This window comes from Nilaparvata lugens, chromosome 6, assembly GCF_014356525.2.
Source record: "Nilaparvata lugens isolate BPH chromosome 6, ASM1435652v1, whole genome shotgun sequence".
NCBI lineage: Eukaryota > Metazoa > Arthropoda > Insecta > Hemiptera > Delphacidae > Nilaparvata > Nilaparvata lugens.
Window position 1 is genome coordinate 61,536,633 of NC_052509.1, and position 72,089 is coordinate 61,608,721.

The following is a 72,089-nucleotide window of genomic DNA, read 5'->3' on the forward strand; positions in this document are numbered from 1 at the left end:
GTAAGCAGGCCTTTTACCGCTGCGCTACATAGACATTCGTAATTCTTAGTCTTATAACCTGCTCATAAATAGACACACTTTAGGCTATGAAACTTCATGTAGCCTACGGTAGCATACATGAATTTGAACATTAATTCTGAAAAATCTAGAAGGAAAATTTAAATTTGGGCTTCCAGGTGCACGAGATTGATATTTTTAGAATCTATGTTCAAAATTTGGAGATCTAAATCATTCCCGTTTTTCCGGTATGCAATCCACAAGTTGACATGTTTTGATGCGAACAAACGAACACACGAACAAACACAACCCTACTCTCTCTTATTATATAGATGGAACGGTTCTACAATATTGACAATGACTCAGTCGAATTAATTATTCATTCTACATTGTTGAAAGACGATCTGGCAACAGAGCAAAGCGAAGAAGAGATACCGCTATCCGCTTTGTTGAATGATAGACAAGGATAGCAGCACCGTTGCTTTTTAAACACCGATGTGTTTTTATTCGATTAATAATTAATTAACAAAATATATCATCTTAGTTATGGAAATTCATATTGAAAAATATAATTTCTTGCTTGATAAATATAGTTTATTATTTTAAACAAGAATGAACAGTTAATATTACATCAATAAACCTGTATCTGCTACCGTCCATAGAAGGCATTGCCAAGACAGAGGATCGGCAACGTTGTTGTCCTATCTTTCTCTACTGCCATTATAACGTGGACCTCACTATAAAACAGATTTTCGAGAGGGAATTTCAAGTGGTGAGCATTTCTAGACACCATGCTTGATTATCAAGAGCAGCGTTGTTCAAAAACTTCGAAGCGTTTCGACTAATTTCGCAGAGATATTTTGTGTGTTTTTAGGTCGTTAATTGGTAGGCCTGATTGCTGAAAGCTTTTTCAAGGGTTGTCGAAGTGTGAGTTTTCCGGAGATACAGGTTTTTTTCAATTTGTATAGAATGTATAATCTCTCTGTACTGTGGTTCATTTTCCAAAGCTATATTTTCCCAATGCAAAACAAAAATCTGATTTCTCACTTCCAAATAAATTGAGAGGTCTATTGAAATACACAGAACCAAAGATCACTTCACTATGGAGAGCAAACCGTTGAAGTGTAATAAACTCAAAAGCTTCTATAGTGAGGTCCACGTTATAATGGCAGTGGAGAAAGATAGGGAACAACGTTGCCGATCCTCTGTCTTGTCAATGCCTTCTATAGACGGTAGCTGATACAGATTTATTGATGTAATATCAACTGTTCATTCTCGTTTGAAAATATCAATTATATTCTATTAAGCAAGAAATTATATTTTTCAATAATTTCATAATGAATTTCAACAATAAGATGAAATATTTTGTTAATTAATTATTAATTCTACATTGTTGAAAGACGATCTAGCAACAGAGCAAAGCGAGAACTATGGGAAGTTAAGATGGAATATTTTGTAAATTCATTATAAATTCTACATTGTTAAAAGAAGATCTAGCAACAGAGCAAAGCGAGAGAGAGATCCGCTTTGTTGAATGATAGACAAGGATAGCAATACCATTGCTGATAAAACACTGCCATTATAACGTGGACCTCATTATACATCTATGTATTTCTGCACTCTGTACTATATTCTGTATGTATCTGTATCTATATATACTTTGTATCTATATATACTCGATATCTATATATACTCTGTATCTATATATATACACACTGTATATCCTCTGGGTTTCTGTGGCAGTTTGAAATTACGAACTGGAGTGACACGATATTTTATTCACAACTATAGATAAACTATATTTAATGGCTAACGAGAAAATCGATCTTTCAATGTTGGTCGGTAGCATTTTCATTCATGAAAAGTATACAGGGTCTGTATAATAAGTAACCGGACTGACCTCAGGAAATTTTTTATTGGCAAAATATGTATTTTTTGACCTCAGGACTTCCTGAGGTCAGTCCGGTTACTTATTATACAGACCCTGTACATACCGTATTACTGTACTTGTGCATCTTATATTATCAAGCTTGAGATTTCAGTGTTCAGCTATACAGAGTGTTTCAGAAGTAGTGTCGAGAATTTTAGGGTATTGTACCTGGATGCTAGGAGACTACAAATGTCATATTTGAAGTGTCCAAAACTCAGCGGTTATCCTTATAGCTGCCATTTTGTTTTTTTCACTTAAAAATTTTTATCTCAAGAACGAAATGTTGTATTGATCTGAAATTTGGCATGGATATTTATGCTATAAAGACTCAACTATAAAAAATAAAAAAAAATTTTTTCGTTGAAATTTTTCAAAATGGCGGCCATTTTAAATTTTTGATAATTTCATGAAAACCGTTCTTATTACAGAAATATACAAGAATAACTTTCCTCCAAATTTTATTTTACATTGAAAAATATTAATTTCACTCAAATCGGTTCACTGATACTAATGCAGCAATTGCTCAAAATGCCGTCCTTCAACTTGATTACACAGTCTGCACCTTTCAATCATGGACCGTCGAACTGCTATAAAAGCATTTTCATCATCTTGAATGGCACCTGCTGCAGCAACCACTCTTGCCACAAGGTCTTCTTCGTTTTCTACTGGCGTGCTGTAAACAAGGTCTTTCATATGGCCCCAGAAAAAAAAATCTAAAGGGTTGAGGTCAGGTGAACGTGCGGGCCACGGTACTGGTCCACCCCGCCCAATCCACCGCTGACGATAGGTCATGTTCAGAAAGTCCGTAACAACATTTCCGAAATGAGCAGGGGCACCATCATGTTGAAACCAAATATTATATCTGTTTGCAAGAGGCACATCTTCCAAAAGTTCTGGTAGTATGTCTCTTAAAAAAGTAATGTATGTGGGAGAATTCAGACGATTAGGAAGAATGTATGGTCCAATCACGCGATTACCTAAGATACCCGTCCAAACATTCAGCGAAAATCTATGCTGATAACCACGCACTTTGACCTCATGAGGATTGTCTAAGGCCCAGACGTGACTGTTGCGAGAGTTGAAGATTCCTTCTCTTGTAAAGCTGGACTCATCGGTAAATAACACATTTTCTAGAAAATTTGGTTGGATAATGTCTTGCTGAAGAAACCAACGGGCACAGTTTACTCTTGGCTCATAGTCGCGTTCAACCAATGAGTGAACTTTTTGAAAGCGGAAGGGGTGAAGTCTTTCCTTGTTTAGTACACGCCTCACAGAAGAAGCACTTGAATTGATTTGCTTTGCAACTGCTCTCGTACTCGTTCTAGGATTGAAATCGAATTTCTGCAATACTTCCTCTTCAAAAGCAACATTTCGAACTGCTCGAGGCCTACCAGCAATTACCCTGTTCCATTCAAATGAACCAACTTCTCTCAGCCGATTGTGAGTTCTTGTGAACACCTTGTCAGAAGGGAGACGGCGGTTTGGAAATGCAGCTGCATACATTCTTCTTGCTTCGGTCGCATTGCCAAGAGCTGCTCCATACATGAAGTGAATATCGGTGTACTCCAGCGAACTAAATTCCATTACAATAATTAAATATTTGTGTAGAAGCAACGTAAGAAAATATTGAAACTGGAAATTTAAGATAGAAATAAGACCTAGGAAACGTGAGACTAAGAAATAGGAAGCACTATATCTGGTTCTTTACTTTTAATGAAACAACAATACTTTTACAAGACAAACATTATCATCTGAAAACCATTGTAAAATCATCTGTTTGCCCATATGGAGCCATACCGAGTTTCAAAGCTTCATCTTAAATACATCTGGAATTAAAAAATTAATATTGATCTTTAAATGGTGAAAAGTGGTCATGCATGCAGTACGAAAAAAATTAATTTCTCTGTTATTCTTCGACCAATCTTAATAAATTAGGTATCATTGGAATCGTGAAAAAATTTGCTAACGTTTTTGTCTCTTGTAAATTTTCTGTAAAATGGACGGTTTTCGAGATATTCGCCATCAAACATTTAAAATGGCCGTCATTTTGAAAAATTTCAACAAAAAATTTTTTTTTTATTTTTTATAGTTGAGTCTTTATAGCATAAATATTCATGCCAAAATTTCAGATCAATACAACATTTCGTTCTTGAGATAAAAATTTTTAAGTGAAAAAAACAAAATGGCAGCTATAAGGATAACCGCTGAGTTTTGGACACTTCAAATATGACATTTGTAGTCTCCTAGCATCCAGGTACAATACCCTAAAATTCTCGACACTACTTCTGAAACAACCTGTATATAAGATTACTCATTAAGGATGAGATAAAATTATTATTCGCTGAGAATTATTAGTAAAAGCTTTGTCTAATAGAATGCACCCCAGACGCTGCACTTTTTCAACCACAAATTGATTGGAACGATGGTTACCAAAATAATTCTTGAAATAAAATGAATTATAAATGGATTATATTGGTTATTATTATTAAACGAAAATCCAAATCAAATGTTATAACTTCCATCTATAAATTATATTGGGTTGAATTCTCTTGGAGGATTCATTTACTCCCAACGGACTGAAATAGAAAATTCTCATCTTTGAAGGTTTTATTTTCTTAGCATCATGTAATTTTTGCTTTATTTGAAATGCTATGTTGAATTAACTTTTTGTCAGCAATGAAGATGACTTATTTTATTTTATGGAAAATAATTATTTATCTCTGTTGTTTTTTAGTTGTGAAATGATATTGTGAGTTATCAGTGAGACTATCTATAATCATTTTATCCAGTAATAATAATTATTTATTATTGAATTGAATAATTTCTTTAATAGGTAACGTGTTTCATTTTCCATGTTGTTCTTTCCATCAGTGTTATATGTAGGCTATTACTATTTTCTACTAGGTATGTAATAAATGAATAAATGTAACTCTGTTTTAGTTCTGACACTGTGTGATCAGCAGGCTGATGAAGCTCCTCTCCAGGAGTGAAATGCATTCCTCAACACTCCAACAAAAGTAAGTGTTTTCAATTATTTACAAGTAACACAGTGTCAGAACTACAACAGAGTTATTATATAGTGTTTCGTCATGGAAAGCAACATCAATGAATAAATGTCTCGAATGTTCTATACAATAGTCTACTATCGTTACCGTACTGTCAGCAATGAAGATGACCCATTTGATTTTATGGCAAATAATTATTTATCTCTGTTTTTTTTAGCTGTGAAAGTGATATTGTGAGTTATCAGTGAGACTATCTATAATCATTCTATCCAGTAATAATAATTATTTATTTCTAGAATTTATTATTGAATTGAATAATTTCTTTAATAGGTAACGTGTTTCATTTTTCATGTTGTTCTTTCCATCAGTGTTATATGTAGGCTATTACTATTTTCTACTATGTAATAAATGAATAAATGTAACTCTGTTTTAGTTCTGACACTGTGTGATCAGCAGGCTGATGAAGCTCCTCTTCAGGAGTGGAATGCACTCCTCAACACTCCAACAAAAGTAAGTGTTTTTTTAAAAATATTTACAAGTAACACAGTGTCAGAACTATAACAAAGTTATTATATAGTGTTTCGTCATGGAAAGCAACATCAATGAATAAATGTCTTGAATGTTCTATACAATAGTCTACTATCGTTACCGTACTCACACCACCAAAATAGTTGTGAAAGGTACCGGACAATAATTATTACCGCCATCACAATTTTGGCAATTATTACACTTATGCTGAAGATAACGTAAATAGTCAAATTATCAATTTATGTCATGGATAGTCGATGTGATGAGTTAATTGCTAGTTTTCAGAACAATATGCGGTCACTATTATTCCACGGCCACTGCTGCTGCTGTTGCTGATCAGTGATCAGTAGCATAGTGGCATAGGCTGTGGCATCAGTAATGACTGTCATTTGTCTAATTGGGCTCAACAGATATCTTATTTTGATAAATCCATGAATACATACGAGTTATAACCTTGTACAACCTTAATAAAAACAATATAAAAACCTTTTAGTAACCTCAATTTTTAAAAACTTTAAAATAGTTCAACAAGATTTTTATATTTTTTTTGTTTAACTTTGATATAATGTGACATCAATGTAGCCTGTTTTTCTTTCTTTACATGTTATATTTTATTTGATTAAATAATAAATAATTGATCTATGAATAAATATGATCTTTATGTTCTGACTTCAATATGCCAGAGTGTTTTTCTCTCTCCACTTGCATTTTTACCTGATCAAATTGATATAGATATCCATCAATATATTATTGAAATAATATATTTCCGTAGAGATTTAGAATTTAATTGGTTCTCGTGTTGTTTATTCTCTGTCAATTTAAAAATGTCTGATGACTGCATAAGTTGATATTTATTTATTTAACTTAATATTTGATAACAAATTTTAGTGACGTGTGTTTCTACTATTTTATTTCTCATCCAATTAACGATGATAAAGAAAAATCCTCTGTTCTTTGTTTCTCCATTGATAATAATCAACATGATAAAAGTTCCCTCACAATATTATAGATTGTATATTGTGTTCAAAACCATTCATTTGGCAGACAGTGTTGAAATGTGTCTCACTTCAAACTGTCAGAATGATTTAATATGAGAATAACATTGCTATAAATGTATAAGGAGTGCTAACAAAATGATAGAAATTGCGTGAAGAAATTCGTGTTCAATGGAGCTGAAAAATTTACAAGATAAAGAAAATGATATCAGTTCCTGTCAAAGACATGCTTGCTTGAAGACTTAATTACCATGTACACACTAGACAACATGGCTTTAGAATTATAATGTTAATACGTCACTGCAATATAAACCGATGTTATTTTGTAGAATTCGAGCCAATTTTTACACTGTTCGATAGCCAATTTACTAGAATAATAATTTACTATCGTATAGCCTACTCGCAAGGACGTACCGTAACAACTTTTCACACGATAAAAAGCTAAGATTGAAAATAAATAGAACTTTCGTTGTGAGAAATCAATCATTTTCTTGAAAACTATCTTCACTGCAGGTTGGTTGAATTGAATATTTCTTTACTAAATTTGCATTATAAAATTATATTATTTGCATTATTGTTAAATTATATTACCCTTATATAAATAAGGCTTAGAATTGACCTGCTTTAATCATACCTACATCATAACTGACTTGAAAACTATCATTGATAATATTAGACCTACTATAATTGAATATAGGTACCTAGCCTACCCGTACCGGTATGCATTCATATTACCTATTTTTTTGTTGATGAGATAATTATTATTCCACGATTATTCTTGTCTTAAATATGAACATTAGATTTTTTCATGACTTTTCCACAGAAATATCTTTTTGAAACATGTTAGTCTACATTTCTTGAGAACTTTTCCTCATTTCTTGAGAACTTTTCCTATTATTATTATTATTTTTTTTTGTTGATGAGATAATTATTATTCCACGATTATTCTTGTCTTAAATATGAACATTAGATTTCTTCATGACTTTTCCACAGAAATATCTTTTTGAAACATGTTAGTCTACATTTCTTGAGAACTTTTCCTCATTCCTTGAGAACTTTTCCTCATAAATATTACATTTAAAAATAAATAAAAATAATAAAGATCCAAGCACCCTTTTTAAAATTGTTTATAAACAATTAAAAATTACATAGAATAAGTAGCTGCTAAATAGGCAAAAACTCATATAACGAGTGCCTATATTGTCCAGAAATTTATGTTTTCAAAGCCTTCTCAAGATCTCAAATACACATTGTGACTATAGTCACAACAAGTTTCGGCTATATGATACCATTATCATTAACATGTAGTGACTAAACAATTTTGAAAAGGGTACTTAGTTTTCTATTTTTATTTATATTCAAGAGTAGCCCTAAAGATATAAAAATACAATATTACCGTTACTTTGAAACAAGTTAAGCTACATTACTGTCGTATTGGTTTGATACAAGAATGGATTATTCCTTTGAATGTTTATATTCAAGTACCGGTATATTTCTACAATATTATTTTCTCTCATACCCTGAAGAAATGTAAATAATTATTGGATTAACGAACGGATCAATTGAATATTATCTGAATATATTTTGAGTGAAAAGTGGCTCATGGATATAGGAAAAGTAGAGAACTGCATTCTTAGGTTATGTACTCCCATGAGGACAAATATCATTTTGAGGTGCTACTGTAATCACTAATTCACTCTCAGCTATCCCCTACTTGGGTGATAGACTAGTTACATGAATTTGAGGGGGATTTTCAGTAGAAAACCCTACATGGCAAGTAACTGGCCGACGGTGATTCTCATTACTATAATTTTCATCTGTGCAAAGGCTAAAAATAAACATTCTACTGGAGATATTTTTCAAAGTTTTTCGATTTGTATATCATTAAGCTATCAAAATAAAAAAGTTTTCTCAGGAAAACATTCTTTTTCCGATCATTACTTTTTGAGATATGAGCGCCTAAAGTTTAAATTTTTGGGACAGAGCACTTCAAATTCGGTCAGAGATAAATCCATGAGATTTAGAGGATAGATTCTTGATGATATTGTTGATCTAGTAAAACAAAAATTTTATGGAAATATCCAGTTTTAAGATAGTTATTCAATTTACTAAAGATAACCAAAAATAACTTTTTGTTGAGTTATTTTTGGTAAATTGAATAACTTTTTAAAAAATTGATATTTTCAGAAAATTTTTGTTTTACTAGATCAAAAATACCATGAAGAATCCATCCTCTAAATCTCATTGATTTATATTTTACCGAGTGTGAAATGTTCTGTCCCAAAAATTGAAACTTCAGGCGCTCATATCTCAAAAAGTAATGATCAAAAAAAAAAAAAAAAATGTTTTCCTGAGAAAACTTTTTCATTTTGATAGCTTAATGATATACAAATCGAAAAACTTTGGAAAATATCACGAGTAGAAAGTTTATTTTTAGCCTTTGCACAACCTTAAGACATATATATATATGTTGGTAAATGGAAATTGATGAAAAGTGATCTGATAAAAGTCTGCACTCTCCCCGTCTATAAGCCGCCAATAACTTGACGTCTCTACTTTCCCCGTCTATAAGCTGCCAATAACTTGACGTCTCTACTTTCCCCACCTATAAGCCGCCAATAACTTGACGTCTCTACTTTCCCCGTCTATAAGCCACCAATAACTTGACGGTTCTACTCTTCATGTCTAATTTATTTTCCAGATGAAGAAATCAATCAATATGATGGAACTCTGTTTGGCATTGATCGTTTTCCTACAAGTGCATCCCCAGATATCTGCTTACAGTTACGACAGTGAATTTTATTTCGACCAAAAACTTGATCATTTTGACAAATCAAACAACAAAACATGGCAGCAAGTGAGTATACTATATTACTATAGTGTGGTCCACGTTATAATGGTAGTGGAGGAAGATAGGAGAACAACGTTGCCGATCTTTTCTTGTCAATGCCTTCTATAGACAGTAGCTGATACCGGTTTATTGATGTAATATTAACTGTTCATTCTCGTTTATTATATTTCATTAAACAAGAAATTATATTTTTCAATAATTCAATAATGAATTTTCATAATTAGGAAAAAAATATTTTTTTTTAATTACAGCTGATAAAGGTTTATTGATGTGATATTAACGGTTCATTCTCGTTTAAAATAATCAATTATATTTTATTAAGCAAGAAATTATATTTTTCAACAATCTCATAATGGAATTTCATAATATTATTAAGATGAACTATTCAGTTAATTAATTATTAATTCTACATTGTTAAAAGACGATCTGGCAACAGAGCAAAGCGAGAAAGAGATATTGCTATAGGCTTTCTTGAATGATAGACAAGGATAGCAATACCATTGCTAATCAAACACTGCCATTATAACATGGACCTAACTATATAGTTAGATAGATGAATAGATAGATATACATCACGTCTGGTTAGCTTGGAACTGCGGCAGATAAGTCGAGTGCAAGGAAAATGCAAGACATACCATAATAATTATACATTGAATTTATATTTTGTATCAAATTACTATCCATCTTTGACTACTTTAAGGCTAGGCACACACCAGTTAGTCAAGACAAGACAAGACAATATATAATCATATATTTGTTATTATAGCTATTGTTATTTGTTATAGCTAATTAGTTAGCTAGTTAGTATAGCTATTTGTTATGATATTTTCTCTCTCCATTTCCAGCGGTATCATTGCAATATTACTATTACTGTAATGTACAATCTTCAACTTAACAGCTATGAATCAATGTAGAACTACTTTATGAACTAGATATAAAAAACATTATGTAAGATTCTATATTTATTTATTTATACATTGATAGATACAATATAATTCTCAACCATGAATGATTGGGAAAGGAACAACAGACTTGAAGCCTAGAAATTGTCTTAGATAGAGCCTTAGATAGAAGTTGTCCAAAAATAGGTTATGTTTACTTTGTTAACTTTGTTGTAGCTCTGACACTGTGTTACTTGTGAATATTTAAAAAAACACTCACTTTTCTTGGAGTATTGAGGAATGCATTTCACTCCTGAAGAGGAGCTTCATAAGCCTATGTTTACACTTTATGTTTATTATATGTTATTCTCATTAGGTACACTTTTCATTAGTATCGATTCTGTCGGTTTTTAACATATTTTATTCTTTTTCCATTCTCAGCGCTACTACTACAATGATTATTACTACACCCTTCAAACGGAGGCGGGCTATCCCAAGGTCCCATTGTTCCTGATTGTCGGTGGTGAGAAGGCTGTCATAGACGGAGGTTACACCTCAAACTCACCCATGTATCATTTCGGCATTGAATACAGGGCTCTTGTGATGCATCTGGAGCACAGATACTATGGCAAAAGCAAACCCACTGCGTAAGTTTTTAATATAATAGCTTAAGTTATATAATAACTTATGTTATAAGAGGCACGCTGGCCTCTTTGTGATGACAATGGAGGGGTGAGGGTGCTGGGGTGGAGGAGAGTGAAGATGGTGGATGTCAGGGAAGAGGGAAAATACTTCATGCTGAAGAGGATAGCACAGGACAGAGAGGAAAGGAGGAGAAATCATGTATGGACCTGCCCTAGGGCAGAATACTTATGATGATAATGATAAAGGCCTAGATGATAATAAAGTCAACAATATAATTTCCAATAATTCAATAATGAATTTTCATAATTAGGAAAAAAATATTTTTTTTTAATTACAGCTGATAAAGGTTTATTGATGTGATATTAACGGTTCATTCTCGTTTAAAATAATCAATTATATTTTATTAAGCAAGAAATTATATTTTTCAACAATCTCATAATGGAATTTCATAATATTATTAAGATGAACTATTCAGTTAATTAATTATTAATTCTACATTGTTAAAAGACGATCTGGCAACAGAGCAAAGCGAGAAAGAGATATTGCTATAGGCTTTCTTGAATGATAGACAAGGATAGCAATACCATTGCTAATCAAACACTGCCATTATAACATGGACCTAACTATATAGTTAGATAGATGAATAGATAGATATACATCACGTCTGGTTAGCTTGGAACTGCGGCAGATAAGTCGAGTGCAAGGAAAATGCAAGACATACCATAATAATTATACATTGAATTTATATTTTGTATCAAATTACTATCCATCTTTGACTACTTTAAGGCTAGGCACACACCAGTTAGTCAAGACAAGACAAGACAATATATAATCATATATTTGTTATTATAGCTATTGTTATTTGTTATAGCTAATTAGTTAGCTAGTTAGTATAGCTATTTGTTATGATATTTTCTCTCTCCATTTCCAGCGGTATCATTGCAATATTACTATTACTGTAATGTACAATCTTCAACTTAACAGCTATGAATCAATGTAGAACTACTTTATGAACTAGATATAAAAACATTATGTAAGATTCTATATTTATTTATTTATACATTGATAGATACAATATAATTCTCAACCATGAATGATTGGGAAAGGAACAACAGACTTGAAGCCTAGAAATTGTCTTAGATAGAGCCTTAGATAGAAGTTGTCCAAAAATAGGTTATGTTTACTTTGTTAACTTTGTTGTAGCTCTGACACTGTGTTACTTGTGAATATTTAAAAAAACACTCACTTTTCTTGGAGTATTGAGGAATGCATTTCACTCCTGAAGAGGAGCTTCATAAGCCTATGTTTACACTTTATGTTTATTATATGTTATTCTCATTAGGTACACTTTTCATTAGTATCGATTCTGTCGGTTTTTAACATATTTTATTCTTTTTCCATTCTCAGCGCTACTACTACAATGATTATTACTACACCCTTCAAACGGAGGCGGGCTATCCCAAGGTCCCATTGTTCCTGATTGTCGGTGGTGAGAAGGCTGTCATAGACGGAGGTTACACCTCAAACTCACCCATGTATCATTTCGGCATTGAATACAGGGCTCTTGTGATGCATCTGGAGCACAGATACTATGGCAAAAGCAAACCCACTGCGTAAGTTTTTAATATAATAGCTTAAGTTATATAATAACTTATGTTATAAGAGGCACGCTGGCCTCTTTGTGATGACAATGGAGGGGTGAGGGTGCTGGGGTGGAGGAGAGTGAAGATGGTGGATGTCAGGGAAGAGGGAAAATACTTCATGCTGAAGAGGATAGCACAGGACAGAGAGGAAAGGAGGAGAAATCATGTATGGACCTGCCCTAGGGCAGAATACTTATGATGATAATGATAAAGGCCTAGATGATAATAAAGTCAACAATATAATTTCCAATTGATATCGATTTATATGTTGTTCTCCATGACGAAACACTTTATAATAATAAAATTAGTAGAATTGATGGTGATGTTGTGAAATCTCTCCATAATAAGAAAACAAAGATATTGTCAAATTTCACTAAATATTTATTAAAAACTTTAAAACAGAACCATGGTTTCACGTAGTTAACCAACGCATCATCAGCTGTACATCAGCAGTAGATATTGTCAAATTTCACTAAAATTTTATTAAAAACTTTAAAACAGAACCATGGTTTCACGTGTTAGTATTGTTGTATGTTGATATGTTTGAATAGCTTATGCTTGTAAACTACAGCAGTAGAAAGTCAACTTTTTCTTTCTTATATTGTGTCTATTGTTGTGATGACTTCTCCTCTAAACACGGACTTGTTCCATATATTAGAGGGAGTAGTTTTCAGGGAATATATATTGTAAAATGTACTTTCTGGGAATAAATTTAATTTGGATTTGAATATACAATCTTTAACTTAACAGCTATGAATCAATGTAGAACTACTTTTTGAAGTAGATATAAAAAAATTCTGTAATATTCTATATTTATTTATTTATACATTGATACATATAATATCATTCTCAACTATGAATGATTGGGGAAGGAACAACAGGCTTAAAGCCCAAAACTGTTCCTTTCCCAAATTTAGATAGATATTGTCTAAAAATAGGTTATGTTTACACTTTATGTTTATATGTTATTCTCATTACATTTTTCATTACATTAGACTATATTTATATTTGTAATAATTTGACGACTTTCAACTGTTTGCTTGTGTAATGAGTAACTTATACACTGTGTTGAATGGATTGATTGGGAATGGAACAACAGGCTTTTTAAAAACCAAAACTGTTCCTTTCACAAATTTAGATAGATATTGTCCAAAACTAGGTTATGTTTACACTTTATGTTTATATGTTACTCTCATTACATTTTTCATTATATTTATTTTTCATTACATAAGACTATATTTATATTTGTAATAATTTGACGACTTTCAACTGTTTGCTTGTGTAATAATGAGTACACTGTTTGAATGGATTGAATATCTATCTATCTATTTAAATTTCTTCAGTAAGACATAACCTTTTTTCGGACAATTTCATTATATTTATCAAAATTTGGGAACAGAATAGTTTTGGGCTATGCCTGTTGTTCTATCCCAATCATATTCATATGATTTGTAATTATATCAACGAATAAATAAATTAAAATCCTATCATTTATAAATCAATTATTATTATTGCAAGTAATATAATTTCTTAGATAGGAAGATGAGCTCAAGTAAAACACCGAAGGTTAATAATAGAAATGTAAACATAGCGAGAGTACTTACGCGTTCCCAAAACCAAAATTCAAAAACGCCAAAACCAAAAACCCCAGTTCTTCAAACTACTTTAGCCGAAAAAGTTGCTCAACTACAAAGTAGCCACACTAATTTAAAAAACCAATTAGAAGTAACTTTAAAAACGTCTGAGGAAGAAAGGTTAGGGATGGTAGAAGAAATTAAATCTTTGGAACTGATTATAAAATTACAAGATGAAGACCATAAAAAAGAAATACTAAATCTAAAAAATCAATGTAGTCTAATGTCGGAGGAAATAAAGAAACTAAAATCTAAATTTGATAATACTAAATGTATGATAGAACCTCCGTCCAAATGCAAAAAAATAGAATCTAACCTAAATGATGGGAAATGCTCTGAAAATGGTCGAAATAAAACGTACAGTGAGGTTTTGAAGACAGCAACCAAAAATATAGCTGAGGGAAATAAAGATAGGAAAGGGAGAGTTCTGCTACTGACGTCCAGTCATGGACGTGATTGCAGTGATCTCCTTGATAAAAGATTAAAAAATAAATTTGATGTCCAATGTTTTTTCAAGCCAAGTGCATCAATTAATGCAGTTGTAGAGTCAGCTAGGGAACAAACTAAAGACTTTGATGAAAATGACTATCTAATTGTACTGGGTGGCTCAAATAATATAAATGAACCTAACTTGAATCATCTTCCTCAAGTAACAGAAAAAATCAAGGAAATTGTGCCACTCAGCAAAAAAACAAACTTAATAATAAGTACTATTCCTAATAGGTTTGATAGGCCAGAATTAAATGAAGCAATCAATTCGACAAACAAATCAATCCATAATACAATCAACAGCCTAAAAAATAAGAATTCTAAACAACTGGGGATTTGTTTTCTAAATGAAAGGCTGAAAAGACATAACTTCACTAATCATGGGTTGCATCTAAATCGATCTGGCAAAGTAATCTTTTGTAATAGATTGGCAGAGCTGATTGAAAGCCGTTTGCAATCCTCTGGTTTAAAAACAGTCAAAAAAACAAATAACGATTTTTTAGTAAATTGGCTCAAAACAGGGAAAGGGAATAGCTACAAATGCTAGAGATAGAGTAGCACAAGATGGTAAGGTTTTTAGTATTTATCATCAAAATATTCAGTATCTTCGCAACAAAATTGACAGATTAGAAGTATTTCTTAAACAGGAGGATCCTGACATTGTTATTTTCACAGAGCATGGCTTAAAAATAAAGGAAATAAATCAAGTTAGGATTCCAGGCTATTCACTGAGATCAGAATTTTGTAGAATAGCTCATAGAAGTGGTGGTGTATGTATATTCACTAGCAATGCTAAACATACCCAAACTTATGAACTGGATTTTGTTAAGAGATTTTCTGTTGAGATGGATTTAGAGGTGACGGGACTAAGGTTAAAAATTGATGATCGATTTGAGGTAGCAGTGTTAGGTATCTATAGGTCACCAAATGGAGACTGGCAAAAATTTTGTGAGCTGCTCCATACACTTTTGGAAATTACAACCGCTCGTTTCACAAATGTTATAGTAGTAGGAGATTTCAATACCGATTTTGCCAGGCAGGATAAAATGACAGAGGATATTAGAGATATTATTAATATGAATAATTTAGAAATTAAGGTCCACGAATATACAAGAGTAACTCGAACTTCACAGACAATTATTGATAATATCCTCACAATATAGAAGGTTGTAATGTCAGGTTAGGTAGCTCAGATCTATCAGATCATAACTATCAAATTTTAGATGTTAAGCTGCAGGGCCAGAATCCCAGCAGAAAAAAACTTTTGTGAAAGAAATTCAGCAATATGAGCTAGGAAATATAAATTGTTTGAAGCAGGAACTGCTTCAAGAAAATTGGAGTAGTGTTTATAACAGTTGTAACCTAAATTACAAATATAAGCAATTCATTGATACTCTAAGATTTCACATTAGTGTATGCTGTCCAATAAAAAAAGTCAAAGTAAAAAGTAAATTAAACAAAGTAGATGAATGGATAACTGAAGATATTCTTACTCAAAGAAATATTGTTAGGGAAGCTTATGAGGAATTTAAATTAGTGAGGGATGTTCCGAGTGAAGTCAAATACAAATGTCTAAAGAAAAACTATGCAAAAGAAGTGAGGAAAGCTAAGTGTAAGAAAACAGCTGAAATATTAACAACTAGTACCAATTTTAACTCTGCTGTTTGGGAGGTAATTAATAGAAATAGGAGAGCAGCTCAAAAAGATACAGTTACTAATGTCCCTAGGATAATCGATGAACATGGAAATTATATGGATGATAGTATAGACATTTGTAACTTTTTCAATAAGTATTATCAACAGGTTGCATATAATCTCCAAAAGTCACTGAACACTAATACTTATAATACAACTACATTAAATGCTGAGCCAATTGAAAAGGTATTTAAATTTCATCCATTATCAAGAGATGAGTTGTCAAGAATAATAAAAAATTTGAATAACAAAAAAACAGTAGGATTGGATGGGGTCTCAAGCAAAATTTTAAAAGAATGTGAAAATGAATTACTGGACCCTTTATTGCATCTCCTTAATACTTCACTAGAGCAGGGTATTTTCCCTGATGATCTGAAACAAGGAAAAATTTTGCCAATTTTCAAGAGCGGTGATTCTGAAAGAGTTGAAAATTATAGACCCATTAGTATTCTAAATGTAATAAGTAAAATTTTTGAAAGAGTAGTTTTAAATAGGCTATTGATGCACCTGGAAGAAATTAATTTCATATGTGATGAACAGCATGGGTTCCAGAAAGGGAAATCTACTAAGACTGCAATAGTATCCCTTGTTGAAAGACTAATAGATATAATAGATTCAGGTGAGAAGGCAGCCGCAATATTTCTTGATTTATCCAAAGCTTTTGATTGTGTGAACCATAGAATATTATTGGAAATACTAAAAACTGTAGGTGTGAATGGTATAGAACTAAAATGGTTTGAATCATATCTCATAGGTAGAAACCAGTGTGTTGAGCTTACCAAGGTGGATGGGAATGAAATAGTAAAAATTAAATCTCAAAAACTGGAGGTCCAGGCTGGAGTACCTCAAGGCTCAATTCTGGGTCCCTTACTGTTTCTGTTGTATGTGAACCAATTACCAAAAGAGTTAAAAGATCACAGAGCTCTGTTGTTTGCTGATGACACATCGCTTATCTTTAACAATTATTTATTAGATAGTCTAGAAATAAATGCTTTTACTGGAGTACAGTCAATTGTCCAATTCTTGAAGCAAAGGCAATTAACAATAAATAGTAAGAAATGTCAATTCCTACAATTCAAAAGTAAATATAATTCAGTAGAGGATAGAGAAATAAATGTGTTTGTAGAGGAAAATGAATTAGACCAAGAAGAGAAAGTAGCATTCTTGGGAATTTTATTGGACAGGAAATTAACATGGCATCCTTACATTGAGAGGATATGTAATAAGATATCATCTGGGGTATTTGTCCTGCGGCAGCTTGCTAGGCTGAATGATAAAAAACTACTGTTAACTGCTTACCATGGACTTATACTATCTCATATTAGGTATGCTATTTTAGTATGGGGTAATTCATCTCAACAAAATATGGACAGGGTGTTTAAGATTCAAAAGAAGGCACTCAGATGTATAGAGAAAGTGAATAGGTTAGACTCTTGTAGGCCTTTATTTAAAAAGCTTGGTCTATTAACTGTGCCATCTTTGTATGTATATGAAGTTGTAATGCATGTGAAAACGAGTGGTGTGATCCAGAATTCAGATGTTCATGAGTATAATACGCGAAACAGAGCAGATTATCATATAATGGGTCACAATAGTAGGTTATTTGAACAAAAACCAGATTATATTGGTAGGAAATTTTATAACAAGCTACCTCAAATCTTGAAAAGTAATGATGATTTGAAGATTTTCAAAAAACAAATTAAAAAATATTTAGTTGATAGAGCTTTTTATAGTGTACAAGAATTCCTTTCAAACCTAAACTAGGTTGAACTACTTAGTGTTAGAATTATTATGTAATAACATGACTTGTCTTATACTCCATGACTGGAGTCTTTAGGACGTAATCTTAAAAAAAAAAAAAAAAAAAAAAAAAAAAAAAAAAAAAAAAAAAAAAAAAAAAAAAAAAAAAAAAAAAAAAAAAAAAAAAAAAAAAAAAAAAAAAAAAAAAAAAAAAAAAAAAAAAAAAAAAAAAAAAAAAAAAAAAAAAAAAAAAAAAAAAAAAAAAAAAAAAAAAAAAAAAAAAAAAAAAAATTCACTGTGTTACTTGTAAATATTAAAAAAAACACTTACTTTTTTAGGAGTATTGAGGAATGCATTTCACTCCTGAAGAGGAGCTTCATCAGCCTGACACCAGGGGAGCTTCAGGCTGATGAAGCTCCTCTTCAGGAGTGAAATGCATTCCTCAATACTCCAACAAAAGTAAGTGTTTTTCAAATATTTATAACTAACACAGTGCCAGAACTACAACAGAGTTATTATATAGTGTTTCGTCATGGAAAGCAACATCAATTATAATTTGTCGTCTCAAACAGGTTTTTACATAATTAATACATTTCAATATTTGTGCCCTTAGTCGCTCGACAAATGTCAAAACGATAATCAATTCCTCTCCAAACATTCGACAACATTTCTTCGTTTATGCGGTTGTCATTGCTTCATTAATCCGCTGTTTTTTAAGTGGTCCAGGTCTCGAATTTTTTGTGTATAAACAATTTTTTTATGTAATCCCACAAGAAAAAATCACAAGGTGTCAGGTCTGGTCTCCTTGGAGGCCACAGCATAGGTCCTTCTCGGCCTATCCATCATCGATCTCCAAATTTATTGCTCAAAGCGTCCGTAACCAATAATGCACTGAAATGCAAGATGGAGCACCATCTTGTTGGGAATAAAGTTGATGAATGTTTTCGAGTTCATCCAGCTGAGGAAAGCAATAATTGATTAACATTTATTTATTTAATCATTCAGAATTACACAACTTACAGAAAAGTAGCACAGGCTTATAAGCCCAAAACGGTTCCAAACGAGATACACAACTCCATTAATTATTGTTCTTTCAGCAAAGACGAAAGGCCCTACTACGCGATTTTTCTTCACATCAAAAACCAATAACATTAACTCTAGGCAAATCACGTTGCTCTCAACGATTGCGTGTGGGTTTTCAGAGCCTCATATTCGTGAATTGTGTTTGTTGACACATCCACTCACAATGTTGATTTACATGAAAATCGTGACCTGAACCACCTAAAAAAGATGATTAATTAATTAATTTATTTATTTGCATAAATACATAAATTAATTAATTTATTTATTTGCATAAATACATACATGGAGACAACAGGTTAAACCCTTATATGTCTCCTTGAAACATTACAACATTCTTCATTCAAAAATTAGATTTAAAATAAACAACAAAATGAGAATAAAACAAGAGTAAAATAAAATAAGAACAAAATAAATTATATAACAAAAAAAGCGTCTTAACAATAGAAATATTTGTTTTTTATTAAAAAATCCTATCTTATATTATTGCTGAAACTACTTTCCAAGAGGAAATAATGAACCAAATTAATGAACCAATGACAAACATAACCGAAGAAATGTTAGCGAATGTTTAGAGAGAAATTGATTATCATTTGGATATTTGTTGAGCGACTAAAGCTGCGTTTACAACAAAGTTATTAACAAAATGTTAATAACTCAATCCTTTTATAGACTCTATAAGATAGAGCATAACTTATCATACACATGATGAACATATATGTGTTTGTCAAGTTATTAACAAAATGTTAATAGCTCAATCCTTATACGGTATAGACTCTATAAGATAGAACATAACTTATCATACACATGATGAACATATATGTGTTTGTCAAGTTATTAACAAATTTAATAACTCAATCCTTATAGATTCTATAACATACACATGATGATCATGAAGTGTTTGTCAAGTTCTGTTCAATCTAATAGAATCTATACGAATCAAGTTATTAACATTTTGTTAATAACTTTGGTGTAAACGCGGCTTAAGGGCGCACATATTGAATATTATGTAAAAAAAACTGTTTGAGATGACAAATTAGATGAATAGCCAAAACAACATTAACTGTAAGTAATTTGGCTTTTCTTTAAACCGTGTTCGTAACCGCACCATTCTTTTATCTCTTTTTACTTATATTTTTCACAAAGAAGCACTGATAGCACTGTACAAAAAAGTTATAATTTCAGAAGTTAAAAATTTTGTGATTTGATTCTAACATTCTGCTCTTATTTGTGGAACCATTATAAACAAGAATTATAATCAGTGACAGGTGAAACACTACCTACAAAACATTTGTAAGTACAGTAATATAGCCTAATCATATGAATAATATGAACAATACATTTATAGTGAAGTTTACTTTCAATCAAAGAGGATAGAAGTTTATGAATACTGTAGCCTACTGTATAATATATAGGGTACACATTAATAAAACAATATTGAAACTTGGAGTACCGTACTTCAAATGTTAATAACATTTCAACAATAATTGTTATCAACAATATTGAAACTTGAAGTACTTCAAGTTTCAATATTGTTTTATTAATTTTTAAAAGTAGCCCATTTAAGTAAAGTATTCTAATAGGGTACACATTCTATATTTTTCTATGCTTTGAAATTTAGATAGTCGTCAGCATTCCTTCTAGATATCATCGTCGATTCCCATTCAACCAATGCTAACAGTTCGAAATGAATCATTTCAATGTGGGCCTGCATTGCAAATTTCATCCACTATAATTATTATTCTAGACTTTTGAGTCATTGAGGGATTGTGTGAATTTTTTAAAGAAAATTTCGAGGTTTCAAGCTGGAAGTTACTCACATTCAAATACGGTAGGTAATATCTTTCAGCTAGGTTGCCAAATTAATTCACATCAAAATTATTGATGTTCATGTTGTACATTGTGATAGACAAATTTCCATCCATTCTTTTTTCTATTATTTCTATTAAAACTATTCACTATGACTAACCATTAATTTTGTTCTCTTATTTCTTATCCTTAATCAATTTTTATTGCTAAAGTCTTCCAGTGAAGCCTACAGTAATAATATAATTTCACCACTTTAAATTCTTCCACTACCGTACACTTTTATTCAATATACTTTTCTTCCACCTAATGCCTAAAGTACTTACTTTACTCCCTGAAACCCAATACTAAAGTGTCACTTTTTCGCTCTCGGTAGTAAAAAACAGAAAAACTCCCTAGGGAGTAAAAGTGGTTCCATTTAAATAACATGGGGAGCATCTCTATTTTGAAACTTACATTGTAATAGGTTAGAAGGTCTAAGCTCAGATGAGAAAGCCTAATAGAGGTGTCTGTCATTGAGTCAACTGAATTCAATACCACAACCAGAAATTTGATTAACACATGAAATATAAGTTTGTATGATAATTATCATATTCTTAATATTAGTAGACGATAAAAATTTGTACAATTTTAAAAATATTTTATTCTATTCAAAATACCAGCCAACAAATATTTTTGATCTGCAATTCAAATCTGAACCGCGTGATCTGGAGTCAGCCATTTTTGGTAGCTGCTCAGCTGATATAATTGTTACAACTTTTGCTGATAGATAGTGCAATCGGCAGTGCCAATCAGACGACCGGTTTTTAGGTTTTAGATTTAGGTTATGTTGTTAGGAATCATTGTCACCAATACGTAAGTTATTAGAATGATTTTATTTGCAGTTTCTATAAAAAAATGTAGATGGAGGAAAAATGTTGTGTACATCACGAGCGAAAAATACTTTTTCTCCCTCAGGAAAATTGCTGCCCTCGGCTTCGCCTCGGGCTTCAAACTTTTTCCCACAGGGAGAAAAAGTCGTACTTTTCACTCTAGATATACAAATAACTATTTTTCTCTAGCACTACACCAACTCGAAGGGCTTAGATTCCATCCATTATGATACATAATATAATGATCCATGAGGACATATTATAGTTTCTTGACATTAATTTTATCTTGAATCTATTTGTAATTTCTTATATTATTAGCTTGTTGTATTCGAAAATACGAATTTCCTTTTTCTACAGTGATTTGAGTATGCTACAGAAAACCTAAAATACCAGAGCAGACATCAAGCTGAATATTATGAACATAGTCTCTAAATATATTTAATCTTGAATCTATATTGTAGCTTCAAATCATAATTATTGTAATGTTCAAGTTTTATTAAAGAAAGGTTCAATTCAAACAGTAGAATTTTTCATTCAATTTTATCTTTGTAAGTTTCTTACATTGTGTAAAATCAAATTTGTGTTTTGATTATAATTATATGCTGCTTTCAAAAACGAATTTACTTATAATTCTCAACAATCTCAACATCTCAACAATGCTAAAATTACAAAGAAAATGAAGCAGGAAATCATTAATAGGATAAAAAGCAATTATTTTTTCAATCTTTAAATTATTGTAACCGTTTCCTGGATCGTTAATTCACATCCTATCTTCCCCTCCCTCAGCCATGCCTATCTACCTTCCTTCTTCCACTTCCCTATCACACACCCTTCCCTTTCAGTTATACCTTACCTGCCTATTACATGGGAAACCATAGTTGGCAAGGTATTTTCCCCCCTCCTTCTTCCAGCACCCATCATTTTATTGTCTTTTAATGTGTTTATCATTATCATTTCATATTTAATGTCTTTATCATTGTTATTGATTTGTTGTATATTGCTTTTACTCATTGTATTTTTGTGTGTTGTGAATAAATTGAAATTGAAATTTTCATTTGTTTAATCAGTAATTTGAGTACAGAAAACCTGAAATATCTGAGCAGCCGGCAAGCGATTGAGGACATAGTTTACTTCACAGACGAAATGAAGAAGAAGTTCGGGATGAAGTGCAATAATGAAGTGGTGCTCTTTGGCGGCTCCTATCCGGGTGCTCTAGCCGCCTGGGCGCGAAACATGTATCCTCACAAATTCAGCGTGGCGCATGCGTCTGGAGCACCTATACAGGCTATATTTGATTTCTCTGGTAAGTGGAGGGGTTTCACAAATCAGTTTACAGTAAAATCATTATCAAAATGGATAAAAATAAATTGTTTAAATTTAATTTACTATATAGTCCGCGTTCATTGAAAGGACAGAAAAAACATAAAGTTTGTACTTGTGTAATAAGTATACTTTGTATCAGCAGTATCAGCAGTTTTTATGACTATCTCATACTTATAACATACCATAAATAGAAATAAAAATCTCAGTAGGTACCCTTTTTTTGAATTATTTTATCACAACATGTTTCAACATTGATGCCATTTTCAAGTGATATGAAGTAAATAAATACTGCCATGGATTACTTAACTATCTATAGTAGGCTATGATACTGCAGGAAGATTCTTATTTTGATCATAATAATGTTGGTGTATTCATATGCTTTTATGTATTCATGACTGCTGAAAGATTCTTATTTTGATCATATGATAATGTATTCTTTAAAATGTATGAATTCAGGGCTACTTACTTGTATTTATAAAATAAAATAGAATGATAGTAGCCTTTAAAATTGGAAAAAATATTAAAAAAACAAGAATACAAATTGTAATGTAACTACTAGTTTCGGTGATCATACCATCGTCAGGTTATAAAAACAAAAATAAATGATTTATTTTTATAGCCTGACGATGGTGTGATCACCGAAGCTAATAGTTACTTTACAATTGTATTCTTGTTTTTTAATATTTTTTCAATTTTGAAGGTTACTATAATTCTATTTTATAGATAGTGTATTCATATGATTTTATGTATTAATTTATTTACTCCATATCACATGCAAATGGCATGAATGTCGAAAAATGTTGTGATAAAATAATTCAAAAAAGGGTACTGAGATTTAAATTTATATTTTCATTACAAGTAGCCCTTAACAGAAAAGAGACAATTATGATATACCGTACGGTACTTATTTCAACTGTTAATTGTAATTGTGATACCTCTCATTGAACATATCATTAAGTACTTCCATCATAATACCTTTTTTCTCACTGCTATATAATTTCATTTCCAGAGTATATGGTAATCACTTTTGAACATCTTAATTACGACATAGCAGTCAGGTAAATAAAAGCTATTAGCTTCTATTCAGATTTGTGGAGCGCTTTCAGACACTAGGCCCTTCATCGACACACTACGACTACGACACTCTACACGTATTACGACAGCAATGTCATAATTTAGTTGTTCAAATGTGATTATTTACAAGCAGTTCGCATTGGAAACAAACATTGAAGAGTACATGATCATATTTTTCTTATATAATTGATCTTGAACTTCTGCATTCAAATTCAATTTTAAATATTTGTTTCTCTTTTTAATTAATTTCATCCTTACCCTGAGTTCTGTTACTAGCATATAATCTTTATTTCATTTATCATACTTATTTTGTTCACAACAAAAATAATTGAAGATATTAGACTTTGATGGCATCTCCCACATAGAAATTTCTCGGGAGTGTCTTTGCTCAGCATATTTAGAAATAATATCTGAAATGAGGTCAACATTATAATGGCAGTAGAAAAGTATAAGAGAATAGCGTTGCTGATTCTCAACCTTGACACATTATATTTCTACATTGTTGAATAACGATCTGGTAGCGTTGCGGAGCTTGAAAAGGATAGCGTTATCTGCTCTGTCGAATGATAGACAAGGATAGCAACACCAATATAAATAAAATACTACCATTATAACGTGGACCTTACTTTAGAATATAGTTGTTAGTACATAATTGTATGAATTTCTGCTATGTGTTTGTTTTTACATTTGTCTAGTGAGAAATAAAATTTAAGTTATTTCCATTATTACTAGTACCTAGTTCTGTAATCAGTAGACCTCACGCAGTTTTCTCATCCACAAGTAGCCTATCTCATGTCACCTGTTCTAGTTGATTCAGTTGAATACCGGTAATAGTTTACTCTTAAAAACTGTTATTTGTTTTCTCCAAGATCAAAAACTCACTTATGTTAAAAAACTCAGTACACGTTTGAATTTGTATTCCATATGATTTATCCAGTTTCGTGATAATCTTTCCATCTGATGAAAATATTTCTCAACTATTTTGAAATTATTTTTTTCAATCAAGAATATTATAATTTCTTCGGAATTATTCAGTTCATTTTATCATTTTGTATTTCATTTTCAATCACCTATTAAATTTGTTTCCAAATGTGAGAATATTGATACTGATGGGCACGCTTCAAAAAAAAAAAATTGAAACTCTATCTTATAGAAATAGACACGGCCAGACATCTGTGTAATGCATGCAATGAATAATCCACTTGTTAGTTGATTGATTATGAATAATTCTATAGTCTGATTGATCCTATCTTCAAAGTAGATGATATAATACATAATATAGTGATATCAGAGTAAGTAGGAACTCCTTTTCTTCTCATATTATACTTAAAATGAGAAATTTCAAAAAACCATGTGTATACATCGACGCGCAGTTGAAAAAGGAATATTCCTGCCAAATCTCATAGAATTCTATCAACGCGTTTGGCCGTAATCGCGTTACATAGACAGACAAAAGCAAATCGAGTTGAAACAAAGACCTCACTAACGTTCGGTCAATTAAATATTCCAAAACATTAGCATATACTTCAGTAGGCTACATTTCATAGAATATTATACCTTATTATTATCAAACGAAAATCCAATTTAAATGCTGTAAATCACCCCGAAAACTTCAAAAATTGATTCCCCATTAATTTCTATCAATAATTACCTATTTTATTATTTTTTAATAACCATTTAAAATAATATTTTGGTTTTCTAGAATGTTCAAGTCTTATGTAAATTGATGGTTGATCATGTTTATACATTTCTGCAGGTTTTAGTAATGTGGTGAGAAAGTCGATTGAACTCTACGATGAAAATTGTGTATCAGTAATTGAACAGGGAGCAAAAAAGCAGCAAGAACTGATGCAAACTCAGGATGGCTTGAAAAATCTTACTACAAAGTTCAAGTGAGTTGAGTTCATTCATCGAATAGCTTGTTGAAGTTGAAAAGCTAAATTAATTAGTCCATATTGAACAGCGAGTGATGTATTCTTATGGAAATGTTAAAATTATGTAGCCTAATTAAAGTACCTATATACTTGCGTTCAAGCTCTATTCGAGTTTAGAATTTCATCCAAGAAACTTCAAAAAGGTACCTTATTATCTATATTAAATATATAGTAGTTAAAACGGGAAACACACGACATAGATAGATTAAAAACACTCAAGAAACTTACATTATTGTTTGGGAATTTTCGAGGAGCTGTGGCCTCTTCTTCAACCAAGCAGTAAAAATCTTACCACTCCCGGCTTGGTTGAAGAAGAGGACAAGAGCTCTTTGAAAATTTCCAAACAATAATGTAAGTTTCTAAGTGTTTTAAATCTATCTATGTCGTGTGTCTCCTGTTTTAATTTACATTATAAAACTGTAAAGTGTTTATGTTATGTACTACAAATATATAAAAGTGATATACAGTATTGATATAATACATCAATAAGGTATAAGCAGTATATTTGCTAATGACGTGGTAGTGTGCTGGACATCACAGTCTAAACTTCTCCACACCATCAGATAGAAAATTAATTCTATTTTATTACATATCAAAACTCAATTCTCAAATGTCAAAATTGTTGAGGACTACTGAGAATGACGAATGAAATGTCGAAACTAATTTTGTGTTGAGATTAAAAATATTAAAAGGTTACTTGTTATTTCCTTAAAAATTCAAGAATATCGCCCTATTAAAACACTTTATTATTAACACTATATTTTTTATAAGTAGATACCTTCTACTTATTCCAAGAAGAAATAATAAAGTTTCAACTTTTTTTAATAGTCATCAATTATTGATTGATGAAAGAAGCAACAATAAAAATATAAAAGCATTATAAATTATACAGGGTGATTCTTAATTATGGTAAAATAATTCAATACGTGATAGTAGAGGTAAAAATAAGAAAAAAAGTACTTATAAACATATCCATAAACGCTTCATTAGCGAGCTATACAGAGTGAAAGATTTCGCCCGGAATTCAGTTCCTCTGGTGAAATACACCAATACTGAATTGTTTGGGGACTAGTTTTTGATAAACTTATGCTATATTAATATGGAAAAATATCTGAAAAATAAATAAAACTAGTCTGTAAGCTGTAGTGTGAGTAGTATTTGAGAAAAAAGTTGAAATATGCAAAAAATCTAAGTAGAAAAACACAGACTTCTACGTTTGATGCCCAATAACTTTCTTTAATGACCAGTAAACAATAATTTTTTGCAATAAAAATTGTAGAGAATTCAATTCTGAGAAGAATTATGTAAGTTGTGTAAACTAAATTTGAATAAAAGTTGAATAAAATATATTCTTATGTAGTACATTACACCACGAAAATTTGCTGTTTTATGAGGAGAGAACTAATAACTCATAGGTTTTAGCTATGAAGTATATGCTCGTATAGCTGTATAGCTGTATAAAGCTGTATCCTGTATAGCTCGCTAATGAAGCGTTTATGGATATATGTTCATAAGTACTTTTTTTCTTATGTTTACCTCTACTATCACGTATTAAATTATTTTACCATAATTAAGAATCAACCTGTATATAAAATATAAAAGCACAAAAACCAAATTGAGATTAATAAAATCGTGGGTAAAACAAAACTATTATTTTCAAATTGAGAATTGAGTTGGCTGAATCACCAATTTTCGGCAATTTTAATTGTGTAAGAATTTATAAGACTCGGCAATTTTTATATTATTTTCCTGTGCATCCATATTTTTTTTATCAAGTACTTGATTATTGATAAAATTTAACATTCATAGATTATCATACATCAACAGAATTGTATCATTTGTACTGCTGTTATTAGATTAAAAAATGTAATTTTGGGGACCGAGCTTCGCTCTGGAGTACAAAAGCATAAAACATTTATTACGAAAGAAGAAATTATAATAAAATTCATACAGAAATGTTCCATCTAATAACAGTAAATTGAGATTAGTTCCCAGAGGAATGCAAAAATTTCCCTCACAAAGGCCCAGTTGCACAAAAGCCGATTAAATTTTAATCCTGATTAACTTCACGTGAACCAAATCAGAGAAGACCATTTCAAAAAGATGGATCTACTGGAATTCATCAGGATTGAAAATAACCCGGCTTTTTTGCAACCGACACTAAGTACCTAATTGAATGATTTCAAAAGTTCAACAGCTGAGTCATAATTTTGACACAGTCCCACACACATGAACTCGCTCACTCACGAAATAATTATTATCTGATGTTTTTCCAAGGATGAATAATAATTATCCTTTTAATGTCCTTCAGCGAGTTTTCCCAGGGATGAGACCTAGTGCAATCGAATCTTTATATTATAAACCTACTATGCTCTGAATTTCGTGAGAATCGTTTGAGCCGTTTTCGAGATCCGGTGAAATACAAACATATAAACATCTAAACATCTGAACATATAACCATATAAACAGAAGTTGCTCGTTTAATAGTATAGGATTTCTTATTTTTAGAACTCGTGGCTGATGGAGCTCAAGGCTAATTTTTCCAGTCACGCCAAAACAGCTACTGTAATTTAATGATTATTTTATTTGTAAAAATATTTCTTGTATTTGGCAATAAATTCATTATTCATATTATTCATTAGTAATAAGGTATCTACCTAATGTGAGTAGCCTCAGTAACTTCAAAATACCTAGAATTCATTGTATTCTAGGTAAATTGAGTAACTTGAATTTCAAGATTGACAAAGAAGATAAGATGAAAATATTTGATACTAGCCGTCAGGCTCGCTTCGCTCGCTATACCTGTCTAGCTTTTCTTGGCGGAGCCCCCTGGACCCCCGACTGGATCGTCCAAAAATGAGATCAGCGGGCTCGCTTCGCTCGCCTGCATAATGTAAACATTTTCTGTCTATTACTTGATGAAAGAACTGAGAAAACGCAAAAAACGCTAATTTTGGGCGTATCTTTGGCGTTATTTCAAATTCCTTCTAACAAAACATTATTACACCCCAGCTGACCTTCTATAGTAAATTTTAACATGTTTTGTTCATTTGTTCTCGATAAAGCTGAGAAAAAGCAAAAATACGCTGGAAAAACGCAGATTTTGGGTGTGTCCTTGGCTTTATTACAAATTCCTTCCAACACAACATTATTACACCCTAGCTTAGCTTCTGTACCAAATTTGAACAATTTCTGTTCATATTTGTTCTCGATAAATCTGAGAAAGCGCAAAAAACGCTAATTTTGGGCGTATCTTTGACGTTATTGCAAATTCCTTCTAACACAACATTATTACACCCTAGCTGAGCTTCTGTACTAAATTTGAACATTTTCTGTTCATTTGTTCTCGATAAAGCTGAGAAAACGCTAAAAAAACGCTGGAAAAACGCAGATTTTGGGCGTATCTTTGGAAATTTTTCCAAATCCGTTCTTAGTGCGCCTCTAAAGGGCCAACTGAACATACCTACCAAATTTGAACGTTTTTGGTCCGGTAGATTTTTAGTTCTGTGAGTGAGTGAGTGAGTGAGTGAGTGAGTCAGTCAGTCAGTCAGTCAGTTAGTCAGTGAGTGAGTGCCATTTCGCTTCAATAGATGTTAGAATAGGTAGCAGTAGATATAAATATATGAAAGTTTCTGAGAGCTTCTATAAACTGTACTATGCTATAATATGTACGGTTTTATAAATATGAACTGTTTATTATTGTATTGTATGACAAAATATTCAAAACACTATACTATGAACTGTACTATGTTATAATATGTACGGTTTTATAATAGGAACTGTTTATTATTGTATGACAAAATATTCAAAACACTACTATGAACTGTACTATGTTATAATATGTACGGTTTTATAATATGAACTGTTTATTGTATTATATGACAAAATATCCAAAACATTTCTTTCTCTTTGATTTCAGGACATGCAGACCACTAGAAAAAGATGATCTAAATAAACAAGCGTTCTTTCAAAAACAAATCAGCATGATCTCGACTGTGGCTCAATACAACGGGACCGGTACTCAGGACATACCAGCCATGTGCAAACTGTTGACGGAGGGTTATAGTGATGAGGACGAACCCATTGATAAACTGGCCAAATACGTTATAACCACCACAAAACTCACACAGAATGAGTCGTGCACCGGGTACAATTACCATAGTAACATTAAATATTTGAAGGAAACTGACTGGAAGGAAGGTGGAACCTGTAAGTATATGACTAAAATAATAACTTTGTTGAAGTTCTGACACTGTGTTACTAGTAAATATTTGAGAAAACACTTACTTTTTTTGGAGTCTTGAGGAATGCATTTCACTCCTGAAGAGGAGCTTCATCAGCCTGACCGTCAATGTCTGACTTCGTCAGGCTGATGAAGCTCCTCTCCAGGAGTGAAATGCATTCCTCAAGACTCCAAAAAAAATTAAGTGTTTTCTCAAATATTTACTAGTAACACAGTGTCAGAACTTCAACAAAGTTTTTATATAGTGTTTCGTCATGGAAAGCACCTTCAACTAAAATAATATTCTATATGGATACGGTAGTAGGAAATTAAGGCTGTGCAAAGGCTAAAGATGAACTTTCTACTGGTGATATTTTTCAAAGTTTTTCGATTTGTATATTATCAAGCTATCAAAATGAAAAAGTTTTCTCAAGAATAGGTACATTTTTTCCCCGATTATTACTTTTTGAGATATGAGCGCCTAAAGTTTGAATTTTTGGGACAGAACATTTCAAATTCGGTAAGAGATAAATCCATGATATTCAGAGGATGAATTCTTCATGGTCTTGTTGATTGGTTGAACAAAAATTTTCTGAAAATATCAATTTTTGATGAAGTTATTAAATTTACTAAAAATCACCAAAAATAACTCAACTAAAAGTTATTTTTGGTAATTTGAATAACATTCTCAAAAATGGATAATTTCAGAAAATTTTTATTTTATTCAATCAACAATACCATGAAGAATTTATCCTCTGAATCTCATTTATATCTTATATCCTCTTATATCTCTTAAATATCTTATATAATATCTTATTAAATATCTTATGTCTCTTTATATCCTCTGATTTATATCTTACCGAATTTGAAATGTCCTGTCCCAAAAATTTAAACTCTAGGCGCTCATATCTCAAAAAGTAATGATCGGAAAAAATGTTTACCTGAGATTTTTTTTTCATTTTCATAGCTTGATGATCTAAAAATAGAAAAACTTTGTAAAATATCACCGGCAGATAGTTTATTTTTAGCCTTTGCACAGCCTCAATATCCGTACCATTATTATATTTGCAACGTTTGACCAACTAAGATTACAATGATTTTTCAGTCAACTTTGTCAAAAATTTCCAGTATATCAATCCTTAACTTTCTTTGCCTCCCCTTGGACGTGTCACCCCTAGAAAAACATATTGCCTAGTATGAGATCCGGCACTCACGAATCTTTGATAAATTCTGTCAAATAAATAAGTAAGTAATATGATAGTATTTATATACTGATAAATTCTGTTAAATATGTCAGTATATTATGATAATACTTATATAATACCGGTGCTGATAAATATAATGTCAATACTGTCTAGCATAACAAGGCTTTAGAATAATATGAATAAAATTATTTTTTACTTTTTCACAGCTCGTCAATTTTTATGGCAAGAATGTACGGAATTTGCATGGTTCTTGACTTCAAACCAAAATAGCAGTTTGTTTGCTAATACATTGGGTACAGACTTTTACATTAAACAGTGTGCCGATGTTTTTGGTGATAAGTGAGTATATTTAAAAATGATTTGAAAGAAATTTTTGCATAAGCTTAATCTATGTTCATCCATCGTAGGCTACATTATTCCTCACATTATTCTACACTCTTTCCATTCATCGGTAACAAGAGCGTTTAGAGGCTAAATACTGGGCGAATAAAAATTAGTGAAAAAAATGAATCTGAAAAATTTGAACTATATCCCAATTTTAAACAATAACGATGCATATACAAACCAATTTCACATCAAATTTATTTATTTATTATTTATTTATTTTATTATTATAATTTTTACAAGAAGCACTGAATGGGAGAGAAAAACTAAGGATACTCCTTGTACTATTTCTCTCCCAAATTTAGATAATAATTTAAAAGTCCGAAATGAGGTTATGATTCCACTTTTCTGAAATTTAGTTCTTTTTCACTCAAAAAATTAGGCCCTGACTGTACGGTACTAACAAAAGCATCAAGTTTATGATGAAGTATATATTTATTTATTTATGAAAAACATGGAAGCATACAGGATTTCTCCCAAAAATTGTTTCCATAACAACACAATTACAATAGTTCATTATACAGTAAGAGTACAGAAAAAAGAATATTGAAAATAAAATAAAAAACATGGAAGCATACAGGATTTCTCCCAAAAATTGTTTCCATAACAACACAATTACAATAGTTCATTATACAGTAAGAGTACAGAAAAAAGAATATTGAAAATAAAATAAAATTCCAGTAAAAATTAAATACTACTGTGGAGCAATACCATATTACAACAGATGCTATGAGTAGTGCATTTCAATGATTTGCATATACCCGGTAAGTTTTGTATGTGCTATCCTTCTGAGAGACTCTGATGACATATTATATACAAAAAAGTATGGTCTCCATAGCATGGTTTGTAAATTGTAAAAATGCAAAAAACCAGTGCACCCACTTAAAGTGAATCTAAATCATGCTCCACTATTTGATTTCCTATTATAGGATCTACCTAAGGTTTCTAGAATACATGTAGGCCTATTCTAGGTACATTGGATCTACCTACGTTTTTCGGTTCCCCATAGTTTGTGTAAAATAAGTTGAGACTTGGCCCTCCATCCCAAGAAATTTCATGGTTGCCATATCGTGTAAAATTGCAACTTTCTCAAATTTCCAATTCAACGCCAGAATTGGGTGTAGAATATCATCTCCGATATCGTAGTAGTGCTAGAAAAGTTCCAGGGTTGAAGGATCAAAAGGAAATTTAACTTTTATTATAAAATTGGAAACATCGCGGATATTTGTTTTTCTTTTGAATATCACTTCTCTCAGAATCATGGGGCGTCGTAATACGTAATCATTTTATATAAAATTAACGGGGAGAATGCCTCCTTTCTATTGGTGTCTGGATGATTTTTATCCAACCTATAGTTATTTTTTAATTAATGTTTATGTTCGTCAATGTCGAGACATTTCGAGCACAAAACATGAAATTTTCAACATGCTGGAAACTTTTTTGTTTCAAAAGATAAGTAGGTGGTGAAATCGAGAAAATTTTCTCAGAAATAATTGAAATAATTTTTCCAACTGTCAAACGTACTCGGAACTACGTATTTTGACCTCTCAGGAGTTTCAAAGTCAAGGATAGCGGCTGAATGGTGTGCCACCATAGGCTATCATTAGCTGGGATTAACAAAAACAAAATACAGAAAAATTCAGCAACTGCAAGCCACATGATTATAAAATAGTGAAAATGACAACCTCGCCTCGAATAATTCAAGCAGTGTTTCATTACAGCCTTTCTAGAGGCAATCAGCTGCTTACGTTTGAAATAATTCAGTCAAATATCTCGTAAATTTCCAGCTTTTAGCATACAATTTGTTACACAATGCATACCATGCAGCCGCTCTCCGAACTTTAAAATTCCTTGGAGACCAAAATACGATCGTCCGACTACTTTTGACAATAATTGAAAAAATAATTTTAATTATTTCTGAGAAACTTTCTCGCTTTCACCACCCACTTATCTTTTGAAACAAAAAAGTTTCCAGCATGACGAAAATTTCATGTTTTCTGCTTGAAATGTCTCGACATTGACGAACATAATCATTAATTGAAAAATAACTATAGGTCGGATAAAAATTATCCAGACACCAAATAGAAAGGAGACATTCTCCCCGTTAATTTGATATACAATTATTACGCATTACGACGCCCCATGATTCTGAGAGAAGTGATATTCAAAAGAAAAACAAATTTTCGCGATGTTTCCAATTTTATCATAAAAGTTCAATTTCTTTTTAATTTTTCAAACCTGGACCTTTTCTAGCACTACTAGGATATCGGGGATGATATTCTACATCCAATTCTGACGTTGAATTGGAAATTTGAGAAAGTTGCAATTTCACACGAATTGGCAACCATGTAATTTCTTCGGATTTCTCTCCAAGTCTCAACTTATTTTACACAAACTATGGGTACTTAAGAAGATTGAAGATTGACTTTATACCGCCTCGTCTATGAACAAGATTCGCCTAAAGTGAACTTTTTCAGTTGATTTTCACAAACTATATAAATATCATGTATGGAACATAATGTTTTGCAGATGTCATCTGAACCTTAAAAGAAGGATTGATGTGAAATAAACCTGAACCTCGAAGAATTCTTTATTTTGAAAGAAACTTTATTAAAAAAATTATTTTATTTTTTAAAGTTGAGACTTTATAGCATAAATATTCATGCCAAATTTCTGATCAATACAACATTTTGTTCTTGAGATAAAAATTTCTAAGTGAAAAAAAAAACAAAATGGCAGCTATAAGGATAACCGCTGAGTTTTGGACACTTCAAATACGACATTTGTAGTCTCCTATCATCCAGGAACAATACCCTGAAATGTTCGACACTACTTCTGAAACACTCTGTATAGGGTTGTGTGCATAGTTTTCTAGTATAGATAATATAGGCCAAATTGTTTGAGTCTGGGACATCCATTTTGAATCACCCTGCATGTTTTCATCAGTTGTACAGTAGTCGAACTGCATAAATTTATCGAGTCAACTTGATACATTTGAAATTTTATTTTATAAATTTTCTTTCTATGTCATTCCCAACAGATTTATCTATTCTGAATCACCCTGAATTTTTTAACCAATTTTATATTAGTCAAACTGCGTAAATTCTTCGAGCTAACTTGATACATATAAAATTTTATTTTTTAAATTTTATTTCCATGTCATTCACAACATTCATCCATTTTTAATCACCCTGAAATTTTTAAACAATTTTATATTAGTCAAACTGCGTAAATTCATTGAGATTTCTTGATACACCCATTTAAAATGATATTTAATAGATTTATTTCCATGTCATTCATAACAGATTCACAAAAGCATTTATAGAAGAAGAGATCAAAAGTACAAATTCATATTACGGTGGGCGACGTAACTACAACCAAAGCAAGTGTTTGTTCACTCAAGGACAGCTTGATCCATGGCAGGCCGCTGGCATCACAGAAGACAATGATAAGAAAGGATATAAAGCACTGATCATGAAGAGTAAGTAAACTTGAATAGTAAGTAGAGAAAGTAAAAAAGAATAGTGGAAGTAAAAAATAATAAGTAGTCTAGGCCTATTTGAAATTCAATTCAATAATTCAATGTTGACCGAACGTAGTGAGGTCTATGTTTTAACTCGGATTTTCTTTTGTCCGTCTGTATGTAACGCGATTACGGCCAAACGGGTTGATAGAATTCGATGAGATTTGGCAGGAATATTCCTTTTTCAACTGCGCGTCGATGTATACACACGGTTTTTTGAGATTTTGCATTTTAAGGATAATATGAAAAGAAAAGGAATTCCTCCATACTCTGATATCATATTTATCATCTACTTTGAAGATAGGATCAATCAGACTATAGAATTATTCATAATCAATCAGCTGACAAGTGGATTATTCATTGCATGCTTTACACAGATGTCTGGCCGTGTCTATTTCTATAAGGTAGGGTTTCAATATTTTCTATGATGCGTGCCCATCAGTAACAATATTCTCAAATTTGAAAAAAATGGTAAGGAAATACCATAGGTAAGGAAAGTATTGCTTTCCGAAAAAAATTAAGGTACCCCAATTTCTAAATTTCTATACGTTTCAAGGTACCCTGAGTCCAAAAAAGTGGTTTTTGGGTATTGGTCTGTCTGTGTACACGATATCTCATCTCCCTATGAACGGAATGGCTTGAAATTTGGAATTTGAGGTCCTCACAGTATAAGGATCCGACACAAACAATTTCGATCAAATGAAATTCAAGATGACGACTAAAATGGCGAAAATGTTATCAAAAACAGGGGCTTTTCGCGATTTTCTCTAAAACGGCTCCAACGATTTTGATCAAACTTATACATAAAATAATCATTGATTAGCTCTATCAACTGCCCCATATCTGTAAAAATTTCAGGAGCTCCGCCTCATCTATGCAAAGTTTGATTTTAGATTTCCAATTATCAGGCTCCAAATACACTTCAAACAACAAATTTCAAGTGTAAAATATTGAGCATGAAAATCTCTACAATTAATGTTCAGTAACATTTTCACCTAAAATTGAAAATAAGCTCGAAATTCGAGAAAATGTGATTATTCAATTCCAAACTGATTCTATTAAATCATTCACTATGAAGAGATAGCAGACCTCGTGTGTCTCCAGCGTTATTTTCCTGTCACCAGCTGGCTCAAATCTTTGAATAGTAGGCTTGAGATGCGCGTGAACACTAGCGTCAGGTGATCAATCCTCATAACGGCAAGGAAAGTTGTGTGAGTGCGCCACACCAGATTTTTTTCAATTATAATCTTTTCCTCCCTTTCGTTACGGTACTAAATAAGCTAACTTTAATAAAAGAATGAAACTGCAAATATAGGTTCCCTTCAACACAAAAAAATCATCAGTGTTAGTTTTGATAGTGACTATTGTAATTAGTTGAAATAATATTTTCTGAGTTACCTATCTATTCCTGATTGAAGTAAGAAAATCTTGTGATTCATTTAAAGTAAATGAAAATAGAAAATGTGATTCATTTAAAGTAGCATTTTGTCAACCTTCAAAATTCAAAATCCTCAAATAAATATTCCTGGATCAAAAATCAAGTGAAGAAGCAGTGTGTGATATCATAACCTCAAACTTTGGACAACATAGCTTTTTATCAAAATTTTTGGAGAGAAATAGTACAGGCTCAGCCTATTTTTTCCTCCAATGTCATAATTATATTATGATTGTAGTATTTTGTACGATAAATAAATAAAAATAAAATTTGAAACCTGTTTTGTTTTCCATCTGGAATATAATATATATTGTACAACATAATTTTTATTTTATAATGAAAAATTCTCCAACATCCCTCCTGCTTTAAATTTAATAAAATTGCGTCGCTTGAATTTGAAATTGGAATAGGCTTCTTCAATACTGTTTTCCATCAAGAACTGCTTACTGTTAAATAAAAACACACATATGTTGTCAAATTCTACACAGTTTTATTCGGTACACGACCATATGGTTTCGTGACCACACCGGTCACATTTTAAGTCATTCATGAAACGGTTCTACAATATTGACAATGACTCAGTCGAACTTCTTTGTTATTAAATAGGCCTATGTAACATGTTGTATTTTTAATTTTGTTTTTCATTTTTCCTCAGATCTTGGGCACGTGAGAGATCAGGAAGCTGAGAGCGATAGCGATCCACCAGAGCTGGTGGAAGCGAGAGAGGACATCAAAAAAGTTCTTAGGGGATGGATTGAAGCTTTCAATTTCGGACAAAATCCCAATACCATTCCTCCCATAGACTGTGGTGATTGATTACCACATAATGTCAAATTTTCAATTGATAACTTAACAAATAAGCAACTCAAGAGAAACGATAAAACCCAACTCTGAATGTTAAAACCAGCATAATAATATAACCTTATTCTGTAAAAGTTGAGATAAGCACAGATGAGAATAAATGACTGTACAACATTTTGATAAAATTTCTAATTATTATATAGATCAATTTATTCTTTATTCTTCATTATACAACAAGTACATCATAAAAAAATATAATGTGGCGCACTCACACAACTTTCCTTGCCGCTATGAAAATTGATCACCTGACGCTAGTGTACACGCGCATCTCAAGTCTACTTATAAACAAAGATCTGAGCCAGCTGGTGACAGGACAATAACGCTGGAGACATACGAGGTCTGCTATCTCTTCATAGTGAATCATTCAATAACTTATAGTTGCCAACAGTTTGCAATTGGATAATTACATTTTCTCGAACTTCGAGCTTATTTTCAATTTTAGGTGAAAATATTACTGGAAATAAATTGTAGAGATTTTCATGCTGAATCTCTTCCACTCGAAATTTTTTGTTCAAATTGTATCTGAAGCCTGATAATTGGGAATCTAAAATCAAACTTTGCATAGATGGGGCGGAGCTCCTGAAATTTTTACAGATATGGGACTTGTGGCAGTTGATAGAGCTTATCAATGACTATTTTGGCTATGAATTTGATCAAAATCGTTGGAGCCGTTTTCGAGAAAATCGCGAAAAACCCTGTTTTTGACAACATTTTAGCCGCCATCTTGAATTGCATTTGATCGAAATTGTTAGTGTCGGATCCTTATACTGTAAGGACCTTAAGTTCCAAATTTTAAGTCATTCCGTTAATTGGGACATGAGATATCGTGTACACAGACGCACATACACTCATACACACACACACACACACACACACACACACACACACACACACACACACACACACACACACACACACACACACACACCACACACACACACACACACACACACAACACACACACACACACACACACACACACACACACCACACACACACACACACACACACACACCACACACACACACACACACACACACACACACACACACACACACACACACCAATACCCAGAAACCAATTTTTTGGACTCAGGGGACCTTGAAACGTATTTGAAACAAATTGGGGTACCTTAATTTTTTTCGGAAAGCAATACTCTCCTTACCTATGGTAATAGGGCAAGGAAAGTAAAAATGATAGGGAGAGAAAAAATAAGGTAGTCTTGTGTTATTCCTCTCCCAAATTTAGATAAGGTTACACATAGTCTGAAATAGGTTGTACGGTAATTGTTCACTTCACAAAATTTTCAGTTCTTAATTCTTTGCACAAAATAGATTTTTAAAATTAGATTCTTGAATACTTTTACATGCATAGGCCTATATGGAAATGGTCCTTGAAACAAATGTATAGACTAGACTATATTTCCAAGGAATCAATATTATATTACATTATAATAATTTTCTCTAATATAGATTTATGTGGATTGATTTGATATTGATTCCTTACCGTTCCAAATTTGGCTCCGACATTTTTCAGGTAAAGCAAAATTTGTGCAAATTTCATCCAAATCTGAGATAGTACTTTTTTACTGTTTCACGATGGTTTTTTCAATAACTGTACATGGTTTCTCTCATTTTTTTTGTGGAAATAAAAATCGCTCAAACTTCGTGACCTTATGCTCTTTAATGCGAGGAATACGAATCTGGAATCCGATGTGCAAAATTCCTTACCGTCCATTTGTTATAACCGTTTGAAAATTTGCAAATTTTATGTTTGAAGCTGCATAGCTAACCCTGTATAGTAGCTGGGGGTGCCGAATTTGGCTCCGACATCTCTCAGGTACCTAAAGCTTCATCCATGGTGCAATTTCAGTCAAACCTAAGATACGTTAGTACATTTTTACTGTTTCACGATGTTAGTCCATTGTTTTTCTCATTTTTTGTGAAAAATAAAAATCGCTAAAACTTCGTGACCTTATGCTCTTTGATGCGAGAAACACGAATCTGAAATACAATTTGCAAAATTCCTTACCGTTTATAAATTATGACCGTTTGAAAATTTGCAAATTTTATGTTTGAAGCTGCATAACTCACTCTGTATAGTAGCTGGGGGTGCCAAATTTGGCTCCGACATTTCTCAGGTCAAGCTTCATCCATGGTGCAAATTTCCGCCAAATCTGAGATAGTACTTTTTGACTGTTCACGATTTAGTCCATGGGTTTTCTTATTTTTTTGTGAAAATAAAAATCGCTTAAACTTCGTGACCTTATGCTCTTTGATGCGAGGAACAAGAATCTGGAATCCGATTTGCAGAATTCCCTACCGTTCATTAGATATGGCCGTTTGAAATTTTGCAAATTTTATGTTTGATGCTGGCTACATAACTCACCCTGTTAGGCTACTCTAGGTTATCAGGCTACTCTAGGCTATAGGGTACTGTGGGCTATCAGGCTAGTCTAGGCTATTGGTGTTGCTATCCTTATCTATCATTCGACAAAGCAGATAACCCTATCCTCTTGTAGTTCAGCAATGCCAGATCGGTTTTGAACAATGTAGAAATGTAGTTAATTGAAAAAATGCTCTATCTCAATTTGGGAAATTTATTATTTCCAATCATTATAAATAATATTATCGAGTGACCTGGCTGGCTCAAGTCTGGTGTCAGAGTTTTCAGGTCGCAACTGATCAATTTCAGGGTCTCTGACATGACCTAACAACTGCTTTTTAGGCAGCCGGGGCCGACAACTCAACGTGTCTATCCGAAACACGGGAGTGGCCCGAGATAAATATCTTGCCCCGGCTGGGATTTGAACCTGGGCCTCGCAATCACAAAGCCTCTGATCCACCCGACTACGGCCACTCCATTTAATCATTGAAAAATATACTTCTTGACAAATATAATATAATTGATTATTTGTAACAGGAATGAACAGTTAATATTATTCCATCAAATATACAGGTATCAGCTATCCTCTATAGAAGGCAGTGGCAAGGCAGAGAATCGGCAACGCTGCTATCCTACCTTTCTCCACATCCATTATAACGTGGACCTCACTATAGGCTTAGTTATACATCATACCAGGATCAAAATAATTTAATCCAGTCTCGGTGTGTCAGGGTACATAATTAGTACAACCAACCCTTGTTGATCGAGCGAAGTGAGGTCTCAAGGTGCGTACAGATATACGCGCCTCCAACACTCGCTCCGCAATCGCCCCACTCACGCCCCGCACTCGCTCCGCAATCGCTCCGATCATGAATCGCGATTCTCGCTCTTCTCGCGTTCCACTCTTGCTCACCGGTCGATCATCAATCGATCTGCTCGAGTGACGTTCGATTGCGGAGCAGAGCGAAAGTCTGTACGCACCTTTACATTCAAGTCGATGGTTTTGCATTTCTCTTTATGTTTATATGTTTAAATGTTTATATTTATGTTTTTATGTTTCGCATTTACGGCGAAAAGAGATTTTCATGAAATTTGACAGGTATGTTCCTTTTTAAAATTGCGCGTCGACGTATATACAAGGTTTTTGGAAATTTTGCATTTCAAGGATAATATAAAAGGAAAAGGAGCCTCCCTCATACGCCAATATCAGAGTAAAAATCAGCCCAAAGAATCATTCATCATAAACCAGCTGTCGAGTGGATTATAAATTGCATGCAATGACGCATGAAATTCAATATCCCAATTTAACTTAGTAAAAAAAACATTTGTGTGGACTATAAATTGCATGCCTCATTGAATGCAATTTTTATGCACTATTAAATGAACAATAAAGCATGCAATTAATAACTAAAATAACATAGTATTTTCTCTCGAACTTTCTCTGCTTTAAACTCGGGTTGTCCTGTTGCCAGTAAGTTATGTCTTGAAGGAGATTAGGTTTTGATGTTGGCATTTTTGATACACCATCCTCAAAAGCCATTAGCCGTTTTCACATCGATATCTCGCCGACACGACAGGACAGGACAGAATTTACTCTGATGGACAGTATTAGAGGAGACAGTGGTTTATAACTACGCGAGGTCTACTGTTCATAGAACTACTAGTAACATCTTCTTCCTTTGCCGTAACGTGGACCTACTGTAGTATCAAATATTCGGCAACTAACTTAATTTAGCGAGTTTTAACAGGATGGCGAAGGAAAGAAGAACAACAAAATTGTGACAATTGGATCAGCTGCTACAGTGGGTACTTTTTTGTCTCTAGCTTGTTGTAGTGGTGGGGGTTTTTAGGTTAAGTTGGCTGGTCCCAAGATGTTGTGGCGCGGGGAATTAGAGTGCCGTTTATGGCCGCTGGGGCTGTTCGCCGCCGAGTGGCTAAACCGACCCCCGGACCCCCAAATTGGTGGTGGTGGTGGGGTGGGGGGGATCGTAGCCAAAGTCATAAAGTTGTGACCATAAATTGTGCAAGGAGGCCGGGAGACAGCTATAAACCGTATTATGTTGGCTACGAGCTGAATATTGATACACAACTCTTCCCGCCGCTCCTTATCTACCCCTCCACACCCCCCAGGAAGCTAGTCCGGTGTGTGTTGACCACTTGACTGTGTTTAGTTGCTGTTTGTTCGTATTCACTGCGGCTCAGAGCTTCTTTACAGCTTTCTTCCCCTTTCTCTTCTTCCTCCTCCTCCTCCTCATCATGTTTCTTGTTCCTCTTCTCCTCTAATTCCTTCTTGTTCATTCTTTTCCTTCCTCTTCTACCTCCTCCTCCTCCAACACCACCTCCTCCTACTCCTCCTCCTCCTCCAACACCACCTCCTCCTACTCCTCCTCCTCATGTTTCTTGTTCCTCTTCTCCTCTAATTCCTTCTTGTTCTTTCTTCCTCTTCCTCTTCTAACTCCTCCTCCTCCAACACCAACTCCTCCTCATGTTTCTTGTTCCTCTTCTCCTCTAATTCCTTCTTGTTCTTTCTTCCTCTTCCTCTTCTACCTCCTCCTCCTCCTCCAACACCACCTCCTCCTACTCCTCCTCCTCATGTTTCTTGTTCCTCTTCTCCACTAATTCCTTCTTGTTCTTTCTTCCCCTTCCTCTTCTACCTCCTCCTCCTCCAACACCACCTCCTCCTACTCCTCCTCCTCATGTTTCTTGTTCCTCTTCTCCACTAATTCCTTCTTGTTCTTTCTTCCCCTTCCTCTTCTACCTCCTCCTCCTCCAACACCACCTCCTCCTACTCCCCCTCCTCATGTTTCTTGTTCCTCTTCTCCTCTAATTCCTTCTTGTTCTTTCTTCCCCTTCCTCTTCTACCTCCTCCTCCTCCAACACCACCTCCTCCTACTCCTCTTCCTCATGTTTCTTGTTCCTCTTCTCCTCTAATTCCTTCTTGTTCTTGTTGTTGTTATTCATCTATTTTTTGTTCGTAATCTTATCTTTTTTATTCTTCTTTTCTTCATCTTCTTATTTTTATTTTTCATCTTGTCTTTTCTCTTATCTTTCTTCTTGTTTCTTCTTCTTGTATGTGTTCATCTTCTTTTCTTTTTCTTTGTTTTTGAACAATTTGTTGTTGCTCTTGTTTGTAATATTATATTATTTCTTCTTCATCATCTTTTTCTTCTTCTTGTCTCTCCTCTCATCGCTTTTATTCTTGTTTCTTGTTCACTTGTTCGTGCTCTCTTCTCATTCCTTTTTGTTCTTGTTAATCTTATTTCTCATCTACTTATCTTTCCTATTCTTCCTCTTATTTTTCTCCTCTTCATCGACTTCTTGTTCTTCCTCTTTTCTTACCTTTCTTTTCCATCAGATTTTTCTTTTCTTTCTTCTTCTTTCTTCTTATTTTTCTCCTTCTTCTCCTTCTTCTTCTTCTTCATCCTCTTATTCCTCTTCTTCCTCTTCTTCCTCTTCTTCTATAACTTCTACCTCCTCTTCTTCTATATCTTCTACCTCCTCTTCCTCTATTTTTCCTTTTTGATATCTCATTTCTCTTCTTTTTTTCATCAACTTCATCTTCTCCTACGCTTTTCCCTCTTTTTTATATTTATCCTTATTTCCTCCTTCTTTTTCGCCTACCTCCCCTCTCATGTTTCCTCTCCTCCTCCTCCTCCTCCTCCTCCTCCTCCTCCTCCTCCTCCTCCTCCTCCTCCTCCTCCTCCTCCTCCTCCTACCAATTACAACTACCCGTCGTCATGAACATTCATACCTACAGTATAGAATAGAATAAAATCGCTGCCTTTATTTTTTTACCTAGGAGGGCGGAGTTAGGGCGCAGCCGGCCCTCTCTTACACTCAACCCTCAATATACAGTGATACAGTATACAGTGAGATTCACCGGAAACAGTCAGCATTTTTCTTGTTAAATAACATGTCAATGCTGCTTCCCATATTTAACTGATGCTGACACTTCAAAGTGAGTCTCTCACTGTATACCATGTGCCATTTGCCGCCCCCACCTCCGCACACCCAAAAGTGAATCAAGAAGCGGCAGCTTGCCGCCATTCGCCCCCGGACACTAAAACGGGTACTTGGTCGCCGCCCCCAGGGGCATACTGGCCCCCCAAAACTGCCCCCTCCCCAAAATTCTCCCCCCCAAAACGCCCCCTCCAACGCACTAACCTTGTCAGACGGCCGCTGAAAACAGCACTGACCCCTTATCTCTCTGTTTGCATTAAAAAATTGCAAACATGAAGCAGCAATCTACAGCAAAAAATCACTGTAGAGAGAGTATTTATTTATTTATTAGTACCATTACTTATCATTGAAATTAAAAGTATGAAAATGTAAGGCTAAGCGCACACCAGTTAGTCAAGGCAAGACAAGACATGATCAGACACGTTCAGTCACAATAAAGTTTAAATAAGTATAAAGGTAAAGGTATAAAATTAAAGGTATAAATAAGTTTATAAATCTTTACCTTGTCTATGGCAAATTTAGTCCACAGAATTCAGTGATCGCTAGGCTAAATCTCATGCTTATGATGCCCTAATAGAAAAAATGCGATCAGTTGACCAAGAAGCTGACAGGGAGACTGTGGAGTGATTTATGGATACTATAAGTGATCTGGATAACAATCTGATATAGATCAAAACTGATTTGGATAGCTACTGCTTCCATAGATAACTGCTACTGATATCAGTTTAGCTGGTTTTTAGGTTAGTATCAGTGAAATTCACAAGCCAAATTGCACAAACTGAACTGAGCGTGTGAACAGAAGAATTTTATTTCGCTCGTTTGCGCAAATTTGGCTTGCGCAAGCCAGTTTGCGCAAATGGCTTGAGCGTGTAAACCCAGCTTAAAGCAGCAATTTACAGCAAAAAATCACTGTAGAGAGAGTATTTATTTATTTATTAGTACCATTACTTATCATTGGAATTAAAAGTATGAAAATGTAAGGGTAGGCACACACCAGTTAGTCAAGACAAGACAAGACACGTTCAGTCACAATACTTCACATAGTAGCTTATGAAGACATGTCTAAATGCAATGACTAATCAGTGTGAGTTACGTCACAAGCAGCTATGTGAAGTATTGTGACTAAACGTGTCTGATCATGTCTTGTCTTGTCTTGTCTTTACTAACTGGTGTGCGCCTAGCGTTATGTTGGAAAAAAGTACGTGAAATTTGTGGAAGCAATCAATCTTATAAGCTCTATTATACACTGACATAAAATGTTTATAGGTATTTGACAAACTCTTATAAAATATTTTATTCCTTCCAATTTTCAACAAGAAATCACTTCAGAGTATATGAAAATGTTTCGCTGAAAATGAGTTGGTTCATTTTGTGTGCAATCTATGTAAAGAACATAGAGACATGAACTTTTACAGTAGAAACATAACCCATTTTTTGGACATTTTATTAATTTATCAAAATTTTGGGAATGGAATAGATTTGGGCCAAGCCTGTTGTTCCTTCCTAATCATATTTATATGATTTGCGATTCTGTCCACGAATAAATAAATAAATAAATTTCCGAATGTAAAACATCTTTGAGTACTATTACACAGACCTAAAATGTTCATAGATATTTGACGAACGTTTATCAAATATTTTATTCCTTTCAAATTCCAGTAAGAAAACACTACAGAGTATATGAAAATGTTTTGCTGAGAATGAGTTGGTTTATTTTGTGTGCAATTTTTGAATGTAAATAATCTTTGAATCCTATTACACAGACTTGAAATTAATGTTCATAGATATTTGAGCAACTTTTATCAATGATTTTGATTCATTTTAAGAATCCGTGTTTTTTTATTGTATGTTTTACAATCTTTTTATTTTTTATATTCTCTGTTAGAATTCATAAAGTATCCCGATGGCTCTTATAACCCATCTAAAGCTGTAGGTCCATTCACCTCTCATTATGATATTGTTCCTCTCGTCGTGTACCTATCATTCCTGAAAGTTTGAGCGATTTTAATTTTTGCAAAAATTAATGGATTCCATGAGAAATGCAAATCCCCCAGATTTGGTTGATATTCGAACTATATGGAAAGAGGTTGACCTAACAAGTGTCGTGCTATAATATTATGAGACGTTTCGCTACAATACAGAGTGAGTTATCCACTGAAACATAGCATCTTACCTCCACTCTAAGATCAGAAAAATCATTAATCTTCAAATGCTTACAACTCAAGAATGGGAGTGAATATCGCCAATGTGATGACATATTGTTCCTCTCGTCGATTACTATCAATCCTAAGAGTTTGTGCGATTTTAATTTTCGACCATTTTTGCAAAAATATATGATGTTTAAAAATTCATGGATTTCATGAAAAATGCGAATCTCCCACATTTGGTTGATATTCGCACAAGCCTGGAATTCTCATATGGGAAACATCATCAGCAAAACACGGTACCAGATCAAAGACTTGATCACATATCTGACGACTATGAAAGATTAATAATTACAGATGGAATTAAATAGAGTATGCATTTATTCAAATTTTAATTAATATATATAATAATTATTGAACGAAAAAAATAATTATTATAAAGATTAATTCATACTGACACGAATATGCCTATTTGTCCCAAACAACCTCAAAAACAAAATTGAAGAATTGGATGTACCCACTCTCAGACAAATTTATGTAATGAAGATTATTTTGCATCTGAATAAAAATGTGAGTGATTTGGAAACCAGAAATACACCCTACCCGATGCGCCCATCAGTTTCAAATATGTTCAATATAGATTTAGTAAGACTGGAAGTATGTAGACATCAGCTTTTTTATTTTTGTAACATATTTTCTAACAAAATTCCGATATATTTCATCAGTAGTAAATTAACTGAAAATCTTTTCGAAAAAATATCTGAATGGGCTGAGAAAAATATTTATTCAACACTTCCCAAATTTTAATAATTTATAATGTAAAGATATGGAACAATTATTCTCATAGATGTAGCCTACGATACTGTTGTATGGCATTGATAAATATCTCGTGGTATTGAGCAATTATTGTTTGTCAGAAAATCGGCGTTTTATTGATAGTTCATTTTGTTGTTTTGGTTTGTAGCCGGATGGGATATCTTATTTTTGTTTTTGCCTTTATATTTTTATTTTCTTTATACTGATCTTACTGTTTGTAGTTTTATCATTTTGTAAGAAAGTTTAATATATATATATATATCGAAAATGAACTCACAGCTAGCGCACAAGTTCGCTTTGCTAGCTGTGCCAATTCTATTTATTCAATCGAAATGTATTATTCATTTTGATGATTATGTATCTACTGATTATTTCAGTTATTATTGTATTAATGATTTGAAGTATTTCAAGTGATTTTGTATTTTGGCAAAATAAAAATTTTGATTTGATTTGATTTGATCTACAGTTGAACGGTAGACTACCTACTTGGCAATATTTTTTTTTATAAGTCACTCAATCCAGTGAGCTGGGCCTATTTATCCCACACACAACCTCAAAAACGAAATTGATCTAAAGTTGAGCGGTTCTTGGCAATAATCTTTTCCCCAAGTCATTCAATGCAGTGAGCTATTATTTGTCGCTCACATAACCTCAAAAACGAGGTTATTGCGGTTGAAAGTAGGGGGCTAAGCCGCCGCACCCCCGCCCCCCCACCACACCCGTGGATGGTTTCCAAAGCCTGTTTCTATACATCTTTTGTCGACGCTGAACGGTGAAGCGAAGGGATTCTTGGCGCTAAATTGGCGATGAAATATTAAACAGACTTAGAGCTAGTTAGACGTCTCTAGAAATTGCTCTCTTGTCCTCTATCGGCGTCTGCGCGTGCGCACAACTAGTTTATCCAGGAAAAGATACGTTCCATGATGAGGTTATAATCTGGAATCTGTGGATTTCCCTCAAGGTGTGTAATATACGACGGTGGAGTAGATCTCTGAGATGGTGTAGATTGAGAGGCTTAGCTGTTGGGCAAGAAAAGTTGGGTGATACGTGTACTTCCTTGGGAGACAAACTTGCCATTATATTGTGAGATTCGCTTCAAACTGTCAACATTAGTTGTATGGAAAGCATTGGGTGTTTTTCATGAAGCTGGGTTTACACGATCAAGCCATTTGCGCAAACTGGCTTGCGCAAGCCAAATTTGCGCAAACGAGCGAAATAAAATTCTTCTGTTCACACGCTCAGTTCAGTTTGTGCAATTTGGCTTGTGAATTTCACTGATACTAACCTAAAAACCAGCTAAACTGGTATCAGTAGCAGTTATCTATGGAAGCAGTAGCTATCCAAATCAGTTTTGATCTATATCAGATTGTTATCCAGATCACTTATAGTATCCATAAATCACTCCACAGTCTCCCTGTCAGCTTCTTGGTCAACTGATCGCATTTTTTCTATTAGGGCATCATAAGCATGAGATTTAGCCTAGCGATCACTGAATTCTGTGGACTAAATTTGCCATAGACAAGGTAAAGATTTATAAACTTCTATTAAATCACTCAGGAAATCTTTTTAATGTGCCATATTTATTCATTATTATTATATACTAATATTATAGACACTATTAATTATGAAACACTTGAGAACTAAACACTAATATATTTAGCATGAAAACTTGAATAGGTAATAATTAATAAAAATTAAGAGACAGACAAACTAGAGGTTCAGTTGTGGTTAGGATTCGCGTGCGTATGCGCGAAAACGCACTTTTGGCCTGCCAGTTTGCGCAAATGGCTTGAGCAGTGTTTAAACGCTCATTCCAATACTCCAACCGCAAGCCGATTTTCTGTCAGAACAGAATTTGCTAAAGCCAGATTTTTTGGCTTGCGCAAGCCTCAAGCCACCGTTCACACGCACAAATTCAACTGCGTAAACTGGCTTGCGCAAGCCAGTTTGCACAAATGGCTTGAGCGTCTAAACCCGGCTTAAGAAATGCTGAAGGTTTGAGTGAGACACTTTGTAGGTAGATTCACTCCAAATTGGCAGAATTGTTTGAATGGGGAGCATTGGGTGTTATTCATAACAAATGCTGAAGGTTTGAGTGAGGAACTATGTGGAGAGATTCACTTTAAACTGTCAGGATTCCTTATATGAATAACAGCACTATTTGAGAAACTTGAGGATTTGACACTCGAACCAAGTATTAAAACGTGCTTCTCTCAACATAATACTGCAAATGTTGGTGCGGTGTTCTAAAACGGACTTCCCTATCAACTTGCACTTATTATTAAGACTAGCCGTCAGGCTCGCTTCGCTCGCCATATCCGTCTAGCTTGGGGGCTCCGCCCACTGGACCCCCGACTGGATCGTCCAAGAATGAAATCAGCAGGCTCGCTTCGCTCGCCTGCATTTTTCATTTGAGCATTTTTATCATATTATGTTAGGACAATCCAGTCGGGGGCCAGACTAAACGGATATGGCGTTCGAAGCGAGCCTGACGGCTAGTAATATAATATTCCCAGGATTGAGGTAGCAGTGCCCAATCAATTTTCCCGCGATAAATGCATTTAAATCTTCAACTTGGTGCCAACCTAACAAAGTCAACTCAACTTAATGTTAACCTGACAAAATTATTAATTTAGTTGCCAGTTAACGACTGTTTCGAAGAGGTACTCTCTCTAGATTATAGTTCTATAGTAACATATGGAAATTCCAATTATAATTAAGAGATTGGGAGAAGAAGAATATACATGCTGAAAGACGAACTTTAAACCCTTAAAAACAACCCTTAGAGTTAAAATATTGCCAAAAGATTTCTTAGTGCGCCTCTAAAGGGCCAACTGAACATACCTACCAAATTTGAACGTTTTTGGTCCGGTAGATTTTTAGTACTGCGAGTGAGTGAGTGAGTCAGTCAGTCAGTCAGTGAGTGAGTGCCATTTCGCTTCTATATATATAGATTAGGGTTAGTGAGTGAATGTTGGGTTATTGTTGATGGATTGGAAGAATATTCATTACTCGAAGCTTGAAACGGAATTCCCTATTAACATGGTCGACGAATTTTGGTTTGGTGTTATTGAGTGATAGATCATTCATAATGATGGCTCGTTCGCACGCACGAACGATGATGGGTTGAAAACTTTCAATTAGTTACAGGAATGTTGTGTGGAATATCTATTATTAAAATGTATTATTATTCAAATGAATATTATTTAAAATGTATTAGGTGTTATTGAGTGATAAAATAATCAATAAAATATATCAAGTGCTCTTTTATTTATTTATTTGTTATGATAGAATAAAATAAAAATGTACTTTATATTCTTTATTGCGTTTCAATAATTTATAGAAGAAGAAGAAGAAGAAGAAGAAGAAGAAGAAGAAGAAGAAGAAGAAAAAGAAGAAGAAGAAGAAATGATGAATCTAATTCATCATTCATAATGATGGGTTGAAAACTTTCGTTTAGTTACAGGAATGTTGTGTGGAATATTAGACTAAACTGAATTTAGAGACGTTCCAGTGTCGATTTTTCATTCAATTCTTACGAATCATTCACACGAATGCTTAAATAATTGAAATAATTATATGTGTTGCCAGGATGACAAGATATACACACAGAAAAAATACTATAATATGGTTTGCTTTGTTAACTATATTATTAGTTACATTATACAATGAAAAATTTGATTTGTATATAGAAAATGGGTCAATTATTTGTCTGAATCTGTATTTTGAATATGGAAAAACTAAGACGTTTTTGTGTTAGAAGTGAGGATTGAGAATAATTATTTCGAATTATTAGGAAAATTTCCTTGAACAACCAACAATCAATTCAATTCAATTCAATTTATTTATTCCAATACAAGAACAATGTACAATATAGAACAGAATAATAATTATGGAATAATTATTTCCCCGCATGGACTGTTGATCCGTGCGCGGGGAAAGAGTACACAATCTATACAGGTAATACAAGTGCAAAAAAAAAACAGTCAATAATTTATATTGATTCAAGCCTAACCTATAAATAAAATAAATAAAAATATTTTAAATCCTGTAATGTATAAAATACAAACTGTATGAATGATGATTCACACAGCACAAGTACCCGACTCAGAATACTTCATCTTCTGGTGAGTTGTCTGAACTGACGATTTAACAATCTTAAATAGAAAAGTACAATATAAAAGCAGAATATAAATAATTAAATTACCTAAATAATAATCAAAACCTAACTAACTTATCAGAATCTTCAACTTCAATCTATCCAGTATTCCAATGCATCTAAATTTTAAGACACAATCTGCCAGTAACCTTTAATTCCGAATAGATTATTGCAATCCATTGCAAATAACCGAACATTCACTTAATAGTGAAGCCAGTTTTAAAACCACACAGTATTATGCACTAGCTGTCGTCATGACGAGTGGACAGGTAGGGTCATCTGATAGTGAACTGGAAGAGGATGGAAGATGAGAGAGAGTGAGTGCGAGGAAGAGGAGGAGGGGGAAGGTTTGGTCAAGTGGTCCCCAGGGAAATCACTAGCCACAGTAGCTACCACCTTATTTGTTTTCCACCTGCCCTTCTGGGAACACGCTAGTTCCCCCCACCCTCCCCACACAAATAGGATGCCACCATTTCCTCTCATTTCGTTTTCTTATACGGTACGACTGTTGAGAGTAAGCAACGTCTTCCCGCACCCTCTCTCTCAGATCCCTTTCCTGCTCAGGCACTAGTCTTGCATACATTATTTGCCCACCACTCTGTGTATTTATCCTCCCCCATCCGCGATTACATTGTTGTAGGCCAGGCTACCTTATCACATCTCTTTATCGCCCGGGCCTTGCTTACAGTATGGCACCGCTAGGAGTTGGCAGCCGACGCTTTTTCTTGCACCCCCCAAATAAACTTGCTACAGTATTTCACCTGTTCTATTATTCTGAAAGCATGAATTTGTGAGTCAACTCATTTTGTTCGCCGAGTGGAAATCTGAGGGTATTATTTTTGGGTTGTATGTCTGATATGAGTAATAATGGGGAAACATGTTATTTGTGGAAAGACATTTGTCAGTTCTTCACAGTTCTAAGATAATATGATATCTAGAAAACAGATTATTCCAAGGAACCTAGAATACATAGTATTCACAGTTCTAAGATAATATGATATCTAGAAAACAGATTATTCCAAGGAACCTAGAATACATAGTATTCACAGTTCTAAGATAATATGATATCTAGAATACAGATTATTCCAAGGAACCTAGAATACATAGTATTCACAGTTCTAAGATAAATGATATCTAGAATACAGATTATTCCAAGGAACCTAGAATACATAGTATTCACAGTTCTAAGATATATGATAGATATCTAGAGTACATATTACTCCAAGGAACCTAGAATACATAGTATTCACAGTTCTAAGATAATATGATATCTAGAATACAGATTATTCCAAGGAACCTAGAATACATAGTATTCACAGTTCTAAGATAATATGATATCTAGAATACAGATTATTCCAAGGAACCTAGAATACATAGTATTCACAGTTCTAAGATAATATGATATCTAGAATACAGATATTCCAAGGAACCTAGAATACATAGTATCACAGTTCTAAGATAATATGATATCTAGAATACAGATTATTCCAAGGAACCTAGAATACATAGTATTCACAGTTCTAAGATAATATGATATCTAGAATACAGATTATTCCAAGGAACCTAGAATACATAGTATTCACAGTTCTAAGATAATATGATATCTAGAATACAGATTATTCCAAGGAACCTAGATACATAGTATTCACAGTTCTAAGATAATATGATATCTAGAATACAGATTATTCCAAGGAACCTAGAATACATAGTATTCACACTTCTAAGATAATATGATATCTAGAATACAGATTATTCCAAGGAACCTAGAATACATAGTATTCACAGTTCTAAGATAATATGATATCTAGAATACAGATTATTCCAAGGAACCTAGAATACATAGTATTCACAGTTCTAAGATAATATGATATCTAGAATACAGATTATTCCAAGGAAACTAGAATACATAGTATTCTAGGTTCCTTGACATATATGATAACTTTATTTAAAGTTCACAATTTGTTCAAAAATGGGATCACAATAGAGATTTTATTCAACAACAAAGTTGGTCTTTTTATGATTTAATAATAGATTTTTTCAATTGAGATCAAATATTCTGATTGTAACGAAAAATATTGCTAGTTGTGTCTTGAGAAAAATAAGATATTCTGTCAATTATTGTTAGTTGATTGTATTGAAAAATATGATTGGTGGAGTTTTATGGAGAAATGAGATATATGAAAAATGATATTATTTTATGTCTATTTTACTGCTGCCTGTATCGGAAAAAATGATTATTTGTGTTTCATGAAAAAGTTATTATATTCTTTGTCTATTTTATTGTTTGTTGATTGTAGTTTTACATGGTAAATAAACTTAGTTGTGTTTCATGAAAAAATGAATAGTACTTCATTTTTTATTAAGTACCAATGAATAAATCAATAAATTTATTCTAATGAATAAAAAGAGTTCTACAAAAATGCAAGAAAGAGGTTTTCACCAGTGCTGAATTTCACCTGATTTCACCAGTGCTGAATTATAAAATTCAACTGAAAACTACCAAGGCAGCAGAACCATGGAAGAGGTACTGAATTAATCAGTGTTGAATTAAAACCAACTGAAAATACCATCAGGGCAGCAGAAATATGGAAGGGGTACGGAATCTTTATTTCCAATTTTATATCCAATTGGATTGATACTAATTAACCTTTCATGTGCAGCTTTTCTATTCTGCAATCCAATATTAACTTCAGCCTTACAGTATATTCCATCTACAGTAATTTTTACTTTCCTTGCCCTATTACCTAAATTTCTAAATTTCTATGCGTTCCAAGGTCCCCTGAGTCCAAAAAAGTGGTTTTTGGGTATTGGTCTGTATGTGTGTGTGTGTGTGTGTATGAGTGTATGTGCGTCTGTGTACACGATATCTCATCTCCCAATTAACGGAATGACTTGAAATTTGGAACTTAAGGTCCTTTCACTATAAGGATCCGACACGAACAATTTCGATCAAATGCAATTAAAGATGGCGGCTAAAATGGCGAAGATGTTGCCAAAAACAGGGTTTTTCGTGATTTTCTCGGAAACGGCTCCAACGATTTTGATCAAATTCATACCTAAAATAGTCATCGATAAGCTCTATCAACTGCCACAAGTCCCATATCTGTAAAAATTTCAGGAGCTCCGCCCATCAATGCAAAGTTCGATTTTAGATTCCCAATTATCAGGTCTCAGATACAATTTAAACAAAAAAAAAATCAAGTGGAGTAGATTGAGCATGAAAATCTCTACAATTAATGTTCAGTAACATTTTCACCTAAAATTGAAAATAAGCTTTAAATTTGAGAAAATATGATTATTCAATTGCAAATGATCGTTGATTCTATTGAATCATTCACTATGAAGAGATAGCAGACCTCATGTGTGTCTTCAGCGTTATTGCCCTGTCACCAGCTGACTAAAATCTTTGAATAGTAGCTTTGAGATGAACACTAGCGTCAGGTGATCAATTTTCATAACGGCAAGGAAAGTTGTGTGAGTGCGCCACACCAGATTTTTGAATTGGACGAGCTATCATAGATTGCTCATTAATTTGAGACTGCCAGTTATGATTTGTGTGATAGCTGCAACTCTAGTAGGCCTATTGTTAGGCCTACAAGTATCTATATTCAAGATTGTATTTTGTATCATCCTCAAGTTTTGTTCAAAGAGAACTTATATATGATACTCTATCATTTCAATATTATTCCATGAAAAAAGAGAGAATCAATTTGAAGTATTCACAAAATCGCACGAGCTGAACTCGTTTATCAGTAACAAACTTTGAATAACATTATTTCAATTAATTCGTCGATAATTAATAAATTATAGTCAATTTCAAAAACAGTACGGTACCCAGCGAACGTTGAATGACATTATTATTGTTCCATCAAAACGTGGAGAATTATTGTGATACAAATAACTAAAAAATATAGTTCAAATAATACTCTGAATATTGCCAGTGATCAAATATGAAATAAGTTTTATTTAAAATAAGATTTGTACTAATTTTATTTATTTGATTTTTGCTTGTCAGTGTGGTAGTATTTTTGAGCCAGACCTATTCATGAATATGTTCACGTATGAGGTAGAATTTTGAAGATATTTGAAGATACAAATCAAATAAGTATTCCTCTATGATAATATCACTGTTTTCAAGGAAACCACAGAAAAGCAAAATGCATCCCCAGCATCTTTTGAAAACTCTTCTTCTTTAACTGTATTTCTTATTTCCCTTCCCTTTCATCATCCTTTCCTTTTCTGCCTTCCCTTCTCAAGGGACTGTAGAGAGAGCAAGCAAGGTCACCGCAGCAACTGACTGACAAACAATTGACAGGTTGAGTGGCGGGGGAAGGGTTGTGGGAAAGAGAGGGGCTGGATTGTGGTATGGGTGGGGGGGGGTTGTTTCGATCGATTTGTAGGCTTCACACAAGTTTCATTCTGCAAGTGTCAGTCCTGTGAATGGGTTCATAGTTTTCTCCAGATCGAGTATTTCTATGTATTCATTGTAGGAATCCATTGGAATATTATATTATTTTATTAATAAGATAGGTACCATGAATTAACTGATAATAGAGAATTTTTAAAAAATCACTTCACTTGAATGGGCTACTTCATTAAAATTAAAAAAAAAACAATGTAGTGCCCTTTTCTCTAAAAAAAATTAAAACTTTGGAACATTTCAACGACTATATAAGCATATGAACATAATATTATTCAGTATCAACTTCTTTATTGTTGCATTTTAACTTGGAAATGGCCAAAGTAGGCTGAAACTATTCGTTGAAATGTTTTAAATAAAAAGGGTACTACATGTTTTCATATTGTTTTATTAATTTCACAGTATTTACATTTAGTATTCACAGTTTGACATAGACTGAAAATATTGTGTAGCACTGAAGATTGATTTTATTCAATAAAATCAATGAATTAAATGACTGCCTCAACGATAAAAATGTATTATAAAATTCAAAGACACTACGTAAAATTCAAAGACATTTTTACTTTTGTCATTTTTTGATAAATCTGACCGTTTAGGATGTACAGATATGGTATTGCATTACTGGCTTATTATGTCTGTACATCCTAAACGGTCAAGTTTATCAAAATAATGACAAGAGTAAAAATGTCTTTGAATTTTACGTAGAATCCAAAAAAATCATAAAAAATGGGGGTTTCTATTTAAAAAAATAAGGTTGCATTTTGGAAGATGGCGTCCTAATTTTCAATTTAAAATGGCATGTCGTAAAATGTCACAAAAAAGAAGGGAAGTCGCACATTCAATGTTCTCTGTAAAATGAACGGTTAACAAGCTACCTATTGTTACACCTTATGTGAATCACTCTGTACAAGTATGAAGTATCTGTTTTCAACTTTATGATTGGCAAATAAATGATTTTGATTTAAAATAAAATAGAACAGCGTCAACAAAATATATGCACGCCACACAGACTGAGTCGTGGGGCGAATATGTTTTCGTAATTTTTTCGCCGACTTTTTTCTCTGTACACGTTTTATTGTGCGGTGTGGTTTAGGTATGTCACAGCGAGCGTAAAAATAGGTCCAGCAAAGCAAAAGGGAATAGGGGATGGTAGCACACATGCAGAACTGGCATCCACGTACGGATTTCATATATATACATGTGGAGGACACACTTCTTCTTGCTGAACTATATAGGCTACGCGATGACCGTATGTAGTTGACAAAAAGAGAAAAAAACGCGAGTTGATCCGTGTGTATGTGTGCTCGGCCTATGAATAAGTAACAAGCTTTCAACGAGTACCATCACCTCCTTCTCCATCTCGTGGACATGCTTTCCTGCGGTTACACGACGCCGAAAAAAATAATCGAAATACAAAAACGAAGCCCGAAAAACACATCAGGTGACTGGTGACTGCTAGCCGGTCCCGTTTTTGGTGATTTTGGTGCCGGACAGCGCGCGTTTCAAAGCGCTTTTTGCACTGGAATGCGCGCATTGCACGACAAATTCGGCTTAACCGTGACTTGGAGCTGAACGTGGTTGTCACGTGACGCGGCTTAAGACTGGTAACATGTCCACTAGCAACTGTCAGCATTGTTGATATGCAAAGCATCGATGTTATCCATAAGAGATGCTGACAGGATAAATAGTGAACCTCACTACTGCTCCCTCCACCATTACCAGAATATCCGGGAATCAAATAGTCCAGAATATTTTCGGCATCGCTTGTCCTAGCTGTCACGTGTACTCGAAATAGCATCCCATTACTTTACATCAATACTGTTCTCTTTTTTGGGAGTGACAGTTACTGAGGGAATTTTGTAATCTTTCAGGGCATTGTTCGAGATTCAACGTTTTCCAAAACTATTGCCTGTGGTGGGATCATAAAATAGAGTGCTCGAAAATAGTATATTCTACATCAAAACCATGTTTTTCTTTTCGTTTTTGGAGTACTTTATGTCTTTGTTTAAGATAAAGCAGTAGGCCAACTAAATCTAGATGAGTAAATTATTTTACTCCAATAAAATTAAGCTTTGGTGCTACAAATAATATTCTTAGTATACTTCAAACTAAAAATAATATAAGTTCATTCATGGTTCCCTATTGATGAATGTGAGGTATAGAATGGATTCCCTCAATAATAGAAAAGCCCTATCCAGAGAAAATTATAAACCTAATCATAGGACAGACACTTGCAGAATGAAACTTTTCTCAGGCCTATAAATCGATCGAAGCCTCTCCTTCCACAAGCCATTCCCTCTTAAAGTTAACTCCTCAGTCATATTCAAGTGTGAATTTTCAATTTTAATTGTACATACAAGTGGTCCCAATAATTATTATAGAAAAGAGTTTTCTAAAGAGTTTATCAGAGATTGACAATGGTGTAACAACCGAAACCGGTATTTTAAAATTTCAATAAAATCTGTGATTTTTGACAACCTTTTAGTCTTTTTATTTAGTACACAGCTCTAGAAAAAACTCCATTCTACTCTGGAATACGTTATTTTAATAAATTACCTGCAGCCATCAGAAATCTAGATTCAATAAACAAATTCAAACTAACAGTCAGAAAAATGCTAGTAGAGAAAGCCCTATACTCTGCTGCCGAATTTTAATTTGTGAAAAGGGGCTGTAGAGTGTAACTTAACTTTTTGTGACTTTCATTTCCATGTGAATTTGATGAGATACATCATAGAGTGTATTTATTTATTTTACTTCCAAGAAGTTAGAACTAAGTCTTTTAAATATAATTTTGTTCTAGTATTGACATGTCACCAGTCAAATGAGTGCTACTCAAAAATTGATGTAATGTGACGATAAATAAATGGGATGAAAATGAAATGAAATTGTAGAAAATTAGTTGCATTCCATTCATATTTTTCATATATTATACACAATTAGTCTGAAGCACTTATGCCATTTTCCATATGAATAAAAATAAATTATGCTCTATAAATAGCCCTAAATAACAAAGTGAACATGGGAGAAAAAACTATTGTCAAATTATAGATAATTTACGGGTAGCCGATAGTTTATCGAATAGATCACAAATAATTTCAAATTGAGAGGAATCAATGTGAAGAGCATTGTGATAATATTCATACAATTCAAACTCAAATCCCAAATTTATTTTCTTCATCTATATAACATACCGTACGTAATAAATCAATAAATGAATTCCACATAATAGTATATTATTTGACTATATTTCTATGATAGTCAATCGTAGTTTCTTTGTCACAAAAATTGTATGATGATTATCTAATCCCACCACCTTATCATGATGTCATAATCTCACATCTGAACTGTATCGGAATCACTACAACTCCGCCATTCAACTGTAGAACAATACAAAACACAACTTTGTCAATTTGCATGGAAACTGGTCTGTGTGATGCTCCATTCCCATTCAAAACAAGAAAAGAATAAAAAATACGGCTGCATGTTGTTCCTTCAGGGCGGAATGGTCCAGTTTTGAATACCAGTTTGAACTTTGGTGAGGATTCGCAGAAAATAAAATCAGAACATGACAATTGACAACAAAAACTCGTCCAGGGTTTTTTGTCTGGTTTTTTATTTGCTGCACCAACTACCGGCTCTTTTTTGTTGGGATGTTCCCTGCTGAATTTGCCACTCCTATTGAAATTTGTGTTCAGTTTGGATCCCAACATCATGTATGCGTAATTTTTATAAAGCATCAACTGACCTTCAGGTTACATAGAAAAATACAGAGTAAATTAATAGAAAGTATATAAAACTTGTATAATAAACCCTTTTATTTAAACATTTTCAAAACTTTATTTTTAAAATTAAAATTATTTCAAACCTTGAAAATGGCCAAAGTAGGTCGAAAATAGTCGTTAAACTGTTTTAATTAAAGGGTTTTATGTTGTTTTTATCAATTTGAATAAAGTAGCCCATAAAAGTGAAATGGTTTTTTTTAAATACAGGGCTATGTTTCACTTCTTTTAACAGTCCTATGACTCTTCTCTACTAACGTATTCAGTATCTTCCAGCACAACATATTCAAATGATGAAAATTCTTCAATTTCTGAGCTCCAAATTCAATTCACTTTTGTTCGAATCCGACCTAAATCTGTTTTATCCAATTATCCATTCGTCTCTTATCATAGCATCCCCCACCACCTAAGCACATTGCTATAATATGAGGACATCAACATTAGCAAAAATCTGGTGTGGCGCACTCACACAACTTTCCTTGCCATTATGAAAATTGATCACCTGACGCTAGTGTTCCCGCGCATCTCAATTCAAAGATTTGAGCCAGCTGGTGACAGGGCAATAACCCTGGAGACACACATGAGGTCTGCTATCTCTTCATAGTGAATGATTTAATAGAATCAACAATAATTTGCAATTGAATAATCACATTTTCTCGAATTTAAAGCTTATTTTCAATTTTAGGTGAAAATGTTACTGAACATTAATTGTAGAGATTTTCATGCTCAATCTACTCCACTTGATTTTTTTTTGTTTCAATTGTATCTGAAGCCTGATAATTGGGAATCTATCTGCATTGATGGGGTGGAGCTCCTGAAATTTTTACAGATATGGGACTTGTTGCAGTTGATAGAGCTTATCAATGACTATTTCAGGTATAAATTTGATCAAAATCGTTGGAGCCGTTTTCGAGAAAATCGTGAAAAACCCTGTTTTTGACAACATTTTCGCCATTTTAGCCGCCATCTTGGATTGCATTTGATCGAAATTGTTCGTGTCGGATCCTTATAGTGAAAGGACCTTAAGTTCCAAATTTCAAGTCATTCCGTTAATTGGGAGATGAGATATCGTGTACACAGACGCACATACACTCATACACACACACACACACACACACACATACAGACCAATACCCAAAAACCACTTTTTTGGACTCAGGGGACCTTGAAACGTATAGAAATTAAGAAATTTGGGTACCTTAATTTTTTTCGGAAAGCAATACTTTCCTTACCTATGGTAATAGGGCAGGGAAAGTAAAAATGAGAAAGTACGTACCTTCTATTCTACTGATTTAGGTACTAAGATTGATTAGTTTCTATTTATTTAGCGTATGGCCCTAAGACACAAATCTTCATGTTATCTAACATAAATCACACATATAAAACAATGAAGTCATCTTAGTCACAAGTTGGAACACAATTTAAAAAGAAAATTTTAAAAGTTTTAAAAATAGGCTATATCTAGTCGATTCAAATATGCCACTGCATCTTGTGTAGCTACCAGGAAATCATCCAGTCTGCCCTCATTGATTAGTAATTAATTGAGAGGAGAATCGAATAATGTTTAATACAACCACAAATAACAAATCTACCACTGGTAACTCTATTATCTCTGATACAACTTATTCACTAAAGAACTAACAGTTATTTCTCTAGTCGAAGATACACCACCAGAGAAGTTAACACAGGAAATCCAATATTAATTTCAATCAAAAGTGACAAATATAATGTACAAGACTTAAAAAACAAAATTTGATAAATTCATCATGTGGCTTCCACAATATTCTCAAAAGAGATAAGAATGTGTAATGTGTAATGAACTGTCAATTTGTTGATATGCATTTGCTATCGATAGTCTTTCGATAAATGCATAGTGTAGTATATCGATCTTGAGTCAGTTGTCGGATATTTATTTCGCCTCAACTATGTCATGTCATGTCTTAGTCAGTCAATTAACTTACATGAGTTATTATTAGTGAATTAATTAGTTTGTGTTTTATTTCTGGTTCAAAATTTTTCTTAATAACTCAATATTTTCAAGTTCTGTGAGTTTATTGAATGTAATCATTCTATTATAATCAAATCAAATTCAAAATTTCTAGTTTATTTATTTCTGGACTGAAAAGTGGACTAAAATCAATTCAAGTGGATAGCATAGCCTATAATTTTTGCTCATTCATAACTCTACCTTCATTGTATTATATCATTCATCCCATCATCATCACCTAGGCTTAAAATACTTCTAGAAAGTCGCCTTTGTAAAATAATTAATAAATAATATTCTATTAGTGTTTCTATTTTATCTTGAGTTTATAACAGAATGTTAATGTGCAAAATACCTAGAATGTTTTGTTACAATACCTAGGTATTCAACTGATCTACAACAAATGAGAGAAAAAACTGTGAAATGTATTGAGGTATCAATTGGCAACTGTAATTTTAGTAGAGCACTGCAGAATAGTTAATTGAAGGGCAAGGCTTGATCAACAGCCTTGTGTGTTCAGAGTACGTATGATTGTAGGTGAAAGGCGAAATGGGGAAGTTTTGCACGCTAATAAAGTGAAAGGTTGCGGCAAAAGGATGGAGAGTTTCACCTCAAACAGTCAGTGTTCCTTATAAACAACTTCACAACGTCCTCCTTCAAACAATACTGACAGTTGCATCTCACTGTAGAGAGTGATTGATGTGCGGCGGACGATGATATAATCAATGGTGGGGGGGGGGTTAATGTAGGGGATAAAGTCAGGGAAAGATCTCGACGGGTGACATACAGAGAGAGGTAAAAAAGGGAAGATCCATGGATTTGGTGAGTCGGGCAGAAGCGGAGGATAATTGTGGAAGGTTGCTTCTAAGTGATGCGGATCAATGTGAGGGGTCTCCGAGGACCCGAAGAGGGGAGAGTTTTGAGCGCCCCCCCCACCTCACGGCGGGAGAGGGGGACAGCGATTGTGTAATGCGATTCGTCGACCGAATTAATGGCAGTACCGTCAAACTATATGTCTTGTTATCGAGTTACTTGCTATCGCTGAGAAACAGAGAGAACGAGAAATTCGGAGGAATGGTGGGGGGTAATGTGAGAGGGGGAGGCTGGAAAGGGGAAGCATGCGCAAACCACAGTTTCCTTGCAGGGGGAAAATGCGCCCTATCTTGCAGCGTGTGCTGGGGTTTTCCTCCCTGAGTCCTATGATGACTTCCCCCCCCCCCTTCGGTCATATTGTGGCTGTGAGGCCGTCGTGATTCCCTCAATCATCCCCTAATCATCTGTCTTTTTCTCTCACACACGTCCCATTTGTTTTGTTAATATCTTTAATTTTGACCTTCTATTTAGCCTACTAAAGCCAGTATAATATTACAATCGTGATCAAATGCTGTGAGAGCCAATCAGAGAAGGCTTTTTTCTACAAGAAGGCTTTTCTGATTGGTTCTCGTGGCATTTAACCATGATTACAATTTAACAGACTTTTGTGCAACCGGGCCTAAAGGTGCGAACAGAAGGAGTAAGTCGCGGTGAAGATCGATGCCACTAAACAGCTGTGCAATGATAAAAATTTGGTGTGGCATTGGAGTATATTGGAGTAGGATAGCAAACAGAGATCTTCATATAGACCTGACCGTTCTGTTTGTACTCTCCAGAGTTCAGCGTGTAAATTGTATTAAAAGTTCTCGATTATTTCATTTTCATGTAGCATTCTTGAATCTTGCACTAGATTATTATTGAAATGCAGCTAGTATAGATGAACAAACATTTCATAATTTTGTAGTACTGTAGATATGATCGAATCTTATGAACGAACTTAAACCTAGTTACATTTGGTAGCCTAGTGCCGAAACACTAGAATGATTCTGATTGGTTCCTATCAATTATTTCCTGAGTAACAAAACCGAATTTGGCTCAAGTTCATTACATATTGGTAGGGTTAATCACGGACTGAATTTAAAATCATACATGTAGTGATTGTTATCAATTGAAAACAAAATGATTATTCCAGTTACTTTCTCAAACTTGATACATATTGAAAATCAGCCACTGTTATATGTAGCTCCTGCATGTATTTCATAGATAATCATGCTTCATAGTTATTCACTTTTTATACGCCTACTGTTACTCATACTTTTTACTTTCCTTGCCCTATTACCATAGGTTAGGAAAGTATTGCTTTCCGAAAAAAATTAAGGTACCCAAATTTCTAAATTTCTATACGTTTCAAGGTCCCCTGAGTCCAAAAAACTGGTTTTTGGGTATTGGTCTGTATGTGTGTGTGTGTGTGTGTGTGTGTGTGTGTGTGTGTGTGTGTGTGTGTGTGTGTGTGTGGTGTGTGTGTGTGTGTGTGTGTGTGTGTGTGTGTGTGTGTGTGTGTGTATGAGTGTATGTGCGTCTGTGTACACGATATCTCATCTCCCAATTAACGGAATGACTTGAAATTTGGAACTTAAGGTCCTTTCACTATAAGGATCCGACACGAACAATTTCGATCAAATGCAATTCAAGATGGCGGCTAGAATGGCGAGAACGTAGTCAAAAACAGGGTTTTTCGTGATTTTCTCGGAAACGGCTCCAACGATTTTGATCAAATTCATACCTGTAATAGTCATCGATATGCTCTATCAACTGCCACAAGTTCCATATCTGTAAAAAATTCAGGAGCTTTGCCCCATCAATGCAGATAGATTCCCAATTATCAGGCTTCAGATACAATTGGAACAAAAAAAATCAAGTGGAGTAGATTGAACATGAAAATCTCTACAATTAATGTTCAATAACATTTTCACCTAAAATTGAAAATAAGCTTTAAATTCGAGAAAATGTGATTATTCAATTGCAAATTATTGTTGATTCTATTAAATCTTCCACTATGAAGAGATAGCAGACTTCATGTGTGTCTCCAGCGTTATTGCCCTGTCACCAGCTGGCTCAAATGTTTGAATAGTAAACTTGAGATGCGCGGGAACACTAGCGTCAGGTGATCAATTTTCATAACGGCAAGGAAAGTTGTGTGAGTGCGCCACATCAGATTTTTTCTTAATCCAATAGGATTTACAAGGACGCAAAAAATGGTACGTCCAGAAATCGATGAGTTTCTAATTGGCTGAAGAGAGAGAGCGAAAAGGCGAACCTTGAGCTATTCCTCTCCCGAATTCAGATAAAATCACATAGTTCAAAGTAAGGTCAGGAGATATTAATTTTTATGCACTCGTTAACGACTGCATAGACTCTGTTCCACAAACGTGCTGACGTTCAACTCAATTAAAACCGAATAGCTACTGGAATAACATAAAATTTCACACTTGACACATTAAGCATGAAGTGATAGATACAAAGGGGTGAGCTTTATAACTCGGAAGTGCATTGCGTTTTTATACGTCATTTGCTATGTGTTAATGCGGGGTAGTTGTAAATTCCATGTATGCTACATATGTGCAGAGTAGTGTGCTTCTTGTTGATAGAGGGGTGATGATCATCCCCTATAGTGTGATTCACTTCAAATTGTCAGTTTTGGATATGTAAAACACCAGAGCTTCCCATTTGAGCAATGCAGACATTAAGTAAATCTCACTACCCTTCTATCTATTTATGTTTGCTGAAAACAGTGTTTTACTATTCATGGGGCGTGGGTGGGCGATTTTTCGGGTTACAACTAACGCCAGCTGTGGAATCATATGTGGAGGTCATATGTGCGGGAGAGGGGGGTGAGAGGGTTTGGACAATGCGGAAGCATCAAGGAGTGAGTGAGAGGGTGATAAGTTGCTCCAGAAGGCGAACGGAATTTCTAAGGGTTGAAAACAAGGGTGGTTTGAGAGTAAATGGAATGGGCTGAGTCCATGAAAGTGGAAAAATGTTTTCGGAAATTCTCTGAGGATTTAGTGGTATAAATCTTCTGTCAGTGGCCAGGGTAATGAGAGAGAGCGAGTGTTGAGGTATTGACAGTATTGATGTCTTTCAACACAAGAATCAAGGATAGAGTTTTGTTAAATCTAGAAAAGAGTCATATACAAAAGTTGTATCAGATCAGTTCAGTTCATATTCAGTGAAAATCTTGTGCTTCAGTAAAGATACTGTAATATAGTATATTATTCAATTTTGGTTTATCTTGAAAACGATATACCTTTTATTCCAATTAACTTGTAGTTGATATGAACTATTCAAGTAAGTTGCTGACATTGGAATTCCAAGAATCACAATATTCAACCTTGTAACTATATTCAGGGTAGTTTGAAGTGATACAGATGAAATAAATAAATTCTTGTTTGTTTCTTGTGAGTTTTGTACTTCTTGACAAAAATGTGTGTCACGTTATTCTTTATTTAAATAACGATTAGCCTCCTGCTTGGCATCAGTCGGTAGAGCATGAAATATTTGATATAATTATAAAATTAGGTCGTGGTTTTTTGACAATTTCTTAGTCTTTTTCATTCAATCATCCAATAGGATTTTCAAGGACCGCAAAAAATCGTTCGTCCAAAAATCGATATGTGTGTAATTGGCTGAAGAGAGAAAAGAGGCGAACTTTGAGCTATTCCTCTCCCGAATTCAGATAAAATCACATAGTTCAAAGTAAGGTCAGGAGATATTAATTCATATGCACTCGTTAACTACTGCATAGACTTTGTTCCACAAACATGTTGACGTTCAACTCAATTAAAACTGAATAGCTACTGGAATAACATAAAATTTCACACTTGAAACATTGAAGTGATAGATACAAAGGGGTGAGCTTTATGATTCGGAAGTGCATTGCGTTTTTATACGTCATTTGCTATGTGTTAATGCGGGGTAGTTGTAAATTCCATGTATGCTACATATGTGCAGAGTAGTGCGCCTCTTGTTGATAGAGGGGTGATGATCATCCCCTATAGTGTGATTCACTTTAAAATGTCAGTTTTGGATATGTAAAACACCAGAGCTTCCCATTTGAGCAATGCAGACATGAAGTAAATCTCACTACCCTTCTATCTATTTATGTTTGCTGAAAACAGCGCTTTACTATTCATGGGGCGTGGGTGGGCGATTTTTCGGGTTACAACTAACGCCAGCTGTAGAATCATATGTGGAGGTCATATGTGCGGGAGAGGGGGGTGAGAGGGTTTGGACAATGCGGAAGCATCAAGGAGTGAGTGAGAGGGTGATAAGTTGCTCCAGAAGGCGAACGGAATTTCTAAGGGTTGGAAACAAGGGTGGTTTGAGAGTAAATGGAATGGGCTGAGTCCATGAAAGTGGAAAAAATGTTTTCGGAAATTCTCTGAGGATTTTGTGCTATAAATCTTTTGTCAGTGGCCAGGGTAATGAGAGAGAGCGAGTGTTGAGGTATTGACAGTAGTGATATATTCCAACAAAAAAATCAAGGATAGAGTCTTGTTTGATCTAGAAAAGAGTCATATACAAAAGTTGTGTCAGATCAGTTCAGTTCATATTCAGTGAAAATCTTTTGCTTCAGTAAAGGTACTGGAATCTATATATATAAAAGCGAAATGGCACTCACTCACTGACTGACTGACTGACTCACTCACTCACTCACTCACTCACTCACTCACTCACTCACTCACTCGCAGAACTAAAAATCTACCGGACCAAAAACGTTCAAATTTAGTAGGTATGTTCAATTGGCCCTTTAGAGGCGCACTAAGAAATCTTTTGGCAATATTTTAACTCTAAGGGTGGTTTATAAGGGTTTAAAGTTCGTCTTTTAGCATGTATATTCTTCTTCTCCCAATCTCTTAATTATAATTGAAATGTCCATATCATATGTTATTATAGATCTATAATCTAGAGAGAGTACCTCTTCGAAACAGTTGTTAACTGGTAACTAAATTGATAATTTTGTCAGGTTGGCATTAAGTTGAATTGAAATGCATTTATCGCGGAAAAATTGATTGGGCACTGCTACTTCAATCAGAGCTATTCCTGGGAATATTATATTACTAGCCGTCAGAATCGCTTCGCTCGCCATATCCGTTTAGCCAGACGTTTAGTCTGGACCCCCGACTGGATTGTCCTAACATATGATAAAAATGCTCAAATGAAAAATGCAGGCGAGCGAAGCGAGCCTGCTGATCTCATTCATGGACGATCCAGTCGGGGGTCCAGGGGGCGGAGCCCCCTGGCTAGACGGATATGGCGAGCGAAGCGAGCCTGACGGCTAGTACAGTATATTATTCAAGTTTGGTTTATCTTGCAAACGATATATCTTTTATTTCAATTAACTTGTAGTTGATATGAACTATTCAAGTAAGTTACTGACATTGGAATTCCAAGAATCACAATATTCAACCTTGAAAACTATATTCAGGGTAGTTTGAAGTGATACATGAGCATAAATAAATTCTTGTTTGTTTCTTATGAGTTTGCAGTTCTTGAAAGAAATGTGAAACAATGCTTTTTATTTTCTTGGATGTGTTAAAGACTTTTGATTGAGAATATTATAAACAGTAACTGTGGGTTTGTTATTTATAATCATTGTTACTTTCCTTGCCCTATTACCTACCATAGGTAAGGAAAGTATTGCTTTCCGAAAAAAATTAAGGTACCCCAATTTCTAAATTTCTATACGTTCAAGGTCCCCTGAGTTCAAAAAAGTAGTTTTTGGGTATTGGTCTGTATGTGTGTGTGTGTGTGTGTGTGTGTGTGTGTGTGTGTGTGTGTGTGTTGTGTGTGTGTGTGTGTGTGTGTGTGTGTGTGTGTGTGTGTGTGGTGTGTGTGTGTGTGTGTGTGTGTGTGTGTTGTGTGTGTGTGTGTGTGTATGAGTGTATGTGCGTCTGTGTACACGATATCTCATCTCCCAATGAACGGAATAAATTGAAATTTGGAACTTAAGGTCCTTACAATATAAGGATCTGACACGAACAATTTCGATCAAAATTTCATCTAAAATTGAAAATAAGCACGAAATTCGAGAAAATGTGATTATCCAATTGTAAACTGTTGGCAACTGATTCTATGAAGAGACAGCAGACCTCGTATGTCTCCAGCGTTATTGTCCTGCCACCAGCTGGCTCAGATTTTTGTTTGAGATCACGACGCGAGAACACTAGCGTCAGGTGATCAATTTACATATCGGCAAGGAAAGTTGTGTGAGTGCGCCACACCAGATTTTGTCACAATAGAATTGTTCTTCTAAACTGGGAAAGTTATCACCAATATTAATTCTGGAAATATTGATAAGCAAGCCGAAAAATAACATAAATTAATTTTAAGAACTATTAATAAAATACAGGCTCCATCCTAAGCTGCTTACTACCTTCTGCTATTAAAATTGTTGTCACTAGATCTAGTATTTGAATTGAACAATCTCAAGTGTTTTATAAATATCGTAATAAATGAAATATGAGTATTCTCTGATCCAGTTTATCCATTTCCAACTCATTGTGTACATTGAGTACATGTAAAAAGCAGACTAGTTCAAAAAGAAACTCCATTGGAGGCTTTTCAAATTCAAATAATATTTATTCACACAAGAAAAAAAATACAGCAGCAGAGACAATATAATTATATGCATAATGAATATTCTCCACAAAGACGACAAGTCTGGGTCTGTGTGTTTTACAGCTACAGTTGATAATATCACTCATTTAGCAGACTATATCTAGCATATTCAGATCAATCAGATAAATAAATAAATAAATATGATTTCATTGCCGTTAAATTCCTAGAACAATGGGCAAAGTCAAACATTGAACACAGCAAGACAAAAGATAAAATCAAGTTTCACAGCAACTGCAAACACAAAATTACATTACTGAGTCTTAAAAATAATACAGTACCTAAGTAAACTGTAAGTCAATTAGATTTTTCAAATACATTAATAATATTCATTTGAATGCACAAAACATATTCCTTACAGCACAACTTGAGCCTTTACAACAATATATAAATACAAATAGAAACCTCTTAACTCTAAGCAACAATTATTTCACTCTCAAAGAACTCTTCAACACTATAAAAAGGATTTATCACAAGCCAATTCAATAATCTCGTCTTAAATTTCTTTTCTGTCTCTAATATTAAATCTGTAGGTAATTTATTGCAATTTTTTATACCAAATGTATCATAACTTTTGGCTGTTTTGGATAACCTATGATAGGGAATATTAATCCTATGACAATTTCTTGTGTTATGGCTATGAGTTTGATGCCTTAATTTTAAATTGGATGAGTTTTTTTTAACATGCAACGATACAGTATATATGTAAAAATTCACTATTGTCATTATTCTAAGCTGGACAAAAAGATTCTTACAGTTTGCTAGTCTATGAGAATCAGTTAAAACCCTGACCACCTTCTTTTGCAATAATAAAATATTTTCTGCATTTCCCCACAGTAGTATGCCATATGTTGCAATGCTCTGAAAAAAGGCAAAATATATCGATCTTAAATAATTATCTGGAACATGATTTTGCAATTGTCTGATCAGATAAATCACTCTTGAAAGTCTGCTTGATATATAATTAATATGAGCTTCCCAAGATTTAATAAAAATCTGACCACTGTATATCAGTTAAGAACTACTCACAACAACAACAACTATTGTTTATACTGTTGTTATTTGTCTTAAACCAGTTCAATGAAGTTCAATCACTAGTCTCAAATAAACTCTATCAGAGCTGCTTACAAATACTGGTGATAATGTTGTCATTGTTCAATTAAACTCAGCCACCATTTGTAATCACTTGACAACACTCGTAATTTCATTCAAGAGATGCGACATTCATACAGATATCATATAATACCCATAGAGAGACACTTTCAACCGTCTGAATTCCTTATGAACAACATGGATGCTTTTTCATTCAACCATTGCTGACAATCTAAACTGAATCTGTTGTAACGAATGGCGACAAGGTGTCCCCAGGCAGGCGATCGTAACCCAGAGGACGTGTGAGCTCCTCTCACATGTGACACGTGACCTATGACACGTGTGTGACACAACCAACACGTGATCTAGATCACATCCAGCAGAAAACCTCACTATGTCGATTGTCTAATCTGATTCTCACATCCACTTCACTCGCCCCGCTCAATTACTCGCAATTTCTTCACTTGTTGTGTAGTGCTATAAAGTTGTATAGTACTATAGTAATATAGTTATAGTACTGTAGTTATAAAATTAACTTCTGTCAGAATTCCTTATGAATAGGATCAATGCGTCCCATTCAAATAATGCTGACAGTTTGAAGTGGATCTCACCATAGTACTGGTGGTATATTTCAATTTATCGTATTAGTGGGTCGGCCGACGGTCTGCGTAATTCGCGTTTAATGCAAATCGAGGGGAGGTGTACTTGACAAAAGTAGAATCGATTGAGACATCAAAAGATGAGTGAGTAGTGTTTCTAAAAGGGGAAGCTCCTTTCAAACAAGTTTTATAATATTGAAAGTTGGTATTTTTTTGGTTTTTCTATCGTTGAAACTAGTATACCGGATGGATATAACGTCTTAGAACGGCTCAATTTTCAGCATTACAATTGTAATATTTGTATTATTTAGTGGTATTTCCTACTATGAAAAACACGAATAGAAGTTGTTAACCACTTTTTATTTGACAATTTCTATTTGTGTTTTCTATTAGGCTCAATTTTTCTGAACCAATCGAGGTATGAAACTGAACTCCTGCAGTCAACAAATAATACAAAAATCCATCCTAATGAGATATCAAGCTATTCCAACCTTCACCATCACATGATACTTGGTGCTGCACCTCTAAAGTCTGATATGTTAACGCTCACCTTGAGATGGATTTTTTTTCAAATATCTTTTTTCAGGAAAATAAACTGCTCATAATTATAATTTCATATTTTTCCGTATTCAAAATGACGGCCGGCCGAAGATTGAGAATAGGAACCAAATTTATTTTCACATTAACGTAGGCATGGAATACGCCTCATAATTGTATCGAACAATACATATTTTTGCTAGTTTGGAATCAATAGATTTCAATCAATAAACGTATAATCTCTAAGACAGTGGTGTATCTGTTGAGAATTTATTCTCATGTTTTATCTTAAAAAATGTACAGTAGGTACTGTCAAGTGGAATTAGGTATTTATCACTTATTAAATAAGAAAATATTTTTCCTTATTTTTTTATTGAATAAGAATAACTGCTGCCTGAAAAGCAGTCGTTAGGTCATGTCAGAGGCCCTGAAATTGATCAGTTGCGACCTGAAAACTCTGACACCAGACCTGAGCTAGCCAGGTCACACGATATTATTATTATTATTACTTATTAAATGAGCGTCATCACTGTGATAATTGATTAATTATTAACTATTATTATTGCTGAGAATTTGAGATTACATTTCTCTCAGTTTTTTGATGTGTTGATATTATTGTATGTAAATATGTTTCAATAGCTAATTTGAAAATATTTTTTTATTAAATAAAAATAAATGCTGCCTGAAAAGTAGTCGTTAGGTCATGTCAGAGGCCCTGAAATTGATCAGTTGCGACCTGAAAACTCTTACACCAGCTGTAACTGTCAACTCTAAACTACAGCTATGAAAAGTCAACTTTTTCTTTCTTGTTTTGTGCCAATTGTTGTATTGAATCCTACTCTAAACACGGACTTGTTCCATAGAGGAGTCATTTTCAGGGAAATATATTGTAAAATGTACTTTCTGAAATTAAAATGAATTTTAATTGAATTGAATTGATTCATATTGTTATTATTGAAATAATTTGATTT

General features: G+C 33.7%; 1 protein-coding gene across 1 annotated transcript; it reads left to right on the top strand.

The window, feature by feature from the left end:
* Positions 1-9,124: 9,124 nt before the first annotated feature.
* Positions 9,125-37,904, top strand: LOC111044070 (putative serine protease K12H4.7). Its single transcript, XM_039431601.1, has 8 exons — positions 9,125-9,312; positions 10,629-10,834; positions 22,859-23,094; positions 25,945-26,080; positions 30,042-30,331; positions 31,756-31,888; positions 35,239-35,414; positions 37,547-37,904. The coding sequence occupies exons 1-8, from the start codon at positions 9,157-9,159 to the stop codon at positions 37,705-37,707; spliced, it is 1,494 nt and encodes a 497-aa protein (XP_039287535.1). The 5' UTR covers positions 9,125-9,156; the 3' UTR covers positions 37,708-37,904.
* The last annotated feature ends 34,185 nt before the right edge of the window (positions 37,905-72,089 follow it).

What these genes read in the sequence shown, in the direction of transcription:
- LOC111044070 (XM_039431601.1), top strand. Translation starts at nt 9,157, where the DNA reads ATGAAGAAATCAATCAATATGATGGAACTCTGTTTGGCATTGATCGTT. An exon ending in GGCTATATTTGATTTCTCTG is followed by an intron (nt 23,095 to 25,944) that starts GTAAGTGGAGGG and finishes ACATTTCTGCAG; the next exon opens with GTTTTAGTAATGTGGTGAGA. An exon ending in GCCGATGTTTTTGGTGATAA is followed by an intron (nt 31,889 to 35,238) that starts GTGAGTATATTT and finishes CATTCATAACAG; the next exon opens with ATTCACAAAAGCATTTATAG.